Source organism: Mercurialis annua, linkage group LG6 (genome assembly GCF_937616625.2).
Source record: "Mercurialis annua linkage group LG6, ddMerAnnu1.2, whole genome shotgun sequence".
Taxonomy (NCBI): Eukaryota; Viridiplantae; Streptophyta; class Magnoliopsida; order Malpighiales; family Euphorbiaceae; genus Mercurialis; species Mercurialis annua.
The window spans coordinates 37395511-37465854 of NC_065575.1; the positions used below are offsets into that span (position 1 = coordinate 37395511).

The 70344-nt window shown below is 29.9% G+C and overlaps 10 protein-coding genes across 15 annotated transcripts in view; 4 read left to right on the top strand and 6 right to left on the bottom strand.

The window, feature by feature from the left end:
• Window positions 1–1804, top strand: part of LOC126653989 (glucose-1-phosphate adenylyltransferase large subunit 1-like) — a 4658-nt gene extending 2854 nt beyond the window's left edge. For both annotated transcript variants that reach the window (XM_050347994.2, XM_050347995.2), the window contains exons 10-16: window positions 118–190; window positions 393–473; window positions 569–655; window positions 741–845; window positions 954–1060; window positions 1150–1210; window positions 1531–1804. In XM_050347994.2, the coding sequence (XP_050203951.1) occupies window positions 118–190; window positions 393–473; window positions 569–655; window positions 741–845; window positions 954–1060; window positions 1150–1210; window positions 1531–1632 (616 nt within the window). In that variant the 3' untranslated portion in view covers window positions 1633–1804. The remainder of the gene's footprint in view (window positions 1–117; window positions 191–392; window positions 474–568; window positions 656–740; window positions 846–953; window positions 1061–1149; window positions 1211–1530) is intronic.
• LOC126653990 (mannan endo-1,4-beta-mannosidase 4-like) lies at window positions 1755–4936 on the bottom strand. Its single transcript, XM_050347996.2, has 5 exons — window positions 4471–4936; window positions 3752–3946; window positions 2915–3025; window positions 2219–2415; window positions 1755–2134 (listed from the first exon to the last, which is right to left on the bottom strand). The coding sequence occupies exons 1-5, from the start codon at window positions 4822–4824 to the stop codon at window positions 1780–1782; spliced, it is 1212 nt and encodes a 403-aa protein (XP_050203953.1). The 5' UTR covers window positions 4825–4936; the 3' UTR covers window positions 1755–1779.
• Window positions 4937–8011: 3075 nt separating this feature from the next.
• On the bottom strand, window positions 8012–14260 carry LOC126686993 (LRR receptor-like serine/threonine-protein kinase RPK2). Of its 2 annotated transcripts, XM_050381331.2 has the most exons (3): window positions 9488–14260; window positions 9001–9155; window positions 8012–8384 (listed from the first exon to the last, which is right to left on the bottom strand). In XM_050381331.2, exon 1 carries the CDS (start codon window positions 13993–13995, stop codon window positions 10699–10701), a length of 3297 nt encoding a protein of 1098 aa, XP_050237288.1. In that variant the 5' UTR covers window positions 13996–14260; the 3' UTR covers window positions 8012–8384; window positions 9001–9155; window positions 9488–10698. The 2 variants fall into 2 exon arrangements, with proteins under 2 accessions (XP_050237288.1, XP_050237286.1); XM_050381329.2 differs by having other exon boundaries at window positions 9001–14260.
• Window positions 14261–16567: 2307 nt separating this feature from the next.
• On the top strand, window positions 16568–19157 carry LOC126686008 (uncharacterized). The gene is made up of 6 exons (XM_050380016.2): window positions 16568–16802; window positions 17026–17081; window positions 17173–17322; window positions 17392–17465; window positions 17548–17685; window positions 18891–19157. The coding sequence occupies exons 2-5, from the start codon at window positions 17034–17036 to the stop codon at window positions 17681–17683; spliced, it is 408 nt and encodes a 135-aa protein (XP_050235973.1). The 5' UTR covers window positions 16568–16802; window positions 17026–17033; the 3' UTR covers window positions 17684–17685; window positions 18891–19157.
• A 5910-nt stretch (window positions 19158–25067) lies between these two features.
• LOC126686007 (putative expansin-A17) lies at window positions 25068–26705 on the top strand. Its single transcript, XM_050380015.2, has 3 exons — window positions 25068–25286; window positions 25375–25696; window positions 26250–26705. The coding sequence occupies exons 1-3, from the start codon at window positions 25148–25150 to the stop codon at window positions 26557–26559; spliced, it is 771 nt and encodes a 256-aa protein (XP_050235972.1). The 5' UTR covers window positions 25068–25147; the 3' UTR covers window positions 26560–26705.
• A 7789-nt stretch (window positions 26706–34494) lies between these two features.
• Window positions 34495–36238, bottom strand: LOC126685877 (germin-like protein subfamily 2 member 4). 3 transcript variants are annotated; one of them, XM_050379855.2, is made up of 3 exons: window positions 35922–36238; window positions 35344–35757; window positions 34495–34759 (listed from the first exon to the last, which is right to left on the bottom strand). In XM_050379855.2, exons 1-3 carry the CDS (start codon window positions 36034–36036, stop codon window positions 34620–34622), a joined length of 669 nt encoding a protein of 222 aa, XP_050235812.1. In that variant the 5' UTR covers window positions 36037–36238; the 3' UTR covers window positions 34495–34619. The 3 variants fall into 3 exon arrangements, with proteins under 3 accessions (XP_050235812.1, XP_050235814.1, XP_050235813.1); XM_050379857.2 differs by having other exon boundaries at window positions 34607–34772; window positions 35922–36226; XM_050379856.1 differs by lacking the exon at window positions 34495–34759 and having other exon boundaries at window positions 35095–35757; window positions 35922–36237.
• A 9886-nt stretch (window positions 36239–46124) lies between these two features.
• On the top strand, window positions 46125–52012 carry LOC126686909 (protein phosphatase 2C 32). The gene is made up of 4 exons (XM_050381199.2): window positions 46125–49023; window positions 49710–49823; window positions 51269–51533; window positions 51656–52012. The coding sequence occupies exons 1-4, from the start codon at window positions 46858–46860 to the stop codon at window positions 51769–51771; spliced, it is 2661 nt and encodes an 886-aa protein (XP_050237156.1). The 5' UTR covers window positions 46125–46857; the 3' UTR covers window positions 51772–52012.
• A 1931-nt stretch (window positions 52013–53943) lies between these two features.
• On the bottom strand, window positions 53944–55923 carry LOC126686122 (uncharacterized). Of its 2 annotated transcripts, none has more exons than XM_050380151.2 (4): window positions 55814–55923; window positions 55491–55708; window positions 55231–55398; window positions 53944–54297 (listed from the first exon to the last, which is right to left on the bottom strand). In XM_050380151.2, the coding sequence occupies exons 1-4, from the start codon at window positions 55821–55823 to the stop codon at window positions 54136–54138; spliced, it is 558 nt and encodes a 185-aa protein (XP_050236108.1). In that variant the 5' UTR covers window positions 55824–55923; the 3' UTR covers window positions 53944–54135. The 2 variants fall into 2 exon arrangements, with proteins under 2 accessions (XP_050236108.1, XP_050236110.1); XM_050380153.2 differs by having other exon boundaries at window positions 55491–55705; window positions 55814–55918.
• A 5144-nt stretch (window positions 55924–61067) lies between these two features.
• On the bottom strand, window positions 61068–63568 carry LOC126686095 (uncharacterized). Its single transcript, XM_050380123.2, has 4 exons — window positions 63357–63568; window positions 61947–62143; window positions 61688–61855; window positions 61068–61471 (listed from the first exon to the last, which is right to left on the bottom strand). The coding sequence occupies exons 1-4, from the start codon at window positions 63364–63366 to the stop codon at window positions 61277–61279; spliced, it is 570 nt and encodes a 189-aa protein (XP_050236080.1). The 5' UTR covers window positions 63367–63568; the 3' UTR covers window positions 61068–61276.
• Window positions 63569–69920: 6352 nt separating this feature from the next.
• LOC126654164 (uncharacterized) overlaps window positions 69921–70344 on the bottom strand; it is a 14791-nt gene continuing 14367 nt past the window's right edge. Inside the window, exon 6 of the mRNA XM_056106360.1 lies at window positions 69921–70175. Within this exon, the coding sequence (XP_055962335.1) occupies window positions 69978–70175 (198 nt within the window). The 3' untranslated portion in view covers window positions 69921–69977. The remainder of the gene's footprint in view (window positions 70176–70344) is intronic.

Here is a 70344-nt window from a genome sequence, read left to right on the forward strand (position 1 = left end):
TTATTCTTAAAAAGTCAATTTTTTCCCTTCCATTTTGTATCGATGGCTTTGTCAATCTATCATTTTTCCTCACAAGTATCAGAGACTGAAATACTGGTGATGCACTTGTTTCCTCAGGTGGCACTATCCAACAGCCAATGATTTTGGATCAGAAATAATTCCATTGTCTGCAAAAGACTATAATGTTCGGGTAACTTCTCGAAAGACTATCCTTAACAGAATCCTTGACCTGAATGCTGCATCACATGAGTAATATATGACATCTTGTGGCCTTAAAAAGTTAAACCTGACATATAATGTGTTTGGAAAATTGCCCTTCATGCATAGAAGTTAAATCTGAATTTGGTTGTCTGAATGAGTAAGTCAAACGATTATTGCTCATTTCACGGCAGGCGTATCTATTCAATGACTACTGGGAGGACATTGGTACTATAAAATCCTTCTTTGATGCCAACTTGGCTCTAACTGATCAGGTAGCTTTCTCTTTTAAGTTTCATGACTTAAGAATATATTCTTTGGGCTAGATCACAGCTTATAATTTACCATTCATTGTCCATCTTTTTGGAAGCCTCCCAAGTTTCAGTTCTTTGATCCACTCAAACCAATCTTCACATCTCCCAGGTTTCTACCGCCAACTAAAATAGAGCAGTGCCGGGTATGATAATTTTACTTACTGCTGACGCGCTGTAATCTTAAGACTATGATGTAGAGTGCTGTGCTAATTCTTTATTCTACTATAGGTAAAGGATTCCATAATTTCACACGGTTGCTTTTTAAGAGAATGCAGCGTCGAACATTCCATTGTTGGGGTTCGCTCAAGACTAGAATATGGGGTTGAGCTGAAGGTAAATAATCTGTTCTCATTTTCTTTACATGACATTCTTCTATTCGGCTTAAACTAGATATATAAAATGCCCCATCTAACAGACATTCTTCTGCATTTATATTAACAGGATACGATGATGATGGGTGCTGATTATTACGAAACTGAGGCAGAGATAGCAGCTGCTTTAGCTGGAGGAAAAGTTCCAATAGGTGTTGGCCAAGATACCAAAATAACGTAAGTAACTAAACAAAATATTCTCGGCAAATCTTTTTCTCATTTTTTGCTTGTTGGCATAAATATAATTATTTATATTACTCTTGCAGGAACTGCATAATTGACAAGAATGCAAGAATTGGGAAGAATGTGGTGATAGCAAACAAAGATGTAAGTATTAATGTTTTTTAGTTTTCCTACAATTTATTCTTCTGTGGAGATAGGAGATTGAGCATTTAGGAAATGACACAGCATAACCAAGTTATTTCAGTTAAAACTACAACTTCGTTAGAAATTCAGCTATGTTGCACGAAAACTTGTCAACCAACGTTTCGGTAATTCCATTCCAGGAAATACTTTTGAAACTCGAAAACTTTGTATTCATAAATCAATCTTATAAAAAATATTGTTGTATTCCGTTTCGACATTTCCTTACGAAAAGTAGTAGTAGTGATCTAAACAATTGGTTTTAATTTTGGCATGAACTGCAGCATGTGGAAGAGGCAGAGAGACCATCTGAAGGATTCTACATTAAATCAGGAATAACTGTAGTGGTGAAAAACTCTGTTATAAAGGATGGGACAATCATATAGTATTAATTTTTTTCTTGAAGGCAAAATGGGGCATCATACATACATGTAGATTAGAGATCAGGGTCATCTTTTTTCTAGGTTCAATAAGCTTAAGCAGCATTAATTCATTGATCATCATGTACTTAAATTATTATTTTTTGGGATTTTTCATTCAATAGATGATAGTTTGGTAGACTGTTGAGCTATTATACTAGCAGTAGATGGACTTTCCTCCAACACAACCTCATACCCATCACCCCAATTACCCATATCTTGGGCCATGAGTTGCCAGAAAAGCCCACCACAAAATGGGCCCCCATTTATCACACTGCTGTATATTGCATCATAGATTTTCAAAAAATACGTGTCCCTTTTCTCCAAGCTGTATCCAGAAATTTTGGAAGATTTTCCAAACTCCCCAAGAATAAGTGGCTTTTTAAGCACCAAACTGGAGTCTTGAACATGGGCTTGGACCCATTTGTTCACAAATTCAGACTGCTCATCTTCACTTGAATTTGGCAACCTGCCAATGAAATGTTTTACAAAATGATGAGCTATAAATTTATAAAAGAAGGTAAAATTTAGATTTAATGACATACAAATGTACCATTGCTCAGGGTATAGATGAATGGTGGCAAAATCTATGTGAGGAATTAGGTTGTTGGAGATAAAATCAGTTCCAACTAAGTAACTATTGGGATTAAAGTGCTTCTTTGAATCTCCATAAAATCCTTCTAGTCCTATTTCTAGGAGATGGCTACTATCAATTGATTTCACATAGCCTGCCATTTCTTTTACCCACTCCTGCATGGAATGTGCAAAGTTCACCACATCAATAAAGATTATTTAATTCTAATTAAAATCAATACACTTATACTAACTAAGGATTTTAATCAAATTAGTTTATATCACGAACTTCATAATTTTACATAGTGAACTGATTTCACTTATTTTTTATCGGTATTTCAAGGACACCCCTTGTATAAATAGAATATTTGAACCAAATTGATAAATTTAGTTTGGCTCATTTTTTTATTAAAAATAAAATCAGTTTTTTTAGTTTGGTTTTAGATATAAAAAAAATTAGTTAATTTTTAATTCAAAACGAATTGATTAAATTGGCTAGTTAGGTTTGATTTGAAAAAAAAATTCCTTCAAATTTCGGTTTTGTTCAGTTTAAAAAAACGAGTCCGGTTCAGTTTGGACCGAATACACACCCTAACAATGATAGTTTGAGTTGCATGCACTTAATTTATTGACTAGTTTGATTTAAAGGTAGCTAGGTAGTAAAATAATTAAATACCTGAATTAATGTAGTATCGGAACGAGGTTCATTCATAAGTTCCCATGCAAAAATGGTAGGATCATCTTTATACGCCACTCTTGTTATTGAGTTGATTCTCGTGAGCACAGCCTGCATATACAACCGATTAATTGTATTTCCAACAAGTGTACGCTATCTAAATATATCAAACAAATTAACATTCAAAACTCAAAATTATTGTCCTTTTTCATGCATTTCTACACTCAAATTGCTACAACCAAGAGAACCGTGATGCTGACAATCCTATGACTACTTTGCCAGAAAGATCAAGCTCTGAACCTAGTGTTAACATTTTCGAGGTTACTACTAGTATAAGTTTTTTTTTAAACTCTTAAATTTTAATTTTATCAACCGCGATAGGTCATTACGTACATAAATTCAAGCGAAAAATTATTTACTGTGGCCGATGAAAAAACATTTATCTTTCATTTTTTGCCATATGATTATTTAAAAGATATTCATTTTGAAATAAAGTACATACTTTGATAACCTCAAACTAAATAGAATATGACAAATATTTTATACACGTTGCTCGCATAAGCAAAAAATCATCAAAAATCATTTAATGATCTACCGTTGGTAAAATAAAATTTGGATGTTATTATATAAAAATATTACAGTTTGGTACCCGTAAATGTTTTAACTCGATAAAGTTATAACTAAATGAGTCTTAAGCTCATTTTGTGCTGAAAACAGAAAATCATGATGTCTAGCATGTTTGATATTGTTATCAATTTATTAATGTTTAATTAGACAAATTAACTTGTAAAGCATTTCACGCAAGTGAGTCTTGAATTAAACTAATTGACTTAGCACCTTGACATGGTTTTTATAGTATGCTTTGACAATAGGGTTTGTGTAAAAATCATCATCGCTAGTTATTTGCTGACCACCTTCCCTTGCCCACTGAACGTACTGTGTTCTACCTCCATAATCTTTAAAATTATTCACCAAGCTCAATATCACATAAATCCCATGGTTTTTTGCTTCTGACATCACAAAATCCAGTCCCTGAAATAAATTTCAACACTACAAAATGTCAAAACCGGCGAAATAATTTTAAATATGTATATAGTTTTGAAATGTTATAAGCGTTTTTGAAATGAAAATGTCTAGACATCATAGACGAGGAAAATTTACGGGTAATTAATTATATGTAGAAATATCTAAACTATTGTTTTTTTTTTTCACTTCTATTACCAAACTTGTCAAACTTTAATTTCTTTTCAATTTGGTTAACTAAACTTTTTAATTTTGTTTTAAATAGAGGTTTTCGATGAAAATGCATGCGCGGCCATCAGATTTTTCTCCTAAAAACTTGTTTATGCATACGTTACAAACTTTCAAAAAAACACAAACGAAAAACGATCGTATATGAAAATATCATACTCAATGTATACATTTTGGCCGGAAAACCTTCGTTAAAATGAAATTAAAGTATAGTAACTAAAATAAAACGAGTCAAAACTCAGTAACCAAAATGAAATAACGTGATATGATCGATTACCCATAATTTTATTGGTTGAGTTAATTACCTTGAACATGTCTTCATTGTAAGAGCCTGGAGAAATTTGTAGTGGTTTATAACCACCGTCGCTAAAAGCCCAAGTTCTAGCAACATTCATGCCATTGTTGGAAGCTTGAAGAAATGCAGAGGTGACTTTAGATTTAGTTGATGAATCAGAAGCCATGTACATCATCCAATACGCATTAAATCCATTCAAGTAGAAGGGTTTGGTGTTCATTAGAAAATGGGTACCATTTGATTTGGCAAAAAATGTACCATTAAATTTGGTTTCTGTGGTTAGAGATTGAGCGTTGCAGTAATTTGCATGTAAGTGGACGAGAACTAGAAGAACTGCGGAAGAAAAAATGTTGAATTTTGTCATCTCTGAGAAATAACTAGCTTGACTAGAATCAATAAAAACAAGTTTAAATGTTCATTTTAATGAAGAGAGGGGTTTTTTTGGTCAATATATCCTCGAGTATGGTGTAAGATTTGATAACGCACCATTAATAAATAGAGCCAAAAAAGATTAACTTTAAGTAACTGTTGCAGCTCATTTGACTAGCTATTAATTATCTTTCGCATCTAATTTATTTTTAGTTTATCATGAGATAAAAAATTGTTGAGCTATTTTTATTTTTTTGATAATTTGTAGAGTTTTCGAATTTGAGTCTCTCTATGTGATTATATACATCTAATTAGAAAAAAAAAATTATCAATGTTAATGTGTTATAGTCAGTGGCGTAGCTAGATGAAGACCAAGAGGGGCAACTGCCCCTCTTAATTTCATGTGATTATTTTTACTAAATATCCATATAAAAAGGTTTAGTCATTAATTTAAACTTTAAAGTCTAAAAATTCACTTAGTTGGAGGTAAATTTACTAAATAAATCTATTCTTTTATTTGATTCACTTTTATCGATTTATTGCTTGAAAAGTTGAAAGATTAACTTCACTTTAACTAAAAGATAATTTTTCTAGAAAAAATCTACCTAAGTTTTATTTCCCTAATTAAATTGATTAAACTGTAATTATATCTCTATATTTAATCAGTTAATTTAGTTATTGAAAATAATATGGTTTTTAAATTTTAATTAATTAAAAATAAAATACAGCTTTTCGAAAAATTATTAAGTAAACTAAACAATGAAAATATTGATTTCCTCTATACTAACTTTCTCGGTAATTACATTTTTGAAAAATATACTTCCGAAAATTATATACTCCCTCCGTTCTATAAAAATAGAAAAAAATTACATTTTCACAAGAATTAAGAAGTTGGTTAGATATAGTTAATTTGTGTTGAAATTTTTAAATTATTCTTTTTAGTGGTTTACGAAAACCAAAATCACTATATAAATATATTGTGCAATAAAATTTCATATGTTTAAAATCATATATTGAAACTATATCTCAATGTTTCTAAAAAAAAAGAAACTATATCTCAATTAACATTGATATAATCAATTCTAGGGATATTTTCATAATTTTATCTTTAATTAACACTACCTTTTTTTTATGGGATAAAAAAGTAGCTATTTTTTTTATTTTTACGGGACGAAAAGAGTATTTCTGAACAAAGTGAGAACTAAATAAGTAAATATAAAAGGAAGCGAGTTTACTTGCTTTTGTTACGCACTCCACCATTTCTTTTAGGGACGATGACAAAAGTACCTAAAATTTTAAAAATATTTACAAAAGTACCTGCAAACTTTTTTTATTTACAAAAATACGACTGATTTCAAATTAATTACAAAAGTATCAAAAAATAAAAATTAATTACAAAAGTACGATTTGTATAATGTCGGTATAATTGTAGTATAATTTTGGAATACTAAAACTATAAATCAAATAATTTATAAAAAATATTTGGTTTATTATTAGTATAATTTCAGTATATTTTCGGTATATATCGATTATAAATTTTTATATATATTTTCTAGTTGATAACATGTATATTTTTTTTATATGTACTTTTCACTATAGTTGGTAATGAACTAGAGAATTTGTATATTGTTGGTATAATTTTAGTATATTGTTAGGTTAATATTTAGTATGCGATGTGGTGTAATGTTGATGTAATAATAAAATTTCAGTATATTTTGATGTGTACACATTTGGTATACTGTTGGTATAATTTTGGTATATTATTAATTTAATTTTTAATATACGATTTGATGATATTTTGGTAAATTTTCATTTAATATTAATAAAATCTTAGTATGTATAATGTCGGTATAATTTTGGTATATGTTAATATAATGTTAGTTTATTAGTATACTGACATTATACCCACAGTATACACCGTATGTTTGATATTATTTTTTATTTTTTTGTACTTTTATAAATATTATTAATATTTTTATAAATAAAAAAAGTCAACATGTAATTTTGTAATTATTTTCATTTTTTTTGGTAAATGGTGTAATTTCCTCTTTCTTTTAAGCTTCCTTTTCTTCTTTAAATCCTAACTGTCAAGATTACAAATTTTAAGTGTTTATTCCAATTGCATCTTTTATTATGCTTTTGAGCACATCTCATAAAGTTAATATTTTTTCTTACTTATATAAAACACTAAGAATTTTAATTTTTGAATTATTATGCATTAAGGAAGGAAACTAAATTAATAATTTAATTTTTACAATACTACAACATATAATAGAAAAGATAATTCTTCGTTGGGCTGAATTTTGAGAGAAAAATTTGGATTATGATTTAAAATTTAAATAGTTGATTGAAATATTTGATTTAAGTAGTTGAATGTTATAAAATATTTGTTACTATAAATCTATTACTGTAATGCGTGACTATTTAATTACTTGTGTTAAAAATATATATTTAACTCTATTGATAATAAAATTATTATTCGTGGTTATCAAGGCATGACAAATCGTAGAGACCAATTGTAATTTTTTTTATAAATAAATATTGTATCGTTTGTATGCTATTTCATATATTTAATATGTTGGATGAGTTCTAATTTTATAAAAAGATAATAATAAATTTTTGGCCCCTCTTAATTTATAATTCTGGTTACACCAATGGTTATATGGTTATAGTGAAATAAAAAAAAGTTGAGATATCTCTTCTTGTATAGCTCACGATCCGGTCTCCCGCATTTAAAAAGAATATTATCTCTTACTGATTTTAGTAATAAATGAGGTCTTAAATTACAGTATTATTTATTAAATTTTAAAATAAACAAAAAAGTCTTAGCTGCCTAATTTTTATTTCAAAAACGAAATTTGAATAATAAATAGTGCCACTTACAAAATAAAAAACATTGAGCAACATAATATCTTGATGAGCAATTGAGATCATAATTTCTTTTTTTAGCTAATCAAATTTTCATTGATGAGCATAGTTTTCTAAAATTTGTACGCCTTCACATCACATTCTCCTTTGAACCCACTAATATCCCGCTATAGAAAAAAGTACCCATAAAATATTATAAAACTACTAATTATTAATTACTATCACCTAATCATAGGTTAAAAAAAATATAACATTGGTGCCATATTTCCATTTTAATAGGGTATGAAATTTGTTGTTATTTCTTAAGTAGAACGAATCAAAAGAGGACGTCACATATTATGCATCAAAAGTAAGGCTAATATCATGATGCATCAATATCATCACTTTATCCATATGAGATTGCTTTTCAAATCGTTTACATATTCCCTTAGCTCATCTTTTCTTGTTATGGCTGCAGATTGCAACAACACCTACTTATTTACTTGTACAGCACGCCACGAAATGGTGGAAAGAATGACACCATCCAAGTTTCCAATACACAGAAGAATGATTCAATATAATTATGTATGTACTTGAATCGTCAAGCGAATCCGAAAATATCTTTCACTCGGAATTAATGAATCTCGGAATGCATCTTTGGCACGGAGTTGGAATCGGAAACGGAAACAGATAACAGCAATCAGCTTCCTGTATGGAAAGAAGAAAGTTGCATGTGAACAAATATAGGAAGAATATGTTGACAACAGATTGCATTATTTTCAAATTATATCCTCAAGAAAGTCATAATGCATCTCTACCTAATACTAGTACTAGCTGCTAACTAAATTGGATATAAACAGATTTCAAAGAAAGTGACATTTGGTTTTTGGGGATGAAATGACAATAAATTTTCAATCCATGATTGAGACTTGGCAACATGAAATCCAAATTTCGAGAATGAGAAAACTAGCATTGCAAACCTCTTGATTTGCAATTTGCACGATTGTGTATGGTAAAGCATAAAAACAAACGCCAAAACGAAGCATGGGAGTGAGAAAATATATGGTTCGCATTTCTTGTAACCCAATTGTGTCTAAGAATTTTCCCTCACGACAAAAATAATATCGTCTAAAAATTATAATCTATTTGCGAAGGTTAGTGCAGAACTTTGCTATTAGAGGGCTTGAACAATTAACCAGCAGTATTAATAACTATGAGATGTGAAGTGTTCTTTGGTTTAGATATTTTAATGAATGATGGATATATTCTGCTAACTAAAGAGACAATAACAAACACCATTCAAGAAACGGAGAAAATAAGTTACCTGTCAGGCTGAGAGTTACATGCCAGGATTACAGAGGGAGACAAAGGACTACATATACTTGCTCGTAGTTATCTAACTGAAGTCCATAAAGAAAACCTCAATAATTTGCAGCAGCCACTTCACTTTTTGTTGTTGCATCGAATCAGTTGTCCTAACTGCTAATGTGAGAGACATTAATGAGACACCTCAAATGTAGCAAACATTGGCAATACTGAAATGATAATCCAAATTAATGATTAGGCTGACCAGCACATTAGTTACTTTCCCGAGCATTATATAACGCACAACTAAGATCAACTGAAAATATTAAATTAAGTAATGATTGTAAGTGTAAGACCATAAAGCAATACATAGGAAACCCGATGTAACTGCTGAAGCCAAATACGTAGAAAGAAAAGGTAGAAGGGCATGCTTACCTAGTACCTGAGACCAAAATAAGCAAGAATCCAACTTAAGATATTCGGCAAAAAGAGAGTACGGTAAATACCTCCACACCATCATGGACTCATGGTATTTGGCTCAAAACTGATCTCCATGCCACTATGACTAACGTCGAAGAATAAGTAGTCCCTAAGAGACGTACTTACTTAGTATTGAGCATTAAGAAAATGAGATAATATAAAATAGCCCCAAGGCTTAGAAAACCTTTTGAGAAACCAGCTCATTAGCCTGCATTGATTAAAGAAATCAATATATTGCTCTTACCATAGTTTACAAAGTGAGGAACATTATATCTGAGACAATGAATAATTAAAGCAGTGCACACTTCATTTGCAAGGCACTTACAGCATCTTAACAAAACTGTTCATTAGGTGGACATGTTACCTTAAAACTTCCTTGGGCAGACGCATCAATATCCAATACTGATGATTCCGTTCCAATGTAAGTGTCTATGAGTGAACTCTAATTGCCAATTCATAGTCCAGAGCACAAAGAAGCACTTAATAATATCATCAACAAATATCTTAGATTATATACCAGTAGCAAATATAATGTCAACTTGAAACAATTGAAAATTAGGAGCTGTGTACAGTAATAAAAAAAATAAAAATACGAACAAACGCAGAAAAAAAAAACTCCTAGCTTTTTGTTACACTAATTCTAATATTAAGTAAACCTAATTTACAGAATATAAATATTTCTCAATTGTGTAAATTTCCAAGCTCAAAATGTATCTTGCCTTCCTCTGAGGACAAGGTTTTATTAGAGATCAGGATGTTACAGTCCTATAACTCTTACTGCGTTACTTGAAGGGCTTGAAAGTCTTCCGAATCTGACAAGTTTAAGGTTTGTTGTATTTCATCGATGATTTATCATGCACAACATGTCTCAGCATATAATGCTACAGCTCTAAATCTTACAAAACTGCCCATAATAGGGTTTCCCCAATGTTTATTGCTGATAAAATATTATACTTAATCAGAACTCTATCAAGTATTGGGCCATGTTCCTATCATCGCAAATGCATTGAGTAGCGAACGCCATAAAACCGAAAACAGTAGCAAGTAGATTTCATGTATAAATTCCAATAGATATCAAACTTTTATGATTTTAAGGAGCTATGAACTACAATATCTTACAGGATAAATCTGCTGGATTCTTTACAAAAAAATGTATGCAGAATGAATGATTAGACAAATGGCAAAACACAAATCATTAGTGTTAACTTACAAAAACGTGTATTTTCAAAAACTTCAGTCAAGATGTTGCTGTCTGAATTCGCTTCAATCGTTGTGCCACTTGCCTCATGGAAGGTCTGGATGAAAGCGATTCACCTGTACACATAATTCCTAAGTGCAATATCTCAATTAGATCATCATGGGGCCCAGAATCCCAAAGACCGGCTACGAAAAATTCACTAGCACGCCCCTGCCGTAGAAGCATACTTGCCCAAGCCACAATATTAAAACCATTTCCAAAGGAAGAAAAGGAGGGATCAAGAGCCTTCTTGTCAGATATCAATTCCAGAAGAACAACACCATAACTATACACATCCGCCTTATCAGAAACACGGCATGTCATTGCATATTCTGGAGCAACATATCCAAATGTCCCAGCAACATCAGTTGTGGCATGTGTCTCAGAAGTACCCAGAAGACGTGCAAGGCCAAAATCAGAAAGATATGCATTGTAATTGTTATCCAGTAATATATTGCTTGGTTTGATATCACGGTGTAACACCCGGGGAACACACTCATCATGCAAATAAGCAAGGGCGCGTGCAATATCAAGAGCAATCTTGTGAAGCATGTTCCATTCCACTGCTCTCCTTAACCTCTCCTGAATGAAACTTTCTAGATTGCCACCAGGCAAGTAGTTGTAGATGAGGAACATTTCTGATTCGCTTACATGATAACCTATCAACTTTACAAGATTCGGATGCTGCACCCTTCCTAGAGTCCTGATCTCAGCCTCAAACTGCTGAACACCTTGAAATCTACCAATTGAGAGCCGCTTAACAGCAACCACAGCTCCAGGGACAATCTCAGCCTTGTATGTGGCTCCAAAGCCTCCACTGCCAATGCAATTCTGAATGTTGAAACCGCCAGTAGCCCTAACAACATTTTCATAGGTTAAATGTATACCAATGTCATTACATGTCACAACTTCTTTCCTACCTGGCCCCCGGCCAGATGCAGACTTATACACATACTTCTTCATGCATGTAAGGAAGAGAACTAATGCTAGTAGAACTGAGAAAATGACAGAGGCAGATGTAATGGTGGCAATAACAATTGGACTGAAAGAACCATTGCTTGTCTGCATGCTTCCACTGGGAGGGCTGGTTCCTTGTTGTGTAACATTACCAGAATGCTCTTGCTCCCATTGTGAGGTTGATGGACATGGCTGAAGGTTAGGGTTCCCTTGCACGTTCTCACATGTGATTAAACTTGAATTCGAAGGTACGGACCCAGTCAAATTATTGAAAGACACGTCAAATACTGAGAGTGAAGCTGCATTACCAAAACTTGATGGTATCTTTCCAGAAAAATGGTTATGATCTAAGCGCAATACATTGAGATGTTGAAGTTTCGCAAATTCAGACGGTATCTCTCCTGAGAGGGAGTTGAAAGAAAGTTCCAAAACCTCCAGTGCAGAAAGTTGAGCTAACTCTAAAGGTATTGTGCCAGTAAAGTTGTTGCTGGAAAGGGATAAATACTGCAGATCTTTCATCTGGCCAATGTAGGAAGGAATTGCACCTTGCAATCTGTTTCTGTTGAGGTTGAGATTAAGTAGGGAATCCAAATGAGCGAAAGTATGAGGAACGGAACCAATCAAATTATTCCCTGCCAAGCTGAGAAATTTCATGCATTTACAACTGCTTCCAACAGCTGAAGGAAGTTCACCAACAATTCTATTGTTACCAATATCAAATATCAGACCATCCAAACTACGACACAAATCAAACGAATAAGATGAAATGTTACCATCAAGATTATTCCCATCCATCCAAAACCCATAGAAAGGCATAGTAGAAAAGCTTTCTGACGCAATGAACAGGGGTGGAACAGGACCAGTGAAGATGTTATTGCTCAAATCATGCAACACAACCAAACCATCAGAATTCATGGAGAAAGATGTAATGTCCATAATAGCATTTTTATAAAAGAAAGAAGAGAAGAAACCAACAGCATCATCATATGAGCTGGTATTAATAAATGACTTCATTGAACACCCATCCTTAGAAAAACTTGGGATATCCCCAGCAAAATTGTTCTGGCTAACATTGAAAACAACCATACATGGAACATGAAAAGCTTGAGGAAGTGACCCAGTCAAGTTGTTAGAACTTAAATCAAGAAAGTATAACTTCTCACATTTAGAAAGGGACTCTGGTATTCCCCCAGTAAAGTAATTTCCAGCCAAGTTCAGCATCTGCAAATTAGAACATGACCCCCAATTCTGCGGAAAACTAGCCTCAAAATTCAAGTTTGGCGCCCAAAGCACACGAAGGTTAGGTAGCAGGGTGATGCTACCAGGCAATTCTTCTTCAAAATAGTTAAACTCCCCCTCTCCACTCTCTGCTTCATCAATCACAGAGCTTGAAGAAACACTCGACCACAAGGGACCATAGTTATTCTTTAGTACAACCACCTTTAACTGCTGACAATAACCCAATTCAGACGGTATAACCCCACTTAAGAAATTTCTGGACAAGTCAAGCACCTGAAGATTTTCCAATCTCCCAACTGTTAAAGGAATATCATCTTGCAGCAAATTCGATGACAATATCAAAGACTTAAGCTTACTACAATTCCCTACACTACTCGGAATGGCACCCGAAAACAAATTTCCGTCGAGAAAAAGGTGCTCAAGGCTACCACAATTATCACCCAAATCATCAGGAATAGAACCACCCAACAAATTAAAAGAAAGCATCAGAATTTCCAATCTATGAGAGTAAATTTCAGGCAATGTACCATTTAACCGATTACCGGAGAGATTAACAACACGCAACGAACTACAATTCTGTAAACTCACTGGTATAGCACCATAAAAAGCATTAAAACCCAAGTCAAGAACCTCTAAAAAATTAAGCTGGCCAATTTCCAAAGGCAATTCACCAGATAACAAATTAAACCCTAGTGACAACACTCTAAGCTGCGTAATTTTCCCAATTGAAGGTGACAAAGTACCAGATAACCTCGGTGATAAATTACCATTATACCCTCCTAAGCAAGGATAGTGCACAGAGTAGTTACTTACCATTGAATTTGAAGAAGAGAGTGAAACAAGAGGACACGTGGAATTATCGTCAGGTGGTGAAAGATTGAGAAATATGACCCGAGAGAGCGAGTTGCAGGTAACGCCGTGCCATGAACAGGGGTGTGGGTCGTTAGGGTTCCAGTCGGAAGTGAGGCTTAATGGGTCGCTGGTGATTGCGGATTTGAAGTCTAGTAATGCTTGTTTATCGTTATCGGCGACACTAACGGAGCTGTGAAGGATTAAAACGACGGGGATGATTAAAAGATAGTGATTAGAATTGAGTGACATTTTTGTGAGTAATTGAAAGAGAGAAAAGAGTTGAGAAGTGAGGATAAAAGCGTCTGTTTTAAAAGATTTTAGAGAGAAGCAACAGAGTGTGATCTTCCATGGATGAAGTAGTAGCAGTAGTAGGTGGTGAAGTGAGAAGAAGAAGTGGCTTATTGATAGTGTTGAAAAAAATAAGAAACGACAGTGAAACGTCAAGGATACGAGAGACAGAATTGTAAAATTCCAAAGCCAAATCTTTTTTTCCCACTGATATTGAGGCGCGCCGATTTTCGGTATAATTAATTGAATTGAAAATTCTGTTTTGACAAAAAAAATGGAAATTCTGACATAGGCGTATTAAAACTTACTCCCACCTTTTTTTTTTAAATTATCGTTGTAAAACAAGTTATTAATAGTATTGATTCTTTTATTTAGGTTTAATTTCTTAAAAAAATCCCACCTTGTATTTTTTTTCGTTTATACCCTGATCTTGTAAAAACACCATTTGTACCCAATTTTGAGTTTTTATGTTTCATCTCTACCCAAAAGTATTAAATTGTACTCTTTTCATTTGAAAAAAAGTTTAAAACAATCCTTCATTTTTAATTTATATACGAATTAGATATTAATGTTATTAATAGTACAAAAATACCATCTTTTTCAAAAAATTAAAAATAATAATAATTTTTTTTAATTTTTTTAAAAAATATTTCGAACTTTTTTTTAATTTTTTTAAAAATATTTCCGACAAAAAAAATTAAAAATAATAATAATTTTTTTTAATTTTTTATTATTTTATCAAATTAAAAAAATTAATTAATTATTTGGATGTATTTGATTATTTTTTAAGTTTAAGGATTTATTTGTATATTTTAAAATAGAAACAAGTATGTTTTAAACTCTTTTCCAAATGAAAAAAGTACAATTTAATGCTTTTGGGTAGAGATGAAACATAAAAACCCAAAATTGGGTACAAATGGTGTTTTTACAAGGTCAGGGTATAAACGAAAAAAAAGTATAAGGTGGGGGTTGTTTAAGGAATTAAGCCTTTTATTTAAGGTCAATTATCATAAAATATCAAATATTTTCGCGTGAAGTTAAACTTTTAAAAATCAGCAAAATTAGCCATTTTTAAAATATTTTTATGGGTTAAATGCAAATTCATACACCAACTTTGACCTAATTTGCAATTACAACATAAACTTTGAAACTTGGCAATGTCAGTAACCAACTTTACACTTTTGGCAAATCGATACACCAAACTCAAAAAACACTAACGTGGACATTGTAATAAACCGCCATTTGTCGTTTTATGATTGGTCGGTGTACCAATTTGCCAAGAAATAAAAGTTGGTTACCGACATTGCCAAGTTTAAAAGTTTATGTTGTAATTGCAAATTAGGTCAAAGTTGGTGTATGAATTTGCATTTAACCCTATTTTTATAGCAATTTTTAAGCGAACCAATTGTTTATCAGCATGTCAACTATTCAGTATCAACGCAGCGAAGCCACATAATAATTCAATTAAAATCAAATTCAATCTTTAAATTAGATTAATAATAATTAATATATTATTTATAAAATTTATATATATTTAAAAATAATTAATATTTCCTAATTAATTCTAATGAACACTAAGTTAAAATCTTAATTAATTTACTTAAGCCTAATAAATTTATTATATGATATATTTGAAAGATATACAATTAGTTTGATTTAAAGATTGATTTTTAATTTGATTTGGTTATTATGTGTTCATTATATGGTTTGGTTAGTTTAGGAGTGTTGCCATGCCAGCTATTCACTGAGTTGGCAGTGATGTGACCGACATGTATAACAAAATATGGGCTCGTTTTAAAAAAGACTATAAAAAATATCTAATATCCCAAAATCGACTAATCATGTTGGTTTTTACAAGGTTTGACTTAATATTTAATTTTCAATATTCAACTTATCAAACACCATAAAAGTATCTAATCATTTATCTACTAATATAAGTGGCTCGTATCTTCTTTATTCATTTTATTTATTTTGTACTTTGCTTTGTCCTGCATTTCCAGTTGTTTTGTTTTACGATGTCAAGCTCAAGTATAAGAGTTCACACATTTGCAGAAATAAGTTCACTTTTTTTATTTTGATTTTGGAAAGTGAAAATTGTTTCGTTTAGCATGAGATCATAAACATAGAAAATATTTTGATAAACATTTCACTTAAGATTGTATGGTTGTTGATTTGATTTGGTATAATTTGAAATCGATCAAAACCGACGGACAAAAAATTGATAATTTTTTAAACCAAATTGGAATATTTACTTTTGAATTATAACAAAAAGAAAAAAAATGCATAAATGCATGTATTATTACTATTATTATTATTATTATTATTATTATTATCAAACAGATTTGACCATTTTAACACACCTCTGGTCTCACTATTTTGAAACGGGGTCATTATTGTGCTGAATTCTGTTGTTGTTGCGGTAATATTTGGGCCAAGCAAAGAAACGACAGTGTTTTGATTGAGGGAACTAGAACTAGGCAACTAGCATCCTCCGTTTGTTCTACAACGTCGTTTTTCAATGTGTACAAACGTCATTCTGTCCTAAAACGGCATCGTTTCATTCAGTTCCCGGTCTGGAGTTTCTCGATTCGTAAATTCCCGCGCATCTCTTAAATCCCAACAATTCAAAAAACTTTGAAGCTTTTCTTTCTTTATTTTGATCCAAACCATTCAAATTTTCTTTCCTCTCAACTCATCACTCTTGCTCCCAAAAAACTACAGCAAAATCAATATCAAATTGCAGATTTGATTTTCGAATCGACAATCAGGTAACAATTTCTCAGTAGCTAAGCAATCATAATTTCCCAGTAGGTTTATACAGTAAACATCGATCGTCTCAAAACAAAATTGATTTCAGGAGACTCTTAATTACCTGTTTGTTAATCAAAAACTTAAAAAATTTGATTATCATTACAAGTTAGGGTTTGTATTTTCCGTTTCTTTCTCATGTTAATTTTAAACAGACGATCTAACAACTCGCTTAATCCGCAGCAACCGAAATGGAAAGTGAAACAAACGGAGTTATGACGAAGCGCATGAAACTCGGTGTACGTCTCTTCATGCTTTGCTTTTCATCAATTCATTCTCTGATTTTTTTTTTAATTAGTACTGCGTTTGATTGTGTATTTTACGTTATAGATAGAAGACAAAGAGCAGGATAACAGAGACGGAAGCACCGGCTTAGATATCGTAGAGAAGGAAGAAACCGAAATGAACATTGCTGGATCGGAAGAGATGGAGCTTCATGTTGCTAATATTTTTGAGAAAATTGAACAGTTCAATCAAATGGTAAAACTGTTTTTAATTACCGTAAGTGCGTAAAATTTGTGTTAATTACTTTTGTGCTGATTTATGTAGGTGTCCGAGCTATTGGAATCGGGGAAAGCGATGTTTAAGGAGATGAGTAATGAATTTGAAGAGCGTTTGCTTATGTGAGTTTTCAAATATTCAAAAATTACATTTGTTTGTTATTTTTTGTTTTTGTTTATGTAAAAAGTTATGGCTTGTGTGCAGGATACATAAGGAACAAATGGAGAAATGGCAGGAGGAAATCAAAGAATTGCGCATGCTTGATGCATCAAATGAGGAGACCAATGCTGTCCTGCATAATGCTAGATATGTACTTCAGAATCCTGCTATTGAATCTTGAAGGTGATTGTCAAAAGTCTTTTTATATTACTCTTAATGCTATAGTAAAAATGGAATTACATCAATGTGATCATGACATGTATGGAACCTTCACTTTCCATAGGATACAGATAACGTTCTAAAAAGTCGCTGTGTTGTTAGAGTGGCTGCAAACACCCGCATGTTTTAGATTGGATTTAGGGCTTGGACCGTGTCTGGTCCAGGTCAAAAGAACCATTAATTAGTTGTGGAAAAGCATTTGATGACTGTATTTGATTTGAGCTTCCATTCAATATGTCATTATATGGATAACTGGATAAGTATCAATTACAAAATTGGACTGGATGAAACTCGGATCTTTAAGATCACTTAGGCTTAAAGTAGTTAGAGCAGTATTATACCTTGAGCCTTGAAGTACAGCTCTACATATCGGTTCCTTCAACTCATCATTTTGTTCAAATGAGTCTACCTGAAACTATTGTCTATTAGCTCATTTTCCTGTATCCTTGACCTTGAGTGATGACACTGTGATAACACCTTGTGCATCCTTAATCTCAAGTGTTGTACCATTATTGACTGGTTTGTGACTACTGGTTTCATCGTTGAGAAACTGACTCGTTGTTTCTGAATATATAGTAGATTGTGAATCAAGAATAATTGTGAATCAAGAATAAATGGTTCTGTTTTCTTTTGCTGTCTAATGGGCAGGGTTGTCTTGTTTTATTGGATTGTAAGTAGAAGATTAAATTGACCATTATTGCTGGGATGTTCATCTTCTGCCAATGAGCCTCTATTAGGATAATTTTTGTATATAAAAGCATCCTAAATAGTTCCCCTAGAACAAGGTAAATAGATTAAATGATACATTTGTTGCTTCATTGTAATTCAGAAGTATGAGAAATGAAACGTTTCTACTTCCACGTACTGATCTCTGAGTTTACATGGTGCTTGTATTGTGATTGAATCGGCAATATTATTCGTTTTCTGCCAACAAGTGACAGATAGCCTTATGAGTCCTTTTCTACTCCTAATCTGAACAACTAGTCTATCACTATTGTACCGTGTTGCAAGCATAGTTGATGATATTGCAGTTTATTTGATGTTTCATTAACTGCATTTGCAATTTGTTGATGCAAACTTGGTTCTGTATTTTGAATACTAAGTGTGGTCTTTCTATGAATAAATAATGTATTCAACTGAACTGAATTAGTTGAGTTTTGTCAAAGCAGGCTAGATTCTGCAGTGCCTTCATAGCTGCATGATGATGGAATGCTGTGAAAAGAAAAAGTTATTCGTTAAACTCTGAAACCCCGATAGACACTTCAGATGGGAAATTTGTATAAAGTGTAAGGAAAAGTCCTATCTTTTGGTCGCAACCGCAAGGATTAGGTACGAATTGCTTTTACATGTAGCTCTGTTGGAATATCTGAACTTATTTTTCCTTCAACTAAATAATTAATCATATAGTGTTCCTGCTTCAATTTCTGAAAAATAAATTCATTCCCTAAACCAAATAATATTATTTTCTTGTTGCAACTCAATTCAACACTATGTTTAAACCATTAAATTAGTAGAGGGAAGGTGAGGTCAGTGGTTTTGTCATCCTCCATGTGCTATATAATACGTGAACATGGCACAAGACATGCCATGATATACGGTTCCTAGTTGAGACTAAAACATAATTATCCACAAATGTAGCTGACTTATACCTTGCATTAATTATCAATACCTTTTATAAGTACATGCAAATTTCTTGATAAACAAGTCATTAGCATGATTGCATGTAGTTGCAACCGCAAAAACAGTATAAATACTTTTTTTATTGATTTAAGACTTTGTATTTTCAGTTGAAGAATTATTTTATCCAGTGGTTAGGTGTTAGTTGTAGAAAATTCTAAGTTGAATTTGTAAAGTATAGCCCCGAATAAAAGCTGTTGCATTAGTTTATTGCCTGCTGCTTGACAATTTGCATCCCAACTGTACTTTTAACGTACCACGGATCATATAACTAGCTTTACAAGTAAAATTATGATATATTGCTGAATTTCTGGCCAAATTCCAAGAACTTGAACTCATGGAATATTTGCATATGGTGTGAATTTAGTAATTATTTGTTGAATTTTTTTTCAGCTATCTCCAATTTAATATGTGCATTATGGGAAACTTTACACTTTGTCTTTAGGCCTAATGTCTTAAAAAACCCCGACCTTTTAGCCCCTTTTCAATCATACCCCGACGTTGCAAATTTGTCAATTTTACCCTATTTTGCATTTTTGTGTTTCAATTGTACCCTGAAAAATTAAATTAACGTCTTTTGCGTTTGGAAATTTGTTTAAAACATTCTACATGTATCGCATATATTAATTGTATATTTTTAAAATTTATTTAAATTTAGTTAAATTAATTAAGAATTTAAATTAGTGTTAATTTGATTATGATTTTTAGTCAGTTTTTAAAAATAAAGGACTTATTTGTACTTTTTTGAATAAAAAAGAATTTAATTTCATGTTTAGACTTAATTAATTGAATGATTTCATCATTTAAGTAAAAAAATTAACAAAAATTAAAATATTGGGGTACAATTGAAAACGGAAAATTCAAAAGTGGGTAAAATTGACAAATTTTCAACGTCGGGGTAGAATTGAAAAAAAGTTTAAAGGTGAGGGGTTTTTGAGTGATTAGGCCTTGTCTTTAATGTATTTTGTTCATTTTACCATCGGATTAAAGTGATAATTATTCATCCAATAACGGTGATAAGTGAACAAAGACTACAAATTATTTAGTTTGTACGAAATAAAATAGCCATTAAATACCCGCGCATTATTACCCTTATTTGCAAACTTCAACTTAACATATCTACCAAAATCAGTGGACCAATGTCTGCGTTAGTTCTCTAATCAGGAGCTTAATTCCGGAAATCACTTTTAGAAGAAGAAAAATTGAAGATAAGGATCTCCTAAGTTCAAATGAATAAAAGAGATTATATTCACTTAATTTACACTTTTGATACAAAATAAAGAGAAAATAACAGAATTAGGCTAAACACGCTAAATATTTACAAAAATGCTAAGGGAACAAAAACTTTTCACTTAATGCTAGCTTTCACTTTACAGATAATGCGCTAACTTTTAAACTTATTTCATTCAATGCTAACACTCCACTAATCTAACAGATTTCATACAACTCTCTCTCTCTTTATGATTTATTGCTATTGTTTATTCAATTTCTTAATATAATTTTTTGGTATTAAAAATTTTCAACCAATTTTCAAATTCTATCAGTTTTTTTTTTGTGAAAGAATTCCTTCAGTTCTTTAAAGTCGTTTTCTTAAGTTGTAAACTCTAAACAATATCTACCACTGTTAATAATAAATATTTTATATAACAATTTTATTAAAATAATTATTTAAATAACACATGATACTTCATAGGTTTGTTGAAGATAAATAATCACAACAAATCATAATTAAATAAAATTTAAATTAGTAATACATAATTTATAATTCGTGATAAATATTTTTTTAACATATATTACATGATAAATACATAATATATATATATATATATATATATATATATATATATATATATATAATAGATTTTACTTATATGTTTTTAATATAAAATATGCTATCATATATTTTAAATACACATAATATATTATTAAATGCATTAAATATACAATATATAATAATTTACGAGACGTGATTGAGATATTTTTTAAACGTATTTTCTTAATACTCTACATCTCAAAGACTTATCGAAATTTTTATTACATGTATTACATATAGATTTTGTATACATATTTAATATATCTCTGATAAATAATTTATATATATGATAGATATATTTTTAAAATGTATTAAACAGATACATCGTTGATATATAATTTATACATAATATGTACATCCTTAATATATGTCTTTTAGATGTATTTGTTAGATACATCTTTCATATACAATTAAAATATAATAAGTATATCCTTACTATGTATCATTAACAAAATATTTTATACAATTTACAGAGCATGTGGCATATTTTTATTTTTATATATGTTATAGATACATTTCAACTACCCGTAAATTATATATTCAATGCGTTAAATATACAACTCAAATACAAATACTATACATATACGATACATTTCTTATGACGACATTATATTGTTATTAGTTTTTTTTATTTATATGATACATATACGATATATATTGGATACATCAATGATACATTATAGATACATCATCTGATACGTCATAGATGTACCACCGGTACATTATAGATACATTATTGATACATCATAAATACATCAATAATACATTACCGATGCATCTTTGATACATCGTAGATACATCAATCGATTTTTAAACTAGTGGAGTAGCCCATACAAGTGATAATTATATGTTAACGCTAGTTCATCTTTGATCACAAGTCAATTTAATTATTATGCTCGAGAGAGTGTTAGAAAATGAGACCATGAGTAAAGCATTCCCTCTTATGATACATTGCACACTAAATTTTTTTTAAACTGTAATTTTGTTATAACATAAATATTAAGTTATGATACATTATAGATACATGTTTGATGTATAATTTATACATTGTAATTTTTATATTAAAATTGATGGATTATTATAAGAGGCTATTGATATTATTTAATGCGTGAATTTTAATTAAAATATGTGATACATATATCTTTTAATTTAAAATATATTATACATACACCTTCGAGACACATAAATAATACATATTAATAATATATTTATTTATTTATTTATTTTTGTTAAAGAAAAATGAAAAAATAATAATCAAATATGTCTTTGATACATATCTGATACATAACGGATACATAAATGATACATGTTTGAATAGTTTTGACAAACTGACGCGTGATTGGTGCACAGCTCTGATGCGCGTGGCAGACACATGTCAGACGCGTTTCTGACGCGTTTTTGACCTATTCTGACGCGTTTTTGATTTTTTTTGACTTGTTTTGTGTGTGCCATGTGTTGCATCCTCATTGGAAAGGTATTAAATGTAAAGTTTCAGCTTTTTGAGGTGCTCATGTAATATTTCAACAAACTTAGCATTTTTGTTATTTTCTTCCATTTTTTGAATATTTTTGTTATCTTCTCCAAAATAAATAGTACAGATTAATTTAATTTAATTAATCATTTTTAATTTACATTATTTTATTTTTTTATGAAGGGTATAAATTAAATAAATATGACATCTCATGTTTATTAGAACTTGAGAGGATTAATCCAAAAATTAATTAAAGGCTTTTGAATTGAATTATGATTAGGGGCGCAACTATGGCTGAGGTAGCGATCGTCCCCGTAAATTTTTAATTTTTGCAAAATTACTAATTCAAGTTTTTTTTTTAAAAAGTACGATTACTAAATTTTAAATTTTATACAATTAACCCTCTCAAATTTTATTTTATACAAATTAGCCATCTCATAGTAGAATTTCTAGTTCCGCCACTGATTATAATATTTCTATCAATTGCATTATGTATATGTGATGGAATAATTTAAAAAAAATAATCTTTTTGAAATTTTATTTATAATCCAACCATTTAAAACTTCATTTTAGTCTAATTTTGATAAATATATCTCAATTGTACCCAATTAGGCATATTAATAAAAATAACTAAACTTTTTTTACCTTTTAATTTTATCTATGACCAAATTTAACTATTTTTTTCAATTGAAAGATACTTAATAAAATTATATTATAGTTGACGAAAATGAAAGGTTTTGTCATAATCGAAGATAAAAAAAACAAAACAGAAAGTTTGACATTTAAAAAAAAACATTGAATAGTGTACGTAGTTTGGTATTTTTTTTTGAATGTACTTATAGAAATTAGGCCAAAATGGATATTTTAAAAGATTTGGCTATAAATAAATAAAAAGACAAAAGATATAAAAAAAATCCTTTAAATTATTCAAAAAGAGAATAAAAGTCTTTTAACTTTTTTCTTGGCCATTTAAGCTCTTAATGTTAGTAAATGGAGCAAATAAACTCGAATGTTTGAAAAAGAAAATCATAGAAATAACTAAATATTTGAGGGGCTAAGTATTCAAAAAATAGACTAAAACGGCTTAAATGCTGTATCCAAAAAATTAAGGTCTTTTTGCACTATTTAAAAATATTAAAGGCTCAAGTGGTCAAGAAAAAACTAAAAGGATTTAAATGCTCTTCCTTAATAACTTGAAGAATTTTTTTATATCTTTGGCCAATAAAAAAGGATTAGTTTCATATAACCATTTTTACAAATTTTTTCATTTTAATCACGTTTTTTAAGAATGTCATATAAATTCACCTCCTTTTATTTTTCTACAAATTTATCACCGATGTAAAAATCGGATGAATTTTTTTGACTGGACAAACGAAATCGACAAAAGAAGAGACGGAGAAAGGTGTTTTCTATTTTAATTGCGGCATTAATCAAACTAGGAGAATTATTTGGTATGAGTAAGATACCAGATTTTCACATAGATTTGCAAAAAAATGAAAGGTCGTGAATTTATATGACACGACGTGATTAAAATAAAAAAACGTGGATCTTATATGAAATTAATCTTTAAAAATATCAAATAGTTTAGATAGTTTTGAGTGATTATTCTCCATAATTTGTATTAAAATTGTAATGAGCTGCTGTCTAGGTAGCACGGAAACGGAAACGATACGAAACGGACACGGGGAAACGAAAGTTTTTCAAAATGAAGGACACGAAACGTGGGGGAAACGTGTAAATAACAAAAATATAGGGATATATTTATAAAAATATTATCTAAATATTTATGATAATTAACAAAATAATTAATTTTAATATACTGAATATTTAAAATTTTATAGATATATAAAAAAATATAATATAATTCAACACAAATAAGTATATTTGATGTATTGTGGGAAATGCGAATGTAAAATTTATGGTAACTAGTTAGATTTTTTATTTGTGGGTAATAATTTTAATTTTTTTACAAATTTTTAATTTTTATTATTTACGGAAACGGCCCGAAACGTTTCGTACGGGTGTCCAAGAGTTTCCGGTTTCCGAAACGGGAAACGCAACTTTGTCGAAGTTTCCGTACTTCTTAGGCTGCTGTTATTACAACGTTAAAGGAATGTTAATATTTCAGTATTGACAATTTGCCACATCTGTTGACAATGAAATTCACCCTATATGGAACCGACATCAGCGGAAATCTGTACCTTAAATAAAATTGAAATCCTACTTGCAATTTCTTTTATTAATAATAATGACATTTTGACCTGCAAATATTTTAATTGCCCATCACGAAATGCAGTTTTGCATTAATTAAATAATTCCAATCATATGATTAAAATTAATTCTGTTTTAAATAAGAGAACTCTGATCGACTAAGAAACTTAAACAGTTAGTATAAATACCTTAGCAGATTGCCATTATCAAACATATCATAATCATCATCAAAACAAAGCTATCAACTAAAAAAAATGGCGACGCGTTTTATCTTCCGTAGTTTCACAGTAGCATTGCTCGCATTGCTCTCCGTAAAACAATGCGTAGCATCAACGGGGTGGCTACGAGCCCATGCAACTTTCTACGGGGGAAGTGACGCTTCTGGTACGATGGGTGAGTGGTCACATTTTTCATTTTCTTTTCGATTTATAGCTAATTTTTATTACGTACCGTGCAAGAATTAATTAGGCTGTGCTTGCAGGGGGGGCGTGTGGATATGGAAATTTGTATACCGATGGTTATGCAACAAAAACTGCTGCATTGAGTACAGCATTGTTCAATGATGGGAAATCATGCGGTGGATGCTATCAAATAGTGTGTGATTCAACTCAAGATCCTCAGTGGTGCCTAAAGGGGACTTATATTACTATTACTGCTACAAATTTCTGTCCGCCTAATTATAATCTTCCCAGTGATGATGGCGGATGGTGTAATCCTCCTCGACCTCATTTCGATATGTCGCAGCCTGCCTTTCAGACTATCGCCATTTACAGGGGCGGAATTGTGCCCGTTCTCTATAGAAAGTATGTCCTCGAACTGAATCAAAATTTTATTTTTTTAAACTGAACTAAACCGGAACTTTAAGAAATTAAATTTTTTCAAATCAAACCGACCAAACTAGTTGGTTCGGCTTATTTTGTTGTTCGGTTCAGTTCGATTACTTTAATTTGGTTTGTACTAATGCTTAATTTTAAAAAAAATACATGTCCAAATCAAACCGAATGAAAAAGTTAATTTTTTTATAGTATCAGACCTAACAGAACTAAATTTATCCGCGTGGTTTGGAAACAAAAAAAAAGATATTTATTAATAATATCAAATGAAATCAAATCAAACTGAATTTATCGATTTGGTTCAATTCAATTTTTCGCTATGGTTCAGTTTTCGAACATACCTACTTTATATTGTTTTACTTTAACTTAACTACTAATAAACTTCTCTATTAATTAGTCTCATAAGCTTGTTAATTCTAATTAACTAGTCCAAATTTTGATCAATTAATTTTTTTTTCCAATTAGTGCTTATGATCTGTAATCTATTGTATAATAACAAGGGTATTTTATTTTTGTGATTCAGGGTGAACTGCAAGAAAAGTGGAGGCATAAGATTTACCATAAATGGAAGGAACTACTTTGAATTGGTGCTTATATCAAATGTAGGAGGAGCAGGAGATATTTCTAATGTATGGGTAAAAGGGTCAAAGTCCAATAAATGGGAGACCATGTCAAGGAATTGGGGTGCTAATTGGCAGAGTTTAAGCTATCTCAATGGCCAAAGTTTGTCCTTTAGAGTCCAAGCTAGCAATGGGAAGATCAAAACCGCTCTTAATGTGGTTCCTTCCAATTGGGTTTTTGGTCAATCTTTCAAAAGTAATGTTCAATTCTAAAATTAATATGAATATGTTTGTGTATCAATTGGCTTTCATTTTTATTTCTATAAGGTTTATAACACTATGTAATTAGATTGGTTGTGGCTTAGCTTTGTGCACTAAAGCCCACCAAGTAATAATAAAGTATTGTAATTTGCATGCAATTTTTATCTACTTTAATTTTTTTTGATATATATTTGTACCCATTGAAAGTTCAGATTGTTATTGATTATATATTAGAAAGGAATGTTTTAAAATACATCTAAAAAAATAAAGGCCTAATGTCTTAAAAAACCCCGACCTTTTAGCCCCTTTTCAATCATACCCTGACGTTGCAAATTTGTCAATTTTACCCTATTTTGCATTTTTGTGTTTCAATTGTACCCTGAAAAATTAAATTAACGTCTTTTGCGTTTGGAAATTTGTTTAAAACATTCTACATGTCTCGCATATATTAATTGTATATTTTTAAAATTTATTTAAATTTAGTTAAATTAATTAAGAATTTAAATTAGTGTTAATTTGATTATGGTTTTTAGTTAGTTTTTAAAAATAAAGGACTTATTTGTACTTTTTTGAATAAAAAAGAATTTAATTTCATGTTTAGACTTAATTAATTGAACGATTTAATCATTTAAGTAAAAAAATTAACAAAAATTAAAATATTGGGGTACAATTGAAAACGGAAAATTCAAAAGTGGGTAAAATTGACAAATTTTCAACGTCGGGGTAGAATTGAAAAAAAGTTTAGAGGTGAGGGGGTTTTGAGTGATTAGGCCAAAAATAAATTGCAAAATTAAACCCAAACTGCAAGTTTTTAATTTCGCATTTCAACCTTTATTTTTTTTTGTTCCGTAGTTTTAAATAGTTTAAAAAAGGAAACAGTTTGAAATTATTTTAGAAATTGTTTCATAAAAAGTGTTTAAATGAGTTTCAAACGGTTTCCAAAGACACATTTGCAACCGTTTTTAAAAAATCGGTTCTTAAACAGTTTTAAAATGTTTCAAACGATTTCTAAAAATACATTTTAAAACCGTTTTTAGAATAGTTTTTAAATAAACAGAGTATTTTTATTAATTTTCAGAATAATGAAATAAATATTCAAAAAATAAGTAAAACAAATAATAAATTCATATCTAGAGTACTTTTTGCAAATGTATTGAAAAACGGAGTATTTTTGTCAAATACTCTAGTAATAAATATTTTTATTTTATAATTGAAATAAAATAATAAATTTAAATCTAAATTGATGACCATTTTACTAGCCTTTTTAATCCATTTGTTAATTATGATTTTATATGTATGTTTAATTTTAAAGAATTATCGATATATAAATTCATGAACTATGCATATTTTTACATTTAATTACATTTGATAATAGTTGGTAAATATATATACCAACTATCGTTTTTTGATAAATCGATATTCCAGTTGAAAATGCAGTAAATATTGATTATGTGAGAGTCGGATTTTTAGAAGGCTTAATACATCATTTGACCCCTAAAATATACCATTTTATTTTATGCGACCTCTAAACTAATTTCGTATTCTTTTGGACCTCTTAACTCTTTTTTTGTTCTATTTAACCCCTCAGGAATGTGCACATCACACGCGATGACGTGGATAAAATTGCTGACGTGGCTTTACTGACATGGGGTTAAATAAAATAAAAAAGACCAGATGCTGTAAAAAGGCCAAACCTTTCACAAAAGTCATGACCTTTCAATTTCGTTGATTTTGACCAAAAATCGATTATTTGGTTTCAATTGGGTCCAACACTCAATTGACATTCAATTTTGCTGTTAAGGCACCTATATGGCGTGCCACACAATCTACCACTGTGGGAATTATCAGGTTAAAAGTGCATTTAAGTTCTTAGTGTTTAAAAAAATTATCAATTTCATACATATAAATTTTTTTAACATATTTTACCCAATTAAATACCACCGGCAACGTTTTTGGTCGCCTCTCCCGTTTTCCTACCGTCCCATTTTTTTCCGACTGATCCATCACAGTCGCCGGATTTTTTTTCAACCAAACTAATTTAAAATTTTAAAATTTTATGTGCCAATTTTATAAAAAAAAAATTAAAAAAATTAATTTTTTTTCAAAAATGGGAGGAGCCGCTGCTCCTCGTTTTTGGAGCAGCAGCTCCTCCGTTTAAAAAAAATAATTTTTTAAAACAATGTAAATTAATTTGGTTGAAAAATAAATTTCGGCGACTGTGATGGATCGGAAAAAAAAGTCGGGATATTTTTTTACACAGAATGGTTATTTTAATTAGTTTTAATATATGATTTTATTTTCAAAAAATAAAATAAATGAAGAAGAGGGTGAAAGTATATTAATAAATTTATAAACATAGAATTGATAAATATTATAAAAGTTGAGTTGAAATAATTAAAATTAGAGGGTGTAAATAATTTTTTAAAAACATTTCAGAATTTATTTGTACTTTAACTTGATAATTGCCACGGTGGCATATTATGTGGCACGCCACGTAGGCGCCATATCAGCAAAATTGAATGTCAATTAAGTGTTGGACACAATTGAAACCAAATAATCGATTGTTGGCCAAAATCGACGAAATTGAAAGATCAGGACTTTTGTGGAATTTTTGTGAAAGATTTGACTTTTTTATAACATTTGGCCTAAAAAAATAGTTAAGAGGTCAAATGAAACACTAAAATAGTTTAGAGGTCATAGAGAATAAAAGGGTAAAGTTTAGGGGTCAAAAAATATATTAAGCCTAAATATATTTTTTTTAATTTAAAATAAAAAGTGATGTACTTTACATATTATTTGAAAAAATCATTTAAGGCTTTAAAAATTATGAAATCTAGCGGGTGTTCCAATTTTAACACAAATTTTATAAATTTAGAATTGATTTGAAAAGTTTGAAATTGCAAAAAAATAAAAGCTGGTGTATTAAAAATTTTATAATTGAAAATTCGTGAAACACACTAAAAATTATAATTTTATTAAAAAATTTAGTCTTTATTTAACCTTATCACAGTATAGTAAATTTATATATTTTATAATATCGTTAAAAACAGACAAATTCCATTTATTATTATTGAAATGTAAACGAATATTTACATGTACAAGAAGTTATATTATGTAATTATTTGACTAGATTTCAATATTTTTTATTTTTCTAGAAGATTAAATGGGTAAGCACTAAATAATTGTATTTCGAGAAGGTTAAATGGGTAAAAATTAAAAGTTTGAAGGTTCAATAGGAAAAACACTTATTATTTTATTAAATTCGAATTTAAACTTGATCGCTAAGTAAAATAGGGCTAAAAGTGAGTTTTTGGTGCCTGAAAGTGTTAAAAAAGCTACTAATACCCTATAGATTTGGTTATGGTCAATTTCAGTCCGTCAAACCTGCAAATTGGACTATAAACTTCTAAAACATTGCAATTAGTCTAATTTATAGACTTAGACTACAATCTCTTTGAATTTTAGGGGCTATTTACGCCTAATTACGTTTTGGTCCTCCAAGTTTATAGTTATGCACAACTACGTCTGTTTAGATTCCAACATGCAAATCAATAACTCGTCACCCGAACAGTTTTTTCTAAAAATTATCATCGGACGCTTCAGTTTCTTATCACTTTTTACCTGTTCAAAATATAGGTGTCTACAACTCATACTGTAAAGATGGACTACTATTTTCAGATGGAGCATATAAAAAATTGCATTTGAAAGATTACATTATTTAATAGAGAGAAACTATATGAAGAAATAAAAGCTTTTGTGATTAGACTAACCATAAGTTTACAGCTACATAATCCTAACAATTAACGTAAAGTAAAAAACCATTTAAAAAAAAAAAATCAAACTATGCAAATTAGTCCAAAGGTTCTTTATTCTCTATAGTTGTCCATTATTTGTCCCTAACATAATTTCTTTCATTGAAGTTGCATTTCAAAATAAAATTAACAATCATCAACTACCCAAGTTTTTCATTAACTACCTAATTTTCATTATATTAACTATATATTAAGTGAATTAGCAGCGAAAAAATGTGTTAAAATAATGAACTTTCCCACAAAGCACCGATTGCAGTGACACGCAAGAACATATATATAATCAATGAATCCTAGGATTAACAAAATTCTTCATACGTTGGCTTAATTGTTTAACTAGTATTATAAACCCAACAGCAATTTATATAATTTATATAGAAACCATATCACCTTTTTGAAATCAAATTAATCATAATTCATAATACAAAAAATAAAATCATTGTCAAATTACATTGGTCTGGTGCATTATGAGGACATGCCTAAAGAGATTTGCAGCTACATCACAGAAGATATTGTCGGGGTTTTAATACCTCGTAGGTGTAGAAGACCTTAGGGTCTGTTTGTTTTTTGTTTTTTTCCTTGGCTTTGACCAATCTCTGTTTACAAAAAAAAAAATCTCAAATGCTACTTTAGAGGAGGTGAATAAGGTGTTTTAAAAATTAAAGAGATTTAAAGACAGAAAAAAGACACAAGCAATTTAGAGTGGTACAAATCACAAGTTGATTCTACTCCACAACTCAATTAAAGATTGACATTTGGATAATTCACAAATAATGTGTTTTAAACCTAAACACTAACTATTACAAAAAAAAAATTAGAGTTAATCTCAAACTCACAAAGTAATTTTTTAATGCTAATCACAAACCTACAAACACTAAATGATAATCAACAAAGAAAATAAAAGCAATCAATACAAATTGATGCACAATAAATGTTTAGATAAGAGAATGCTTGTAATCTTTAATTGTTGATAAAGTGTCTAACCAAATAAATTTGGTAGAGAATTGGTATTTATAACCCCATCAACAAGCCCATGAGTCTTATAGAAGAAAACTAAATTTTATGCTGAAAAGCATCCTGTCGTGTCCGTGATGCCCTCCGCTGCGCCCGCAATTTTTAAAAGTCAGAGATGTATCCAATGGGAGACGCCCAGGTGTCATCCTCTAGTTGGTGATTAGAAAGAGGCGTCGGACCTCCAACGTACGGTTATAATAATCGTGCCCGATATCCATTGTGTAGCGCCTAAGATATAAGCCAAAATAAGTCAAAACTTTAAGGGGTTTTGGCTGACCATTTATCGCGCCCATGATGAGATGTATCACGCCCGAGATACATGTATCACGTCCACGATGTCAAAGACATCTCGGGCGCGAAAAAGCTACTAGAACTAGTCAAAAAATCGATTTTTCGATTCTCGTTAGAAAGTTCCGATTCAATCCGGTATGGTTTCTATATATTTCTACAAACTAAGAAACATGATTTGACTATTTACACTACTAAAATGCTTGCTTTTAGTGACGGATTTTTCCGTCGCTAAAAGCATGAAATCCGTCGGAAAAACGTTTCCCGGCGTATTTGCCGACGGATTCAATCCGTCGGCAAAATCCTTGTTGCTAAATTTTTGGCGACGGACCAAAAAATTTGGCGACGGATTTTTCAGAAATTGCCGACGGATTTTAGCGACGGATTTAAATCCGTTGCTAATTACCGACGGATTTTAGCGATTTAAATCCGTCGCTAATTACCAAAAAATAAAAATAAAATCGTAAAATAAATTATTATTATTTAATCGATCACACACCCGTCACACTCCGTCACCCACCCGTCACCCTCGGTTACCCATCCGTTGCCTCCATCACCCACTCGGAATTTTTACAAACTTCCCAGTAGGTCACTCATCCTTCTCATTGCTCCCACTCATTGCCCTTTAACTTTTAAGTTCTCTCGCGCGTATCTCCACTTGAACCAGTTTAGCTTCTTGATATATATATATATATATATATATATATATATATATATATATATATATATATATATATATATATATTTAAATGTAACAAAAAAATGACAAATACTTCATCCCACATTTAAAGATAATTATTTTTTATAATTAATAGTTATTTTAAATAATTATTAATGAATAAATAAATAACAATGTTTTCAATATATATATTTCATAAATAATTATGTTATATTTAAATAATATTGTATATAATTAAAAAATAATAATTATTTTCCTAAATAATTTTTTGATAAAAACTTTATTTAATTTAATAATTTCTTTTTACGATTTTTTTTTATTTTTTTTAAATTAGTGACGGATTTAAATCCGTCTCTAAAAACGGATTTTGCGACGGATTGAAATCCGTCGCTAAATACATCAAAAATAATTGGCGGGAGTGTTCCCGCCAACTTTAGCGACGGATTTTCTGTTGCTAAAGTTGGCGGGAACACTCCCGCCAATTTAAATGACAATTTAGCGACAGATTTCATATCCGTCGTTAAATCCGTCGGTAAAAAAAATTTAATGACGGATTTTAAATCCGTCGGTAAAATACAGTTTTTTAGTAGTGTTAAATTGATTGTCAAACTCAAAATTAGAGTTCAAATGAGACTTGGTCCATATTTCTATTAATGCTTTAGTAGTAATGCTTTGGCAGGTCATTGATATACAATAATTAGAAGCTTTAGCTTACCTGCATATGACTAATGAGGGCTTAATTGCAATTTTTAGTAGGATATGAATCAACAAAGAAGAACAAAAACTAAAAACACAGGAAATACACAATTGCAAAAATAAACCTAATCTATATCTATATCTATATCTATACTATATATAAAAGTACGAATGAGGGGAGGGAGGGGGCAGACACTTTTACGATAATACCCTTAATAATAAAAGCACGGATGGAGGGGACAGACATTTTTACGGTAATATCCTTAATAATAATTAAGATACTCCAACTCATACAATATTTCCTAATCCAACTAAAATTCTAATTTTCCTATATTGTGGATTTCCTTAATAATAATTAACATACTAATAAAAACGTTGGTAATTTGAAAATAACCAAAACTCTAAAATGTAGGATGTGATATGACAATTTAAATAACACTAATGTAAATTATTTACCTAAATTAAACATTGATAATTCGGAATTAGGAGTCCTAACATACCAACATTAGTGGACTTAAATTAGACTCCTAATTTCTCTCAAAAAAATAGACTCCTTAATGTAATTAGATATACTCCAAAATAATACTACAAATTACTTTAAGAATAGTTATCAATCTTATTTAATTTTTATTTTCTAACGTGACAATTGTTTTTTATTTTGCCCATATAATAATATAAATATTTAAACAATTGTATTTAATATAGTCATGGTCTTCATGATCAATCATATGGATGAGATAAGTAAATTTCTTAGCTTTACGGGACAGTTTTTTTGATGTTTATATAATTTGTTAATTTTGTCAAACTCTTTTGAATTTCACGTCATAATTTTTTAATAATTAATAAAAGAGAGCGCTTGTGAAATTTACTTATCTCATCAATTAATTTATATTATTTCTACTTTTTATGAAATTTAAATATTTTAATCTTAATGTATGATTTATGATTTCCTTATTCTAATAGAATTCTATTTTTGAAATATTGATTATAATTAAAATATAACTTAATTTTAATTATTAGATAAAATATATAGTTGTAATTATAATAAATTTACTTAATATAAAAACAATTGAATATAAATATTATTGAAGTCAATTGATTTTTAAAAATAATAATTTGAAGTATTATATTATTTCTTACAAAATTCTAACAAATTTAAAATTGATTTTAAAATAAAATAAACTGATAAATTATAATAAATTTAATTAAATATAAATTGAAGAGTTACATTACGAGCCGCGTGCGTAGCACGTAATGCGAAACTAGTTATTTAAACATGACGAAAAACTACATAATTAATAAAAAAATCACATAATAAAACCTAACACATAAACTAACATAAATCAAGTAAAGAACAAATGAAAATCATCCAAAAACATAAACAATAACAAAAACTTACCAACTATTTAACAGTAAACGAGACAGAGACTTGTAACTGTCGAAGAGAAATCATAGAAGAGATTGCCAAGAAAAAGAGAAGCCTTCTTACATGTTTTATAGCAACAAATTCAAATTAGATCATTACAATAAACTACGTCAGAAGCTAATATCGTTATTCCATCTTCACCATCGTTCTACCACCACCATTATTCTGCATTCACCATTATTCTATCGTCGTCATTCTTTTGCCTCATCATTATTCTGCCTCCGCCGTCGTTACATCTTCCACATTGTTCTGTCGTTTCTGTCACCATTATGTCACTCCCACACTTCTCTTTCTCCAAATCTGCTATGTATACCTGAAATGTTAATCGATTCGAAGACAACGTGAAGAACAGAGAAGAAACCTCCAAAGACAAAGGAAAATAAGCAAAATAAAATACAGCCTAAAAAAGAAAAAAAATATAAAATTTAGGTTATGTTTGTAAGTAAATATCGTAGGAAAAGTAAAGAATTGACTTGGACCGTATACAAAAAATTGGACCACAAATTACCGTATTTCACATAAAAAAACTCTTTATTTTAATGGTTGAAGCTAGTATTTGAGGAGGGTCATAAGCCCCCCTCCGGTTCTAGTGCAGACCAGCCAGTTAGTTCTTTCATTTAATCGCAAGTGATAAATACAAGTATATCCACTGCATTCACTTCATTGACTTCCAATTCAATAATTAACACAATCTTACACCATTACATAGAAACATTTTACAAGTGAAAAAAAATGCTTTAAAAATAAAATTCAAGACTTCTTAGGGGCAAGCCTAGATTTAATCTTCTTAATCTCCTTAGTACCAACTTGAAAAGATTTAGTGAGAACATGATCAGCTACAGGCGGATCTGAAGCAAACAATGTCATGGCAAGAGATTGAGTACCCGGCAATTGACTGTTAAATGCTGAAATTACAGAAGCGATCCTGTCGCCATTGTTCTTCTGAAAATGAACTAAACCTCTCGGGAACACAAAAACTTCCCCTCTCTTAATCCTTGTAGCGTACAGCGTATTCTCGGTGGTGATGAATCCCACGTCTAATTCTCCGTACAGGACGAAGATCATCTCGGTGGCGCGTGGATGTGTGTGCGGGGGGTTAAGGCCGTCGCGGTCGAAATCAATGCGAGATAGAGATACTCCCATTGTGTTCAGGCCGGGGATTTTCTCCACGTTTGCTCCTCTGACGACTGATCCGACTGAGTTATTCACGAAAGCCCGCCTGGATATGCCGTCGTAGAAGAAATCCTCCGCCGTTATGTTTGACTCCTCCTTGCAGGGGAAGCCGTTCAATCTAACTCCTGTAAACATAAAATTCAAATCAGCAAAGATATAGTTTAAATAGTGTAAGCGTTAGCCAGCATACATTCTGTTAAAGTCGTGAGTTCAACTTTTTCCTGAAACGCTCTTTCTGTCTAATTATAAATAAAAAATCAGCTATGTAAATGGAAAGAGCTAGTAATACCTGAAGATATATTGGCAACGCAAAGATCTTGAAGCATGTCGGGATCGTAAGCGAGAGAGGCGGAGAAGAGAGTGAAGATGAGTAGAAACGAGAGAAAAAATGGTGCTGCTGCCATGGTTTTTGAGTTGGAACTGGGAATTAGGGTTTGTATGGGGTTTTATAAAGTAGCTGAAATTTATTGAAATGGTGAATAAAATGGTTGGAGTGAAATTAAAGAAGGGGAAGAAATTAAGATGATGTATTACTTCAAAGTGATGTACAGTAGAAAGCAATTGAAGTGCAAGTGTCAGAAATTAAATGAATGAGTGAGAGAAATATTTGTGATCATAATTGTGATCGACCTAAGTTATTTTCTTCATTCATTTAGCATTGATTGGTTAGGTTAAGTTGATAGATGGGAACAAATAAGGGTGTGAAAATGGGTGCCATAGAAGGATAAACTGATCTGCTAAACACTTAAAACTGGTAAATTCGAGTTAAGGTGGGGAATACATGTCAAGTTGTGTATGATATGAAATAAATGAATGACAACATTCATTTTAAGGTCCCTGCATTTGGTAAATTTTTTATTTGTGATCCCTATATATTTTTTTGGAAAAAAGGACCAATTCACCCAGTGACGGATACAGACTTTTCTTTTAGGGGGGGGGGGGGGGTTCAAATTTAAAATACAAAAGTTAAAATTAAAATATATTTCTGAATAAAAAAACATAAATTAAAAATGTTTTATTATTTACAAAAATTGATAAATTAATATAAATAAATCATAACATCCTCTTGTCTTTTTTTATTTTCTAAAATCATTACATAATTCCATCGTGAATTTATACAAACTCATTTTAATAGTTAATTTTCCGTCTAATTGCACCATAAACTTTTAAAATTCATTGCCAAAAATGACTCGTTTAATTGATATTGTAGCCTGACTAGTATAACGTGATCTTTATCTTTAAATTATTACCAATTAACAAATATTTTTTGATTTTATTTCTAATTTAAGTATATCAAAAGTTTGATTTTTTTGTTGTGATCAAATTAATTTATTAATTGTCAAAATACTTTTATTTATCTATACGGACATTGTTGACTACAATTTAATTAGAAATATTTATTAATTATTTAAGAATAATTTTTAGTGTTTGAAATATGTATATTTTAAAAAGATCATAAAATATTTCAAATTATATTTTTTAGTCCGTGTACCCATAATATTATTCATTTTTCTTTTTGAGTTATATAGTGTGATTTTATGGTTATGAGATAGTCGTTAATAGTAACTCACTATTGTCATTATCTTTAGGCCAAATGTTTTAAAAAAACCAAATCTTTTATAAAAGTTTTACAAAAGTCCTGAACTTTTAATTTTGTCGATTTTGGCCAAAAATGAATTATTTAGTTTCACAAAAGTCCTGACCTTTCAATATATGTGCATGCCAAGTAGGCTCCACATAGGCAAATTGAAATCAAATTGAGAGTTGGCCACAACTGAAAACAAATAATATGTTTTTAGCCAAAATCGATAAAATTGAAAAGTCAGGGCTTTTGTGAAACTTTTATAAAAGGTTTGGCATTTTCACGACATTTGGCATTATCTTTATTACTAGAGAGTAAATCCCAAAATATAATGAACAGCCAAATAAAAACTGGACAAACATGTTAGAAAGGAAAGATTTATATATTAAACAGACAAAGCAACCTAAGTAACTCTTAATTTTTTTGTTAAATTTCAGGGGGGGCCAATGACCCACTTGGACCTTTACTAGATCCGTCATTGAATTCACCCCCTCAACTTGATACGAAATATTGAATAAGTCATTTTGTACGTTTTTGGGTCAAACAGACCCGCAACTTGCGTTTTTCGCTCAAATCAACCCCTCCGACATAAAAACACATCCAAAAGAGAGTGAGATTAATAATTAAGCTAATTAATTCTAATTAATCACAATTATAACCTTAATTAAACACAATTAAAATTCTAATTAAATCTAATTAGTCTAATTATTTAATTTAAACACCTAAATTTAAACCACTGGAAACCGTTATCGGAGACCGCTTGTCACAACCCGACCCCTCTGTCATAAACCGCTCCTCAGGCGAGGAGCCGCTATTCCTCGCCTGAGGAGCAACAGATCTGCTCCTGCACGTTGGAGGAACATATCTACTCCTCAGGAGCAGATATGCTCCTCTAAAACGAGGAGGAGCTGCTGCTCCTTGTTTTTGACGAGCAGCAAGAGCTCTATTTCTCGCCTTAAAACGCAGATCTGCTAGAAGCAGATCTGCGAGGTGCTCCTTAGGCGAGGAGGAGCAGCTCCTCACTTGAGTGGATCGGGGGGATAGACTCGCTGAGAAGGTGGTGGGGGACTGAGGGGGCGGCGGACGGTGGCGGTTGAAATAAGAAGAAAGAAGAAGAAGGAAGGAAGAAGAAAAAGAAAAAAGAGGAGAAGAGAAAAGTTTAAAATCATCCTTTATTTTTTTATTAAAAATTAAATTAGTTGTGATAATAGTATGATATAGTTATGATAAAATACATCATGATAAAGTAATGATAAAGTTTTGTGATACTCAAGTATATTATGATACTGTTATGATAATTTTATAAAAAATAGTTATGATAATAGTATTACAAATTTAATAATAATAGTATGATAAAGTACGAAAAATAATTTTTACTGAAAAATTATGATACTGAGATGATAATGTCACTGATATCTATATGATAACGGAGTAAAATCATAATTATTTTAATATCGAGAGTAAAAACTTAAATTTGGAAACACGTGAAGTATTTTTTATAAATTTTCCGTATTGAGATAAAAAGTGCAAATATTTTTATTTGTTTGGTAAATATGTAAATTTTTCTATTGTGGCAGGCTTGAGCTGCAACGCCCAAAAGAGAAAAGAGCAGCAAATTGGAGAGATGTTTTTTCCTAATTTCTTATGATTAATAGTAATTTAAAAAAATCAAAGGTAATTTATGTTTTTTTTTATTTTAATTACTAAACCTTCTGGAAAAAAAAAAATTTCATTATTTTACCAGTAAGAAAAATTAAATTTTTTGGTGGTTACTTATTAATCATGTTATCCGTTAATTTAAATATGTTAATTATGTCGTGTTATACGCTTAAAATTCATGTCATGTTAAAGTTGAATATCTTATCACAATTAATTAGATGGATCATATGTATGTTTATCGTTTCACCGGAGTGGGTCGACACAAACATTATCTGTCAATCCATTTGTGTTGTTCGATTGCGTTTATGGTTTTTTTCGAATATAATTGTCTTATTTTAAAAAAAAATTGTGTATATTTAGTGTGTTTTATGTAATTATTTTCAGTTTGTTTGTGTACATTTTTGATTGTTCAAAACTTTTCAGCAATTGTTCAAACTTTAAATTTTGAGTTTTTTTTTTTGAAGATTTAAGGTTTTTTGAAACTTGATCGAAATATATTCTGAAATAAAATAAATTGGATTTTACTACAAGTGTAAGCGGTGTTTGAGATATATTTTCAGTTTATTTTGTCCTAACAAAATTTTCTCTTATAATTTTGACTTATTTATTTCATTTTTATTTGGAAGAACATATGTTAAATTTAATTTGATATTTTTTTTAACATTTGTTTTATATAAATATATTTCAATTTTATATTTGACTTTTGAAAAAAAAAATACATTTATCAAATATAAATTCAATTAAATGGTCCCTCCTCGAGATAGGACATCTTTACAACCGCATTTTAGTTTAGTGCATTTTTTCTCTTTACAATTTTTAGCCAAAAAAATACAATAAAATGTTGGTTAACCAACACAATTTGGTTGTTGAATGATCCCTTCTAGGTAGGGTGAGTAAAAACTGAACAAAACCGTAAAACCAAATCAAACCGAATCGAATTTTATTGTTTGGTTCAGTTATTCGGTAAAAATGGTTTAATTCGGTTTCTACTTTAAATAAAATTTGGTGTTCGGTGGTGGTTTGGTTTGGGAGTTTTGAAAACCAAACTTACCGAAAAATCGAATTAACCGAACTAAAATTTAAAATATATATATATATATATATATATTTATACTTTTTGGTCTTTATATCTTAATTATAGTCAATATATGAATTAATAATTGTTGTTTAAACATATATGGAAGTTTATGAAACTTTAATTATTTAATATTTGAATTAATTTAATAAAAAAATTAAAGTAGTCAAATTTGGTTTTAACCGAACAAACAGTACCAAACCGTTCAGTTTGGTTCGATTTGGTTTTCTACAATCAAATTAAAAGTTTGGTTCGGATTGGTTTGGAAATTTTTCAAACTAAAAATCAAAATAACCAAAAAATTTCCAATAGAACCAAACCGATCAATACTCACCCCTTCTTCTGGGTCAGCAGATCAATGAGTTACCTTTTATTGCAGGATTCTCTAATAAAAAGAAGTAGAAAAATGACACTAATGTTTATATATACTTTGTGGATTGCATTATGAGATTCATATTTTTTTCCCTCAACAAAAAAATTACAAGACATTCTGAGAACATCCATTTCCATTAACTTAACTTATCTGATATAGCATTTTTTTTTTACCATAAAACACCAACATTGACATAAATTTTAAAAAGAAATGTAAAACAAATGACCTTAATATTTATTTTAATTTTCACTTAGCCATTTAATATTATTGAGATCTCAATTATAACCTTAATGTCAATAAAATTTATATTTTAAACATAACAATTGATAGAATTCAATGGTTCCGTTAATATATATGGCATGACATCAATTTAAAGACTTATGGGTATGTAAAATTTTAATATAGTGAAAAAAAATAGTCGTATAAAAAAAGAGAAACAACAAAAAGCCTAAAATTTTCAAAAATATTTTTCTTCAAAAATATTCACTTAAAACCCAAAATATTTCGAATAACACCTAAAAGTAGGGCTGGCAATTCGTGTCATCGTGTCATAAACGTGTCGTGTACCCATTTATAAATAGACAGATTTTTCCAACCCGAACACGACCCGTTTAACTAATCGTATCAAAATGTCAAACCCTAACCCGACACGCTTAATAAACGGGTTAACACGTTTAGACATGTTTAACCCGTTTAGTAAAACAGGTCATAACATATCACATATTTAACCTGTTTAACACGTTTATTAATAACCCATTTAACCCATTTAACACAATTTTTTAATTAAATGAGTATAATCAAATAACAAATCTCTAAAATAACCATAAATCTTAATACAACAAATAACAATTAATAAATTATATGTATTACATGAGTAATATTTGGTCATATATAATTTAATTAATTAATAATATTAATATATAGATTTAAACGTGTCTTAACGTGTCTTAGGCGGGTTAGGCGAGTTTAACCCGCTATTTAACCGTGTCATAAACGGGTTGACCCGTTTATGACCCAAACCCATATAAGCTCAACCCGAACCCGCTTAACTTCGTGTCGTGTCGTGTCGGGTTCACGGGTCGTGTGCGCAATTGCCAGCCCTACCTAAAAGTTCTCGCTTTGATTGCTTTGTATGAGAAAGATATCAAAACGAGAACTTTATCAAATATATATAAATGACACATAAAAGTTCTAGTATTGGCAAATATTGGCACCTCTAGCAATTAAATATAAATGACATACAGTAGTTCTCGGTTTGATTTCTTTGTATCAGAAATATATTAAAGCGAAAAATTTCACCCTGAGTGGCAAGATAGACTTCCAAACTAGATAGAAAAATATTACTGGAGCTGCCAATATCTGTAAATATGGTATGACATCAAAAAATGATCTCCCAAATGAATATATATTCCACACAATGATGGCGGAGTAATAGTCAAAGTGCGAAAAGCCAGCGGCGAATGATGACGTGTCGAAAATTTCAAAGTGAATCTTATTCGAGATAAAATCTGATTTAAATAAATTAATTGGAATTTATAATTAGTTAAATAAAAAATATCAATAAATTTTATAACAATACAATTAATTAACTTGGTTTTAAAAGTTGATTTGAGTTTGGTTTGATTTCGGTTTGCTTATCATGAATTTAGTTGAAGGAGGGGGGGGGGATTGCCACGTCAGCAATTTGCTAATTTGACAGTGACGTGGTGGATAAGTTGGCAAAAATTCGGTTCGATTCAAAAAATGACTACAAAAAATAACGAATCTAAAATGGACTAATATTATCGATTTAAAAAAAATTGGCTATAACTGATAAAAGCGATAAACATTTGATATTTTGTTAGGATTAAATAAGAGTGTCAAAATGGGACGGGTCGTGTTCGTGTCATGTCGACCCACTTTGACTCAATTTCATGACAATTCCTTGCCGGCTCATAACCAGCTTCCGTTCCTTCAAATCCCACACTAAAATGATGTCCTTGTGTTTTTCTCAACCGGCCTTAACCATCATCAACTTGGCTTTCTCTTACTTTCTGTCCAAGATGGGCGCTTGTGTGCTGTCGGAGACATCGTCTCTGTTGCAAATCATTCTCTAAACCAAAGAATTGTCAGGATTTTGGCAAACCCGGATGGAGATAATGCTTCTATTATTAGATACTTGTTGGTCTATACTGCGTATTTTTTTGCACTGGTTTTGTGTCAACACTGGTATAAGACTATTGTGGGTAGGAGTGTGCAGTATTCGGTCAAAACCGAATGAACCGACCGAACCAAACTAAAATTTTAGTTTGGTTCAGTTTTTGGTTAATGCGGTTCAGTTTTGGTTTTTATTTTTTAAAATTTTGGTTAATTCGGTTCAGTTCGGTTTTGGATATGAAATTTATGAATTAACCGAACCGACCAAAAAACCGAATTATATATATTTATAATGTTATTTTTATAATTTTTTAAAAATATTAAGGTAAGTTTGAATGTTTTTAGGATTTAGCTACTAAATAACCTTGAAATTATACAATAACAATAAATTAATATTAAAATTAGTATTTTTTATTTTTATTTTATTTTTTAATAATTAATTTTAATAAAATTTGTTTATTTTAGTTAACTGAAATAACCGACCGAACCAAAATATTATTTCGGTTCAGTTTTAAAATAATTCGGTTTTGTTACGATTTTGAAAATTTCTAATATTTTAAGTTCGGTTAATTCGGTTTCGGTTCGGTTCGATGACCAAACCGACCGATGCACACCCCTAACTGTGGGTTATGTTGGTTGCAAGTTTTTTAAGAGTTGCTCAGTTGTGGATGTTTGTTAGAGCCCACATTTGACTATGGAGAGAGTGGTTTTATCGGAGAGTGGTGCATTGTTTCTGTTTGATTTGAATTCTCCTCCTTCCTAGATGAGAAGAGAGCATCACAGTATTACGTTAAATTATTAATGTAATACTTTTAAATTATTGTCTTGTAAAATTATTTATAAAATATTTTTATGTTAATTTTAACTATTTATGAATAAAATAATTTTAATATTTTAATATTTTCATGTATAAAATTATTTTATAATATTTTAAATAAATAATATTCATAAATATTTAAGTTTTTAATTATAAAGGTATTCAATTCAATAAAAAATAAATTATAAGTACTAAAATTATATTTTAACTAAATAATAAAATGGTAATAGCAAATATTAAGTGACTCCAATTCTCCAGTTAGGGAGTCGCCTATTTTAATGAGAGATGGAAAATCCTTGTCATTTTATTAAGGGAAAAGGGTCATCTACGCCCTTATGGTTTGACTTTAGGATCAAGTAACTCTCAACGTACAAAACGGTCAAATATGCACCCAATGTTTTAGAAAATGAACAATCATGCCCCTGACTTGGACAACCAGACCCCTAACGTTTCATTTATACATCAAAATTAGGGGTATGGTTGTCAACATTTTAAGACGTTAGGGGCATATTTGAACCTTTTTGGACGTTAAGGGCTTAATTGATCCTGGAGATAAACCATAGAGGCATAAATGATCCTTTTCCCTTTTATTAATATTAGGTGACCCTTTGGAGATTACTTGTCACCTAATTTAAATTAGGTGATAAGAGTTGGAGATGTCCTATGAAGAGTTCCGCTTCCGTTCAAATCTTTCCGTAAGCATTCTCCATTCTCCAATTATAAAAAACTTTATATATTTACTTTTTGTCCAATAAATTTCGTATATGTACACTAATTGTTTTAATTGATTTTATCTTGATTTAAAAAAATATAAATATCATAAAATTTGAATGAATCAATTTGTATTCAATATTTAAAATTAACTCAAATTTAAGTCGAATATCAACACTTAACCCATAAAACAAACATAACATAAATACTTTAAAATCCGGTTTAGCTCAGTTCGTTGATAGCTCTAAGAAGAACAATCAAGTTTGATGGCGAGTGTTTGAGAAAAATTATACACTAAAGACAAAACAAATCAATTATAATAATGGAAATAGAGGTAATTGGCAACATCAGTTAGTGGATTAAGTCAACTAAAAGAAAGAAGGGTGGGTATGAGAATTGGCATATATATGTAGCATTGTCAAAGTTTCAACTCTTAACTGTTCTTTTCATCAATTATTTCTATAAACATTACAAATTTCTTAATGTAAATAGGTATTTGTATAAATTAATGTAATTCAAATTTATAGCATAGTAGCTTATAAATTCTTTAAAAAAAAAACTGAAAACAGGTACACATTTTTATACAGGCTACAGCTATTGATATAGTAATCACGTGTCGGGTTTAGAATAATCACATAAAAATAATTTCTTAATTACAATGCGTATAGACTTAAATAATTATTTTCTAACTTGTAAATGATGAATAATTACTAATAAAATTAATATTTTTCTTAAAATTTGATCTATTTATCTACATATTTGGCCAAGTATTATATCCTTCTATAACTATTTTAAGAATTAATACATTTCATCTAATTGATAAAATTTGAAAAATCCAAGAAGTTGATTAATAAAAATTTAATTTTATTAATAATTGTCCCTTGCTTCCAAGTTAGGAAGACAACTTGATTCACATACATAATTACATGCAATGGAAAGAATTATACTATAATTCTAATACTGTATTATTCTAAAAAAGTATACTATTGTTCATTGACTAAAATCATATTAGACTCTGGAAAGGCCTATTTTTTCTTAATTAGTAATTCAAATTGGAGACATCATCATGTTGATTATTCAAATATAACCTTAACTATTTTGCTTTTTTGGAGGCACATTAAATATTATATTTAGTCTAAAAAAGCAGCTTTAAAAAAGTCTTAATGTGTAAATGGTTTTTCTTATTATATGTTCATGGGTCATGTAATCTTTGTTAAATGCATGCAACTAGAGACAAATTGTCATTATTTTTCTGCTTAAAATAGATAATTGGTGTTAGTCTATTAGTTAAGGTAAAACTAGAGTCAAATTGCATGTCCCCACTTCACTTCACTCCCCACCCATCCAGTTCTTTTTTGGCTGATGATTGATGAATACAAATTTATTTACTCTAACAGCAACAAACACACCACCAATCATATTCTATGCAAGAAAATACTACAATTAAAAAAAATTACTTTGGTTTTTTTTAAGATTACTTTTTAATATAATCATGCTTTTATTTTTTAATATATATAAATTTAATAAAATTATTATGTCCTTTTTTACCAATCAGCTTCTTTTGTAAGTAAGTAATTTCAACAGATTTTTTTATATAATACATCATAAATTGCATAACTAATTACTAAAATAACTAGTATATATATCAAAAAACTTATCATTTTTCTATTAATTTCATAATTGCTAATTTAATTAATTAAATTGTAAAATTATTAACGAGAATCAAATCAAAAATCTATTATTAACTGAATAAAACTGAGCAATCTAATTTAATTTAATCAAAATACATCGCGTATATCGTATAATTTGATTTGACCAATCATCTATTTACCTCCAACTCAAACTCAATGTTCTCCGTTAGAGTTAAAACTGATATTTTAAATACTTCAATGGTTACTTTTTTTAGTAAAAGTATTATTTTATATATTATATTTATCAAATAAGTTATAATTACTTTCATGTAAGTATAAATTATAGAAAATGTAACAAAATAATCTTGTAAAACCCAAGCTATATAACCAAACTAAACCCATCTATATGTAGTTTACAGTATTAAAATCAGCTTTAATTAGATTTACTTATTTTTAGAAAATTGTGATTTGAGTATATGATTTTTCTTGTTTTTTTTTTAATTTTTTAACCAAGTTTTTACCCTCCCAAACCATTTGAAAACCCCAAGAAAGAGACTCTCTCTCAGTCTCTCTTTTTGCCCTTGATGAACTCAACTTTGATTCCTCATCATCACCCCCAAATCCCAATTTTCTTTTTATAACTTAATTTAACAACTCACTGTAACAAAATAAAAATTACTCACATTTCATTTCCCTTTGCTTCTCCATAGTCTCCAACTTTAAACACAAAAATCAAATAAAATTATAGTTGGGTTTTGAACAGTTTGTATAGTAGTGCATGATTCAATTATTTTTGGGGTAAAATCAATCTAAAAAAATGGAGATTTTGTCAGATTCCACCCAAATTTTTTATTTTATGTTTGTTGGTATCTGATAATTACTGTGTTTTAGATCTGTTTGGAGCTGTGCTGGATCCACTGCTTTATTCTGAAGGTCAGATCATCACATTTTTTTTATTGCTTAATAACTGTTTATGTATCAGTTTAGTTCAGTTGCTTGAACTGGGTTTCTGGGTGTTCAATCTTTTTTCTAAAGCATGATAATTTGATGATGTATAGTTACTTGAAAAGTTACAAGGTGGTTGGGGTGTTTAATGGGTTTCTTAGATTTTGTTTGATTTTTTTCATTTTGTATGTCTTTATGGTGCAAAATGAGATAAGCCCTCCACATAAGAGGTTCTTCTGTAACTATTATAATTGGTGAAGTGTGTGCGTGTGCGTGTGTGTATATACATACGCGAAATGGGTAATGGCACTTCTCGTGTCGTGGGTTGTTTTGCGCCGTTTAATGGAAAAAATGGTGTTGATTTGGAGTTTTTAGAGCCTCTTGATGAGGGTTTAGGCCATTCATTTTGTTATGTTAGGCCTTCTATTTTTGACTCTCCTGCCATTACCCCGTCGAACTCTGAGAGGTATACAGTTGATTCCAGCACTCTAGATTCGGAGACGTTGAGCGGGTCTTTTCGACATGATGCTATAGATGATCCGTCTGGTTTTCATAGACCAATCAAGGCTTTCCCTGAGACTACATTTAAAAGCATTTCGGGTGCGTCAGTTAGCGCTAATGTTTCGACTGCTAGGACTGGTAATCAGAGTGCCTCTTTTGCTAGCGACATGCAAGAGCCTGCTGCATCATTTGAGAGTACCTCCTCATTTGCTGCTATTCCTTTGCAGCCAGTGCCCCGTGGCTCTGGACCTCTAAATGGGTTCTTATCCGGGCCTCTTGAGAGAGGTTATGCTTCAGGTCCTTTAGAGAGGGGAAGTGGTTTCATGTCTGGACCTATTGAGAAGGGGGTAATGTCTGGTCCTCTTGATGCTGCTGACAAATCTAACTTTTCTGCTCCCCTTGCACGCGGCCGTAGAAAACCCCGGTTCCAGCAATTTGTGAGGAGTGTGAGTGGACCAATGAGAAGCACTTTATCTCGGACATTCTCAAAACATTCTATTGGAACAGGCTGGATGCAAAGGCTTTTCTTGCATCCAGTTACCCAATTGGCTTGGCATGTTAGGGATCCAAAGCTCCGACCAGAGGCTTCTAGGAATTTGGAAGGAGCGTCATCAGAAGGGGAATATGTCAATAGTCGTAACTTGCAATGGGCTCATGGAAAAGCTGGTGAGGATAGGGTTCATGTTGTGCTTTCCGAAGAGCAAGGGTGGTTGTTTATTGGCATATATGATGGATTTAGTGGCCCAGATGCACCAGATTTCGTCATGAGCCGTCTTTATAGAGCTATAGACAAAGAATTGGAAGGAATCCTATGGGACTATGAAGATAATTCTGCAAATGATTCAAAGAAACATGAATATTCTGAGAATGTAAATGTGGAGGTTGGTTCTGAATATCAGAAGGAAAATCAGCCTGAATTAAGTCAAGAAACTTGTAGTATAGGAGAATCCTGTAGTACAGGAGTTGTAGGAAATCAATGTTGTAATTGTGAAATAGTAGAGGAAAGTAATGATGTTAGGAGCAGTCAGCAGCAATCGCTTAACTGTGAAAAGCCCACTGTCTCTGGTTCTGCTTCTGTTCCAACGGCCAACATTACTGGCCAAGGAAGGAAAAGTATGCGGCTGTATGAGCTTCTGCAATTGGAATCAGGAAATGGGCGCGCTTTTGTCTCAATGTCACTGGATGAGAATCAGAAGAAGAGTATGCAGAATTGTCAGCCAATTTCATGTACTTCAGATTCCGGATTAACTTCACAAGCTGAAGATCCTTCCACATCCGGAGAGGATGGAGGGATTGGGGTTGAATCTAGTAATCCAGAAAGCATGACTGAAAATTCTACTTCATTGCAACGACAGAGTAGCAGGAAGTCTATTATCAGTTCAAAGATCAGAAAAATGTATAGAAAGCAGAAGTCTCTGCGTAAGAAACTCTTTCCTTGGAGTTATGATTGGCACAGAGAGGAGATTTGTGCTAATGAGAGAGTAGTAGAACCTCCTGGACCTATCAGAAGATGTAGATCAGGAATTATTGATCATGCTGCAGTTTTGAGGGCAATGTCCCAAGCACTTAAAAATACTGAAGAGGCCTACATGGAAATGGTGGAAAAGACCCTCGACAGAAATGCAGAGCTCGCTTTGATGGGATCTTGTGTTCTGGTGATGTTAATGAAGGATCAAGATGTATACATTATGAACCTTGGGGATAGCCGTGCAATCCTAGCACAAGAAAGACCTAACGATCGTTATCCTAATCCAAGTATTGCAAAGGATGACTTGAGGCATAGGAATAGATCAAGAGAGTCATTAGCACGTATGGAGCTAGACCGAATTTCAGAGGAGTCCCCAATACATAATCAGAACAGTCAGGTGAATATGATCAACAAAAATAGAGAGATATCTGTTTGCAGATTGAAGATGAGAGCAGTACAGCTCTCCACTGACCACTGTACAAGTATTGAACAGGTTTACTTCTTAAAGATTCAATTCAATCCAGTAACTATTATGACATTTCCATGACCTGTTATCTACTAAGTCTACTTCATGGTGCTTATTTTTTAATACTATGAATTTGTCATCGTAAATTATAAGCAAGTGTTAAGCAACTTAATGCAAACAAAAATTCTTCAGTCCATTTTGTGAAGAAGCTTACGGTTCAGTCATTATGATAAAGCGAGGATATCTTCCTGCAGCTATTGGCTCTCTGAATACACTTTATCATCCATCTTATTTGCATGTGATAGTATTTGAATCCAATATGAGTTGATAGCAGATATATCAAATGCTCTTTTTTTTTTGGCTTTTTGTACTTAAAAAAAATGTTATTTTCCATTAATATGCATCTCGTGTTAATGGTTAGATTGCACAATTGTATCAAGTTAGAAAATACCTGAAATGTCGTGTGCTTTTTTGTTTTAATTTCATTTTCTTATAATAGAGCATCTACTCACTATTCCAGTTATTAGCCATCACCTATTTATTTAGTTAGTGAGTTGTATTCTTTTGGTTAATTTGACTTGGAGTAGATGCTACTACAATAAAGATTACACAGAACTGAACTGGCATTTGCCTAGACTTTTAGAATGTTATGTGGAATTGCTGTTGTGTGTTTCTATAGATGGCCGATAATATTTCTACCTTGCTTGATGCAGGAAGTGTTTAGAATAAAAGCGGAACATCCTGACGATAACCAAGCCATTTTGAATAACCGAGTGAAGGGACAGTTGAAAGTAACCAGAGCATTTGGTGCTGGGTTTCTGAAGAAGGTGATTAATATGTTTAATTTTTATCTTTCTATTTCTCTATGTACCTCGAGTTATTAAAAATCTTAACAATTTGGCTGGACTTGTTATTATCATAAATTTTTTATTGACAACTTTTTAATTTAAAGTATATTTGATAATTTGATTCTATATTTTTTAAAATGCTCATATTAATGCTCTCATTACAGCTTTTATATGTACGTAGGATACTGGATTATTGAGAGAGTGAAATATGCTGTAACATGATGCATAATTATGTCCATAAGAAGAAATATTGAAACATTATGAAATTTTCAGGCAGTTCCTTTTCTCTGCTCTTTTTGTTTTTAGATGCCCTGTGGAGAATGTGAATCTCGATTGTTCAATTAAAAGCCTTTTTTTTTCATGTGGGTAAATTCTGTCTCTTGAAAGATCATCCTATGTCGCTCAGTTGATTACATTTGAAACTGCATTTTCTCACAGTAATATTGATTTGGTGAACGGTGAGGTGAATGTGTCTTTTCTCAATTGTGATAGAGCTTTTTATTAATAAATCTGCTCAGCCAAATTTATAACTCGGTATCATCTATACTTTCATTATGGATTCAACTTGGTGTTGCAATTGATGTGTAAAACAAAGTTTTGATATAGGATTTCTGAATCAAACCCGTCCTATTTTGGAATTATCCCAATATAATGGACTTAAAATGCTTATTATTTTTAAGAGTAAATGTACGAACAGTTTGATGAATTGTAATCGAAACAGTGGGTAATATATATACTTTTAAGGTGACACATTTTGCTTTCACTTCATTTTTATGGTCATATGGTCATAGAAAGAAAACGAAAATGATAAAGTTTTCGTGAAAGTTATTTGGAGTATTAGAGGCTAAATATTTAAGTATAGAATTAGTGGGTGAATTTCAGGAAGTTGAATCTAGGTATTGAAAACTGTAATTTATCAGCTGTTTTCAGGCTATATTAGGATGTAATTTTAAGTGTTGATAGTATTAGGTTATGAATATGGAAGCAAGCAAGTAGGGTGGATAGAAGGGTTTCTTTGTTTTTATTGTGCTTCCATTTATCTCTATGGACTGGACTTTAACGGATAAATTTCTGTTGCAATGAGTTACTATCCGCACTGTGTCGCAATTTATAGTTTTAAAAAAATTTGCCGGCCATTTACAGCCTGTATGATTAGTAGCCGTGTCCAATACAGATTTTTTTTCTGCAAAACCAATACAGATTTTTAATGTTCTCATTTCTGATAAAATTTTCTTTACACCATTTAGTTACTGTCCTATTTAGGGTTTTGTGTTTGGTAATGCAGGCAGTCATTGAGTTGAAGAATTGTAAATTTAACCTTTTTTGTGCCCTTGTCTAATTAAGTTGTCTATATTTCGAACTTTTTGATGTTACATTGGGTGCAAATCTGATAGTCCTTTGTTGATTTAACTTGTTGGTTGCAGCCAATCTGTAATGAAGCTCTTCTAGAGATTTTCCGGATCAACTATATAGGAACAACTCCATATGTTAGCTGCATTCCTTCTGTTCTTCATCATCAACTATCTTCAGGTGATCGATTCTTGGTACTTTCCTCTGATGGGCTTTACCAGTACTTCAGCAATGAAGAGGTTGTTGCCCATGTCACTTGGTTCATGGAAAATGTCCCCGAAGGTGATCCGGCTCAGTATTTGATTGCAGAACTTCTCTTTCGTGCTGCCAAAAAGAACGGTCAGTCTAACTTCCTGGTCTTCTTATGTCATTCATGAGGGGTTATATTAATTAGGAGAGAAAATGTTACAGTGAGATTCATAAGGAGTAAAATTGCGATTGTTTATGTTGGGTGATTGCAGGAATGGATTTTCACGAGTTACTGGACATTCCTCACGGAGATAGGCGGAAATATCACGACGATGTATCTGTTATGGTTGTTTCATTAGAAGGAAGGATTTGGAGATCATCAGGATAATTGTTTTGACCATGTGCATATTGGCTTCATGATTGTGTCCTATTTCAAGCAAAGGGTAATCATCTAAGCCTTTCAGATTTAGAATCAATCTTGACTGACATTCTTTGGAATATAAAATTTTTGTTTCTGTCAATTCCAGTTCCTTTTTTCTTTTAAGTGGATGGTCTTTCCAGGTTGCTTCTTAGCATCCGATTATTTTTGTATTGCCTAATTCCAGTTCATTCGTCGTTGTTTAGGTTCATTTTTTTTTCCAATTTCTTGCTGTCGATCTTCAAACTTGGCCTCAAAAGGTAGTAGTGCAGTTTTAGTTCATTTGCAATGCAATTTTACTTACATAGTAGCGAGGTTAAGGTCTTAAAAATTCATCTTTTTTACATTTTCAGAATTTTTTTTTTATAATGATTTATTAACATTCACAAATTGTATAATATGATATGCATTTTTAGTGTTTTCAATGATGAATTAAGAAGTTATATATATATATATATATATATATATATATATATATATATATAAATTTATTTTATAAAAGTCAAATCTCTAGTATGTCGTTTAGTTGAATCATTTTGAAATTGAATTGAAATTGTTAAGTTTTGAAGTTGGATTAAAGTTTTTAAAATTATAAAAAGTCAAAAGAATACTAAAATTATTATTGCATACGAATAGTAAAAATAAACTACAAAAAGTATAGATATTTTATACTAAAATTATAAATTATACGTATTGTATATCAATTTTATGAAAAAAGTATACTAACATTTGTTGAATTTAAAATCATATGAGGGCTCATTATATACTATAGTTAAAGAATATATCAAACGTATAGGACAGTAAACTGAAAAGTATATTAAAATTATATGTTAAGTTAGAATTGCTGTAAATAAATCTGAATAATATAGATAGTTCTTCAAAATCCAGAGATCTGTTATTGACAAAGGAACAACAGAAGAACCGGTTAAGAAGCTAAATTATTTTTTTTTTTATTTTTATGGATAAACAAAAACAAGCAAAACAAAGAAACAAAAACACCAAACACTAACAACTATCCTGCCTCAAGACCATTGTCTTCCTTCCATTGATCAGCAACCTCATCTGGGATAGATCTAACCATATCGTTCCTTCAAAGTTCAACGCCATTGCAGCCAAACGATGAGCAAGTTTGTTCGCCGATCTAGAGACATGCTTCCATTGGACATCCTGAAAAAAAACGAAGCTACTCTTTTCACAGAAATGACCATATCTCCTAGCTCAGTTAGATACTCTGCAGCATTATTCAAAGCCGAAAATCAGCTGAAGACAGTCACTCTCAACTATGATACTTCTAGAGCTTAACCCGCTATCTCTCGCAACTTCCAGGCCAAAGATCATCGCTTCTTTTTCTGCTACCATGACTTTTGAACTAGCAGCCATCTGCCAGGACAACTTCACCATCACCGTCTCTAACGACAAAACCTTTACCCCATCTAGATTTCCCGGCATCATAGTTGATTTTTAGCCAATCTGATGGGGTTTTTTACCAATACACTACATGAGGCCTAATTTATTAATTCAAGTTAAAATTGAATAAAAGAGAATACAGTATCATTTTTCTTATCAATATTAATTTTTTTGGAAAAATAATATTATTGTCCCTTCGTGAACATCCGGTAAAGAAAGAAAAGTAAAAAATAAACAAGAAAGAAATATATAGAATGAATGACATAGTACTTTTTTACATTTCTTTTTACATCTAATAATAATCAAGAAAATGAATAAGATAGAGAGAAATACAGGTTTTAAGATTGATAATATAAATTTGAAGATTCAGAAAATAGATGTAGAAATTTGTATTATAGTATGATGTATTTATAATTATTTTTAGTAAACTTAGTAAAAAATTTACTAAATAAAAAATTAATTCATATCTTTACAATTATTTACCGAAAATTAGATACTTCTTAAAACTTTCTAATATGGCGGTTGGATCCTCACCAAAATGAACTTTTTGTATTTGTTATTTTAGCAAGGTGATATCCTCGTAACATAATTTGGACTAAACTTATTATTAATTTTTAAATTAGATTAAAATTATTTTTTTAATTAAGTTTTAAAAAGTCAATAAGGAAAAGATATTGTGTATCCCTAAAGTCAGATAGAATTTGACATATTAGAAATAATGTAACACAATGACTATACTCAACAACAACTTTTATATTTATAATAAAGAGAAATGGAATTACATCATTACATCGTTTACATCTGCATCAGAAAAAGAAAATACAATTTCTTTCATTTTAATTTTTTCCAAAGACGAATGAAATGCATTAAGACAATTTTTTATAATTTATTACACTGTAACCATGGTGATGAAATAAACGGCGTCGTTTAGTGGTTCATTTTTTCTGCTGCGTCGCGGATGCTGGAGAGGTTAGCCTGCATCTCCTTGCAGAGTTTACCCTCGACTAGGTTAATTGGCACCCACGCCTTAGGCTTCACCACGTCCACTATGTATGCAAGTGTTGTTTCTAATTTCTGACCTTGCGTAACCTAAAACATCAAATTTTGTCATCATATAAAATATTAAGCACCTACAAATTTAAGGGTTAAATAATTTTATGATTGCTGAATTAAGCTTTTTATAGAACGGCTACCAATGTTTCATTTATTATATTTTAGTAATGTAACGGTTTAATCTATTCTAAGATCCTTATATTTTTTATGTTTTTTTATTTTATCCCTAGGTATTTATATTTATTTACTTGATCCTTATACTTACGGAAACAAATTTATTTAGTCTTTTTATTTCTTTACTTAGTCCTTATACTTTTAATAATAATTTTATTTGGTCTCTAACATTTTCGAACCTTTGTTAACAAAAGGACCTCGTAAAACTATTTTTGAAAGTAAAAAGATTAAGTAAAGAAAAAATAAACTCCTAGGGCAGGGATCTTAGAATAGGTTTTGCCTAATTTAACTATTATTCTTAAAACAACCAATAGCGGATTAATATAAATTACAATAAAGGACGGAACTAAGAATTTTAATTGAGGGGCTAAATTGTACAAAAAAATTAAATATGCTAATTGTATAAAAAAATAGTAACTATATTGTTAAAAATAAAAAAAGTTGGGAATATTCTATAAACAACAATTAGAAGGGTTGGTTCTGCCCTATATACAATAGTGTTGTTAACCACATTATATGATTTAATATTTTTATATAAACTAACAATTGAGCAATTATTTTGACAAAAAAATAATTGAGCAATTATACTATTTTCCGTCATTCACATACGTAAACGATGCCTTAAAATAACACGATAAACTCTCCTTGTAGGCAAAATGATAATTAAAATACCAAAATGTAATAAAATAAAATGCTAGTAAACGTTCTGTAAATGTTTATAGTTCATTAACTGCAAAAAATTATTTAACTCAAAAGTTGAGTGAAGTAAATATTATGTTTTATGTGATATCAGACCTGTTCGATGGACCATTTGCCTTCAAAAATTTGAAAATCGCCTTCGACCATTTTATATTCAAGATCACGTTTGATTCCAGAAGCAGTGGTTTCAACATCTTTCTCAAAACAATCCAATGTTACTTTGGATTTGAATTTCATCCCCAACGGTAAATTTTGATTTGCTATCTGTTGCATAATAACAACAACAAAAAAGTCAACTGTTGAACTTAATTAAAGTTAAACAAGTTGATGATCAGACATAAGTCAGTAACATATACCTGGTAAACACGAGCACGATTGCCAACTCTTTCAACTACCTTGCAGACAGTAAGACTAGGAATAACATCAGCAAATTTCTCATAATCTGTCATAATTTTCCAAACCGTATCCAGGCTTGCGTTTATCGCGACTTTCGAATGAATGCTCCTCGAGTTGCTTCCGAGCTTCGTTAGCTCAATCGACACGCCATTCTCTGAGAAAGATTCGGACGCTGCTGCTGCAAACAAACAAAAATCATTACCGTCAATTCATAAAGCTTAGTAAACGTTATAATACACATCAAATGCCTGATTATAACTATAATAATCAAATTAATATAAACCTTGAGCCATGATTGCTAGCTAGTTTAATCACAGGAAAAGCTTCAAGATTCTGATTGATACCCCTTATGGTTTTCTATGCATATGAACCCTTTGCCAATTTATAGAAATGTAGAGAGGTATATTTTAAAGTTGGTAATGTGTTGAATTGAACAAGTCTTCATCATGGACAATAAATTAAATAGATAGTTTTAAATTTTTTATTTGATTTTTTTTAAAAATTTGTTATTCAATAGTTTTTATATTATTCGGTTTTTATTTAATAGATCCTTTTATAGATGGAAGTTGTAAGCGTGTTACTTAGTCACCGTTAAGTGAATAATAAATTTCGAGTAAAAAATAATAAAAAAATCTCTCTTTTCAAATTTATCTAATTTTTTTTATTTTATAAGCTCATGTACTATTAAATTATTATTTATTTATTCCATTTTTAAATGTAATGATGTAGTCTATTTTGTCAACATGCCGAGTTAGGTGGAACTTTAAATTCGATCTCATGCGTGTTTTACAGTGAGTATAATATACGCTCATAATCTATTTAAAAAAGAATCTAAAAGTTTAAAATAAATTAGATATAAAATAATAGATAAAAACAAACTTTTGAAAAAAAAAATACTTTTAATAGTACATATTATTCATAAAAAAAATTAGAAAATATAAACGGCGAAGAATTTCGCCTTTTATTATTTACTAGTATCAAACCATCGCTTCGCTTCGAAATTTACACATTTTTATTGACACACTAACAAATAATAATTTGGATAAAATAAATAAATAATAATTTGAATTAATTAAATTTTACATAATAATAAATTTGATGAATATAAATACTAAACATTATGAATTAATTTTTAAAACTGATACATGTTTTGTCAACAATATTTTCTTTATCAATATAAAAAAATCATTCAATTCGAAATCTAAACCTAAATCTGTATAATATCAGTTTCAACGACATCAAAATATTATATTCGTACACATAATTAAAATTTCCCACATAATCAAAAAATCACCAAAATTACGACTCTATAGACAATAGTACTTGCTCATATCATGAATTTTTTTTTAAAAAAATGCAACCAAACTTATCTTTAAACTCCAAATTCATCTTTCTAATAAATTTTATAATATTACTAAAAGTATTTGTTTTTGTTAAAAATCTAATTTTTGATCCATTTTTAATGCTAAAACCAATTATTCACCAAAATTCGGAAAAAAGTGATGAGAAAAATACGTAAAAAAAGATAAATAAAATCATAAATAAAAAATACAATATGAAATCCAAATAGAAAAGTCGCTAGATAGAATACATATGATATCTAGAGTCAACCGAATCAAATTAAAATCATGCTAAAAAATGTGTAAGAAAATATCAAAATAAAATACTGGAAAATAAAATGTCAACATGAAACTTATAGATGATTAATTTTAAAAGAATTGGTTCGGATTCTCGTGGATTTTTAGTTCGTATCAATAAAGATTTGATTCATCTCAAATAAATTAAAAAAAAATCAAAAATGAAATCATGAATAAATTGTATGAAAAAGAATCAAAAAATCAAAATCAAAAATTAACCCCTTAATAACCTATTAAAATTCCATCATCACATAACATTAAAGTTTCACATATGCTTCAGTTTAATTGAATTTGTAAATGATTAAAGACAAAATATAAAATTACCAACTGAAATTGGAAAACAAAAACCAAATCATAAATAGACTCAATTTCTTCAAACTTACGTTACTATATATTTTGCTATAAACAATAAAAATATCAAAATAAAATACTAAAAATAAAATATTAACATGTAGACTATATATGATTATAACAAAAGGTCAATCTGAATTTTTCTAATTCTTTTAATCATATCAAAGAATATCTGGTTTATTTCGAACAAATTAAAAATATAAAAAAAATTGATGCATAATAAAAGGATCTAAAAATTAAAATCAAATTTATTCTTAAATATAATTAATTTTCCATAAATTTGGACACCAAAATTAAGTTTTTGGTGTAATAATTTTTTTATAATTAGAAAGTCATGTTTAGCAATAGACAACACTTGAAAAAAAAATTACTAAAAATATTTTAATGTATTCGGATTTATTAAAATTGTTTATATGAGTAAAGGAGAAAATAAGAGTTTCTGTAAGAATTATAATGATGTGTAGATAAAATATATAAAAAAAAAGTAAAACATAGATGCATTTTTAAAATAATAATAATGAATATTTGTCTTTTTAAATTAGAAAGAATAGGAATTTACAAAAAAAGATAAATTTCATAATGTAAATAGATTTTTGGAGTCAATGTAATAAATGGGGGTAATATGAAGAGTGAGTATTTTGTAGATAAAAAGTAAAATTTGATCCGTTATATAAGTAGCATATGTAAGTTTACTAAAATAGACCCTTAAATATGTGGCTCTATGGCCTTTTTGTTGAAATAAGAAAAGAAAATGAGGGCATTTAACGTGTATGTAAAGACAAATACGCCATTAGGCCTGCTTTTCTGAAATTAAATAGAAAAGTATGGGCATTGATATCAGCAATAAGAGTATTTTATATAAATAGCCATTTACTATATCTGGACTCTTGTGGGTTTTATGCAATTAAATTAAAATTGTAAGGTTTTTAGTAAATTGAACTCTTTGGGTTCACTTTTATACTATTATATTGATATTGATATATAGATTGCAAGTAAATGGCACGTCCGTTGTAATGCCTGAACCAAGTCAAGCTTGAAGGAATATAAAGCTAGCAAATCTTACTAAACTAATTAATTAACATATTATATTGCACAATAATGTGCAGACAACGCCATTGGTTTGTGATTTGATATTCTTCTCTCTTTTCTTAAAAAGAAAAAACCTTAGTCACCTAATTTTATTACTTGGTCAACGTTAACTATTTCTTTTTCTATTCTATTTATTTAATTTTGGAGAGAGTATATATAATTCAAACTTGAATATTAGTTTGCTATTTTTCATTAGAAAAAAATAATGCGCTTTATCTTCATTAAGAAAAATTATTATCTAAATATGATCTACCAATCAAATATTTTAAAAATATTTTTGTTAATTTCTTATTGTTTTTAATATTTTTATTAGATAGGTCCTTGTATATTATCTTTTATGGATTAGGTATAGGTAAGAGTATCTTTCTCATTAAACTAAATCTTAATAATTATTTACCAATATTTATTTTTGAGAGATTCCAATAATTGAAAGTCACTTTGCCTCCTACCGATTTTTTAATATGAAAAAACAAGAAAATGTGTGTTGGTGGCCACAATAAATAAACGAGTAATACTATGTATCCCTCATTTTTAACCCACCTTACTTAACCCACATGATATGGCAATCAAATAGTGAGTGTATTTAAAGTTGTTTTTTAAATATATAATTTTGGAGAAAAATTAAACGAATTAAATACAGCCACGTAAGGTAGGTTAAAGAAGATAGTACAAAATGAAAGGTTAAATAGTATTTTTGTAAATAAACTATAAGAGATATAACTTGATGATATTAAAAAATGTAATGATTTGCCAATTACTTTTATATTTATAAAATATGATAAATAGTAAAATAGTTCTCATCTTCTTTTATTTTAGTTAAAATTCATCATCAAATATCCTATTTATACACGGATTAAAAATAAAATTTAAATCAAGATATATCAGCAACGAAAATGGTATCGTTTAAAAAACTTAACAATTTTATTTTTTAAAATATTTTATTTTATTATTTGTCTTCTTTTATGAAATTATAAAATATAATAAATAGTAAATATTTGTCATCTTCTTTTTTGTTTTAATTAAAATTCATCGTCAAATATCCTATTTATACACAAATTAAGAATCAAATTTAAATCAAGACATGTCCGCAATAAGGATTGTATTATTTAAGGAGCTTAACAATTTTATACTTTAAAATATCTTATTTTATTGTTTGTCTTTCTTTATGAAAATTTTATCTATTTTTTTACGAAAAATTCATTTGTCTTTTTCTTTTTATGAAAGGTGTGTTAGTCTTCTATTATGAATTCAGAAAATTTAATTCTTATTAATATTAAAACAGTTATCTAATTTAAATTTTATTTTATAAAACAATCTACAAACAACGATATATAATTACTCAAACATCTTGTTATATATCAAGTTATTATGCACGATTTTATATTATTTTAAATTATTTTATATTTGTAATTGTTTGAAATTAATAAAAATCTTCTGAATTAAGATCCTTTCAAATTGACTGAATATGACCGACCGTTTTCAATCAATTTACACCATTCTTTATAAAGATAAATAGAGTCTAAATTAAGTTAAATCAATCTACACTGTTTATTTGTAAGTAATGATGTAGATTAATTGCATGATATATCATGTTCAATCCAACTTGAAAGAATTTTCATTTAAAAATAATTGTGACAAAAAAAATAGATGACTTAATAACTCAAACGCAATTTTTTTTAAATACTTGGAAAGAAAAATGTTTATGAGAAGAATTGAACTCACGACTATAATAAAATGCTATCTAATGTTTATACCATATGAATTATAGCTCGTTAGTCAAATGATATTATTTATTGCATGATATTTGTCTAGTATTTTTATATTGTATATTTTAAACAATTGTGACAAAAAAAAAAGATGGCTTAATAAGTCAATGCACGATTATTTCTTGCATGATATTTTGGTTATTGTATATTTAATTATCAAAGTCTAACTTAACAGGAATTTCTTCTCTAAACCTCAAGCATTGAAGTTTAAACAGTCAAATTATTCATTTAATTCGGTTTAATCAGTCAACTTTTTGTAGGGTTTAAACAGTCAACTTGTTACTTACTTCATATAGGGGTATAGGGTTTAAATAGTCAAAATTAACTTGTTATTCAACTTATTTTTTTTTTAAATTTGTTACTTAACTATCATCCATTAAGTTGAACAACAAACCAATCGGGATTGTTTCAAGTGGTAAGCGGCTTGTTATCGCTTAAGCAATATCTCGAGTTCGAGTGTTGCGAATGCAGAAAATCTCCACTGTAAGATTCACCCACCGTGTCAGGTGCGCGACGCAGGTCGGATCCGGATTAGTCAGGCCAAGCCCTAGAAACCGGATGGGCTAACAAAAAAAAAAGTTGAACAACAAATTAATTTTGACTATTTAAACCTATGTAAAGAGTTTAACAAACCGACTGTTAGAGCATAAATATGAAATATCTATTACTTTTTCTTCTCCATATCACACATGAATGATAGCTCAAATAGTATATGGATTGAATAAAATTTTGTTAATATTGTGAGTTCAATGCCTCCTATAAAATTGGTACCTTAGAACCCTAACAGTGGGAAATGATAGATAATTTGGTTTATTTGTTCTATTGTCAACTTACATCATAATACCTTGAATGAAATAAATAATAAAGCAAGTTGCATGATTGAATTATATTGGAAAGTCACTATTAAGTGTGCATAGTCATCTTTTGTGCTTCTTCCCGAATGCAAGAGAGGTTTGTTTGTACATCTCTGTAGAGTCTACCTTCAACTAATTGAATAGGTAGCCAGAGCTTCGGCTTGAAATCAACGGAGTACGAAAGAGTTGTTTCAAATTCTTGACCAGTCGAGACATCACGCTCTTCAGATCTTGGTTTGATAACCTGCTATTTGCAGCAGAGTGAAAAATAATTCAGAAAAAAGTAACACTATAGCGATATCAGACCGACATAAATCGCAAAATTAATGTACACATAGTTACACTGTCGAGGGAAATGCTTCAATCAACATCCTACCTAGTGACATTGTCGAGGGGAGTACTAATCAAAGTAGCTTAAACATTTTTTAAAATGGTATAAAAAGTAGTCTCGTTCACTCACCTGCTCAATAGACCACTTCCCATCGAAAAATTGGAAGTCGCCTTCGGTCATCTTAAACTCAATATTACGCCTTTTCCCAGAAGCAAAAATCTCAACATCTTTCTCAAAAGAATCCAAAATTGCCTTAGCATTGAATTTCAGCCCCAATGGCAAATTCTGTTGTCCAACCTAATTTAAATTGAAAAAAGAAAATCAATGCTAGAATTCAATTCAACCGCACGAAATGAGCAAAATTTAGGAAATAAATACGAAATTTTACCTGATAGAGACGAGCGACATTATGTTTCTTGTCAAGTAATTTGCTAACAGCAAGGCCAGGGATAAAATCAGCCAGTTTCTCATAATCAGTCAACACATTCCAAATAGTATCGAGGCTGGAGTTTATAGCAATTTTGGAACGAATTCTTCTGGAGTTCCAGCCAAGCTTCTCTATCTGAATAAATACACCATCCTCACCTACAAATGTGTAACCATCATCGTTATTATTAACATCATAGTCATCAAATTCATCATCAAACAAAACGGAACCTAAGAGAAGCTTAGGAGCTAATGCAGTTAGCTGACACTGCCAAGGCGAGCATTATGATTGCAAGCAGATAACACAAGATGACAAAGAGCATAAACAAATTTAAAAAAAAAAAAAAACTTTGAAGAGTCTTATAAATGTTTTGTTATGGGTTTAATCTATTTTTTATTATTTGAATTTAAAACAAAAAAGTAATTTAATTTATTGTAAATGGGAGGATAAAATTTATTTTTATTCATATTTAATTAATTACATTTAGATTTTAAAATTAATCAATTAATTATAGTTATATAAGGGTTATTTGTATATGAATTCACAAATTTTATAAATTTTACAATTTAATTGCATTTTTTAAGAATTAGTAAATATATGTATATATTAATTATCATTTTTTAGCAAATCGATGTACTCATTAAAATTTCAACGAAAGATTGTTGACATGAAAGTCAAATTTTTGAAAAATATATTCTGATGTGTGATATGGTCAACTCAAGTTTTAATATCATCAATCTTTTACCGAATTTTCAATAAGTGTATCGACTTGTTAAAAAATAATAGTTAGTGTATATATGTTTATTAACTTTTTAAAAATCTGACTAAATTATTAAAAAATATAAAGTTTGTGAATTTATAGGTAAATTATCAATTATTTAAGGATTAATCCATTTTACAATCTTTTAACTTTACATTTTTAATTTATCTGGTTCTTAAACTTCCATTTTGTCATATTTGGTCCCTAAATTTTACGTTTTTTGTTTATTTGGTCCGTGAACTTTCATTTGGTCTTATGGGCTCTGAACTTTGATTCTTTTACTTACTCAGGTCCTCAAACGGATGAAAGTTTAGAGATTAGACTAAAATATATAAAGTTCAGAGACTAATTAAATAAAACTAAATGGAAGTTCATAGATCATATAAACTGGGATATCCTATAAGAACAAATGAAAATTTAAGGACTAGATACACTAAAAATGCAAAGTTAAAAAATCTTAAAATGAGTTAATCCATTATTTAGTAGCAATGATAATTTCTTACAACATAAACGGCTTCACCGTAATTCTAATCATATACATTAGCAAACAACTAGTAAATTATTGCGAGGCCATAGAGCAAAAAAAAAAACAGAGAATGGTGTTGAATTACCTGGAGCCATAATAACCAGATACGATCAACTTTCACTAGCTTGGCTGTTGCTCTTAACCTCTTTTGGTACTGTTGTTGTAAGTAATGTAAGTTTTTGCGTTTGAGCTCTTAGAATTTTATAATTATACAGATCTCATCTACAGATATTTCTCTACACTGAAGAACAGAAAATAATTGGTGCCGACAACATGTGTCCCGGAGTATTGATTGTCCAGTGTTGTCCTTGTATGTCCAACTGTTGTTACTCATATGTCCCTTTTCCTAGGTTCTTTTGAGATAAGGAACAAAAATGACCCTTATATGGCTTAAATGGCCTCCGAATTTCAAAAATGATCCTAATTTTATTAAAATAGAACAAATATATCCTTTACTGTTAGAAAAAGGGTGTAATTGTTTTATTTTGATAATATTAAAGTTATATTTGTTCTACTTTGATAATGTTAAAGTCATTTTTTAGACTTGAAAAACATTAGAGAAACGGCTAATTGTATACCACATCAAGTTAATGTTCAAACACTCAACCGTTAAACGGAGGATATATTTGTTGCACTTTGATAATGTTAGGGTTATTTTTGAGATTCGAAAAACATCGAGGGGTGAGGTGAGGCATAGAGTAAACACTAGGGTCATTTCGTACCTTAACTTTCTTTAGCGGTAGATTGTACTGCACAACGGCCGGTTAGCCTATTCCAAGCAAAAATTGAATTTTCCTTCAATATATAGGTCACCTGCATTATATCCAAGAAAAAATTGCATTGTATTTTTGAATGAGGTGCGCTAAAAAGTAATCTCAAAATGAAAATATGGTTTCTTTTTACGTTGGTCGCTAAATTTAAATTTTTCGGACAAGGTTTTCTTGGCCAAAATGCATATGTGGCAGTTGGATTTTGATAATTGGCAATCGAATTTTGCTAATTATACTTTAAAAACTCATCTCATATGCATAATTTTATTTTGGAAGGAAGGCTTTTAATCAAATAATTATGCATACGTATAGCAAGTTTCCAAGTACAAGAAAAATAAACTGACTACAACATAAATATTTTTTACCATAAAAGTTTTCCTTGAAATATAATGAAAATTTAGCAACCAAAATGAAAAGGCTTAATGACCAAAAAACTGGAGAAAATGTCATGGAATCCCTCAAAAATTGAAAAGTTTATGTTAGTGACCCATGATTTCATTTTTTGCAAAAATCTCTCAAATTTTAAAAAAACTTTCCATGCCTACCTTTTTATAATTACTCTTCCTATTTTATCCCTATGGTGTATTTTACCTATTGTGTTTTTGTTACACTCAATAATTTCCCCATTTTTTATAAATCAAACCATTGGTCGGAATATTATTGACCGGACCATTTCCGGTCAACGGGAGTCACGGCCGGTCAACGGCAAGTCAACGGAAGTCAACGGCCGGTCAACGGAAGTCAACGGCCGGTCAACGGAGGTCAACGCCGGTCAACGGTCGGTTGACATCAGGTCGGACCATTGCTGGTCGGACCAACAATGGTTTGTGGTCTAACCATTTTTAATGGTTGAACCAATGTTGGTTAGATAATTAAAAATTAAATAAAACACCATTTTGTGGATAAGGGGATTTGAACCCTTGCCCTCTTGAATGAAAGACTTTGTGCTTTGCCATCAAGGCAAGACCTTATTGTTGTCAATGTTTGCTCTATATGATATATATATATATAACTGATTATAAATTTAAATTAATTTATTAAAATGAAATTAGTTCTACAATACAAATTAAATAAAATATAAATATCTAATTAAATTAAATTTACTATAAATATAATATTAAATTAGTCTAATTTAATTTATTTATTAAAAAATTACATAATAAAAAAATAAAAATATTTATATTTCACTTTTTATTCATACATGAGTAAAACTAGTAAGATTTTTCACTTTTTTAAAATTGAAAAATATATTTTGTTTGTTAAAATTAATAAATATGGTGGTTCGGTGGTCGGACCGAAGTGGTCATGGTCGGATACGTGGTAGTGGTACCCGTCGTGGTGTGCGTAAACTCAATATCAACTCAATGTCAACTTCATTATTTATACTACTAAAAATAATTTATGAAATGAGATAAATTAATAGTAATTTGAATTAAACTATCTAAGGTTTTATTAAAATGAACAAAAAGTAAATTTAAAATAAGTGAACTGAATATCAACTCAATATCAACTTAATGTGAACTCAATATAAACTTAATTTGAACTCAATATAAATTTAATGTCAACTTAATATCAGCGCAATGTAAATTTAACATTAACTTAACGTCGACTCAATGTCAACGCAATGTAAACCTAATGTCATCTCAATGTAAACCTAATGTCAACTCAATATAAACCTAATGTCAACTCAATATAAACCTAATGTCAACTCCATATAAACCTAATGTCAACTCAATGTAAAATTAATATCAATATGAAGTAATTTTTTAGTAAATTGTTTTAATTTTAAAATGTAAACTAATATTAACTCAATGTAAACTTAATAAATTAATGTTGACTGAATGTGAACCTAATGTCTACTCAATGTCAACTCAATGTAAACTTGATATAAACTACGTGTCAATTCAAAGTAATTTTTTTAGTAAAATATTATAATTTTAAAAATTAACTTAATATCAACTGAAGGTCGACTCAATGTCTACTTAATGACGACTCAATGTAAACCTAACGTCAATTCAATATAATCCTAATGTCAATTCAATATAATTATAATATCAACTTAATGCAAACTTAATAACTCAACGTTGAATCAATGTCAACTCAATGTGAACCTAATGTTAACTCAATGTCAACTCAATGTGAACCTAATGTTCACTCAATGTCAACTCAATATAAACTTAATAACTCAACGTTGAATCAATGTCAACTCAATGTGAACCTAATGTTCACTAAATGTCAACTCAATGTAAACCCAATGTTCACTCAATGTCAACTCAATGTAAATTTGATATAAACTACATGTCAATCCAAAGTAATTTTTTTTAGTAAAATATTATATTTTTAAAAATTAACTTAATATCAACTGAAGATCGACTCAATGTCTACTTAATGACGACTCAATATAAACCTAACGTCAATTCAATATAATCCTAATGTCAACTCAATATAATTATAATATTAACTCAATGTAAACCTATTGTCAATCTGAAGTAATCTTTTAGAAAATTATTTTAATTTTGAAATGTAAATTAATATCAACTCAATATAAACTTAGTAACTCAACGCTGACTCAATGTCAACCTAATGTAAACTCAATGTCAACTCATTGTAAATTACATGTCAATGCAAGATAAATTTTTAATAAATTATTATAATTTTAAAAATTAACTTAATATCAACTCAATTAACTTATATAATCTATTTTGAGTTTTTGTCGAGTTGATATTAAATTAATTGTGTTTGTAATACATTAATATATAAAATCTATTTAACTTAGTTTACTTTAAGTTAATATTTAATTTACACTACTATTAATTTAATTAGAGTAAATTTAATTTAAATTTTGACAAGAGTAATACTTTATTAGTGTTTTGTAATATATATCATTTATAATCAACCATTTTAGTAGGTTATATTTAGTTTATATGCTTTTTTATACATTATTAAAGAGTACATGTATTAATATTAAAGAGTAAATAAAGACAACAAGCATGTCTTGCCTTGGTGGTTAGGCACATGGACAAAGAGTGAGAGGTCATGGGTTCGAATCCCACTAAGAGCAAAATTATATTTTATTAATTCTTTTAAAATCTCACCACTACAGTTGACCGCCGCTGACCGAGCTGACCGGGCGCTGACCGCCGCTGACCGCCGTTGACCGGGCGTTGACCTCCGTTGACCGGGCGTTGACCTCTGTTGACCGGTCGGTCGGGCCGGAATTTGACCGGTTGTCGGTTGTGGTTGGTTGGTTGGTCTAACCAAACCCATATTTGCCACGTGTCAACATTTTATTGACTAAAATATAGACCAATGAGATGTTGCCAAATAGTGAGGACAATATTGTCTTTTTTTTTTAATTTTTGGTTATGAGGTATTCTTGAAAACTTTTTTTTTTTTTGGGAGATTTTTGCCAAAATCAAAATGGTGAGGGAAAAGTGAAACACTATAGCACTTTTGAGGGATTTGTGTAAAAAACCCAAAAAACTGTTCATCTTTTAACCCCTTTTCAATTTCACGATGACGTTGCAATTTCGTCAATTGCACCAAAATTCACATATTTGGGCTTGAATTTCATCCTTAAAATCAAATTGATTTTTCATAAAAGTCAACTTAATCCTTTATTTTTACAATATTTTTTATATAGCATTTGATATAAATTGAAAAAAAAAAAACTTTTTCTTATCAATTCAAATAATAATATTATAATTAATAATAATTAATGGTATTTATCTTTTTATGTTTATTCCGACATTGGACCGGTATTTAATTTTTGTGTGACCGGGCACAAAACCTCTTCCATCCAAAAATTGTCTAATATTATTATGTTTGCTGACATGTCACTAAAAAAATCACACACACTTCAACATTAGCTGACATCTCATCAAATATACTCTAAAAATTTCAAAATACTCCAATTATCCCTAATTTTTTTAAAATTTAATTAAAAAATTAATAAAAATTTAGTTAAATAATTAATAGAAAAAATTAATATAAACAATTAATAAAAAATTAATTTAATTAAATAATTAAAAAGATTCAACCTCCAAATTCTTCATTAAGGTTGGGCCGGCTTGAATCCTGTCTGATGCTGAGGGCTAGCTCAACCTCCGTTGTGGATTATCCACTTGGTTTGATTTCGGTTTTCTTCGCAGATTGACCAGCTTGACTCAGAACTTGGCTAGCTGTCTTTCAACTTGACCCAAATCAACTTGACCATTTATATAATTAGGCTATGTTTTATTCATAAACATTCTATAAATGTTAAATATTTACAATATATGTTAAAAAATACAAAAAAAATAAAAGTGATAATATACCTCTCTATTTTACGTAAAAAGTACTGGAATGCATTATATAGATTGTATAAAAATTACGTAAAATAGAGGTTTATCAAATATTCATTGTTATTGTTAAAAACAATTTGTATTATTACATAAAATTTGATATTTTTTATAATATTGCATGTAATGGTGATAGTTCTTGTTTATATTGACAGTGGACATCGCAAAATAATATTTTTGTTTTGCATTTGTTCGTATATGCAAAATTTAATAACATATTATTCAAATAGTTTACAAACTTTCATATAGTTTCATTTATTTATTTTTCAATTGTTTACATATATTTCATAAACTTTCACATTTTCATTTTTTAAAAAAATATTTCATTAATATCCATAGAAGCTATTCCAATTAGTTTCATTAGGTGTCATACGATTTTAATTTAATTTAAAAGGTTTCATATGAATTTGTAGAAGTTAATTTCAATTTAATTTTAGATAGATTTACAAAGTTTTATATAGTTTCATTAATTTCGTATTTTTTAAATAGGAAAAATATAGACCCTAAAAGTTAATTCAACGAGATTTCACATAGTATCACGTGGTTTTGTTAAAGATAATCCCACATTATTTAGGAGAACAAATATAAATGAGTTTATAAGTGTAAAACTTCAACCACCTATTAATTAGTTCTAGTTATTAGGTCATGGTTAAATTCAAACACTCTCTTAAGCATGTGGGTTGTCACATTTTTACCAATTTATAATTAATTATTCCCACCAATATTTCTAATATGTTATCAGAGCGGGTCTGGCTCGGGTTCTTAATTTTCCGGTTGTCCGTCTGGATGTCCAGTCCCAGCGGCCCAGTCTGGTGTTGTCGCTGCGTATTAAATCAAAATTTCAGTGGGTCTGGCCCGAATTCTTAATTTGCCGGTTGTCCGTCTGGATGTTCATTCCCAGCGGCCCGGTCCGGTGTTGCCGCTGCTTGTTAAATCAAAAATTTCAGTTTCAGGGGGAGTCAATTTCAAATGACAACCGGATGTCCAGTCCCGGTTGCACTTGAGGGGGAGTGTTAAAGATAATCCCACATTGCTTAGGAGAACAAATATAAATGAGTTTATAAGTGTAAAGGTTCAACCATCTATTAACTAGTTCTAGTTATTATTTCATGGTTGAACCTAAACACTCTCATAAGTATGTGGGTTGTCACATTCTCACCAATTTATAATTAATTACTCCCACCAATATTTCTAATAGGTTTTATACAATTTAATATGGTTTCATACAATTTCTTACGTCTTCATAATGATTTTAAATGTAAATATGAAAAAAGTACTAAATAACCCCCGCATGGATAAACCATAAAAAGACCCCATATGGCTGAAGTACAAAAAGATCCCACTTGGCTAAAGTACAAAAAGGCCACCATATGGTTTAAATACAAAAATACCCCTCATGACTTGGAGTAAAAGAAATAAAATGACAATTTTTTAGATAGGAAAAGTAAAAAAATTATTTGCTTAGTATTTTTTACAAATAAATGTTTTAAATTGGTATTTTTCTCAACAAGATTTTAAATTACAGCACAAAGAAGGTAGCACATGTTTGTTTGTGTGTTTGCTAATTTGATATAGTAATTGCTCTTATTGGAGTCATTATTGAGTATGGAAAATAATCTTTTGTGCTTCTTGGCGGATGCAACAGAGGTTTGTTTGTATCTCTTTGCATAGTCTACCCTCAACTAAGTGAACAGGCAGCCATAGCTTTGGCTTTACATCAACAAAATATGAAAGACTTGTTTCAAATTCTTTACCAACTGAGTCGTCAAATTCTTCAGATCTTGATTTGGTGACCTGCATCACCACTCAATTCAATTTTTCTTCTGTAAATTTTGCTCATAAAGCAAAAATAAATGCTAAAGGAGCAACAACATATCAAATAACATGTTAACATAAATTATAAATTTAGCTACATTGTGAGGTAAATGCTACTATATCAACATCTACTTAACATGACCTTAGC

Excerpts from the sequence above, each read along its gene's own strand:
- LOC126653990 (XM_050347996.2), bottom strand. The coding sequence starts at position 4,824 with ATGACAAAATTCAACATTTTTTCTTCCGCAGTTCTTCTAGTTCTCGTC. Across the intron at positions 3,026-3,751 it reads ACTATAAAAACCATGTCAAG|GCTGTGCTCACGAGAATCAA; the intron begins GTGCTAAGTCAA and ends TTGTATATGCAG. Across the intron at positions 2,416-2,914 it reads CCGATACTACATTAATTCAG|GAGTGGGTAAAAGAAATGGC; the intron begins GTATTTAATTAT and ends CATTCCATGCAG.
- LOC126686993 (XM_050381331.2), bottom strand. The coding sequence starts at position 13,995 with ATGTCACTCAATTCTAATCACTATCTTTTAATCATCCCCGTCGTTTTA.
- LOC126686008 (XM_050380016.2), top strand. The coding sequence starts at position 17,034 with ATGGAAAGTGAAACAAACGGAGTTATGACGAAGCGCATGAAACTCGGT. Across the intron at positions 17,082-17,172 it reads CGAAGCGCATGAAACTCGGT|ATAGAAGACAAAGAGCAGGA; the intron begins GTACGTCTCTTC and ends TTTACGTTATAG. Across the intron at positions 17,323-17,391 it reads TTGAACAGTTCAATCAAATG|GTGTCCGAGCTATTGGAATC; the intron begins GTAAAACTGTTT and ends TGATTTATGTAG.
- LOC126686007 (XM_050380015.2), top strand. The coding sequence starts at position 25,148 with ATGGCGACGCGTTTTATCTTCCGTAGTTTCACAGTAGCATTGCTCGCA. Across the intron at positions 25,287-25,374 it reads TGACGCTTCTGGTACGATGG|GGGGGGCGTGTGGATATGGA; the intron begins GTGAGTGGTCAC and ends CTGTGCTTGCAG. Across the intron at positions 25,697-26,249 it reads GTGCCCGTTCTCTATAGAAA|GGTGAACTGCAAGAAAAGTG; the intron begins GTATGTCCTCGA and ends TTTGTGATTCAG.
- LOC126685877 (XM_050379855.2), bottom strand. The coding sequence starts at position 36,036 with ATGGCAGCAGCACCATTTTTTCTCTCGTTTCTACTCATCTTCACTCTC. Across the intron at positions 35,758-35,921 it reads CGTTGCCAATATATCTTCAG|GAGTTAGATTGAACGGCTTC; the intron begins GTATTACTAGCT and ends TTATGTTTACAG. Across the intron at positions 34,760-35,343 it reads ATTTAACAGTCAATTGCCGG|ATTTGGAGAAAGAGAAGTGT; the intron begins GTACTCAATCTC and ends TATACATAGCAG.
- LOC126686909 (XM_050381199.2), top strand. The coding sequence starts at position 46,858 with ATGGGTAATGGCACTTCTCGTGTCGTGGGTTGTTTTGCGCCGTTTAAT. Across the intron at positions 49,024-49,709 it reads ACTGTACAAGTATTGAACAG|GAAGTGTTTAGAATAAAAGC; the intron begins GTTTACTTCTTA and ends TGCTTGATGCAG. Across the intron at positions 51,534-51,655 it reads TCGTGCTGCCAAAAAGAACG|GAATGGATTTTCACGAGTTA; the intron begins GTCAGTCTAACT and ends GGGTGATTGCAG.
- LOC126686122 (XM_050380151.2), bottom strand. Across the intron at positions 55,399-55,490 it reads ATCGTGCTCGTGTTTACCAG|ATAGCAAATCAAAATTTACC; the intron begins GTATATGTTACT and ends ATTATGCAACAG. Across the intron at positions 54,298-55,230 it reads GCAAATGGTCCATCGAACAG|GTTACGCAAGGTCAGAAATT; the intron begins GTCTGATATCAC and ends TTGATGTTTTAG.
- LOC126686095 (XM_050380123.2), bottom strand. Across the intron at positions 61,856-61,946 it reads ATGTCGCTCGTCTCTATCAG|GTTGGACAACAGAATTTGCC; the intron begins GTAAAATTTCGT and ends AATTTAAATTAG. Across the intron at positions 61,472-61,687 it reads GGAAGTGGTCTATTGAGCAG|GTTATCAAACCAAGATCTGA; the intron begins GTGAGTGAACGA and ends TGCAAATAGCAG.